The sequence below is a fragment of the Triticum aestivum genome, chromosome 2D (assembly GCF_018294505.1).
Source record: "Triticum aestivum cultivar Chinese Spring chromosome 2D, IWGSC CS RefSeq v2.1, whole genome shotgun sequence".
Lineage (NCBI taxonomy): Eukaryota > Viridiplantae > Streptophyta > Magnoliopsida > Poales > Poaceae > Triticum > Triticum aestivum.
Genome location: NC_057799.1, coordinates 577,829,054 through 577,901,142, shown reverse-complemented (window position 1 = coordinate 577,901,142; position 72,089 = coordinate 577,829,054). Strand labels below are relative to the sequence as shown.

Below are 72,089 nucleotides of genomic sequence, written 5' to 3'. Positions count from 1 at the left end.
CAGACGTGTGCGCATGCAGTTTTCACTGGATCTTGTTAGACATTAAAGTTGAAGAAGGAAAAGTTGAAGTACTGGACTCACTACTTAAAAAAGAAAGTGACTACACCATCTTGAAGGGGATAGTCAACAGGTAATTTCAATCATTATTAACTATATCTCGGCCTATTTAGTTCGTCATTTCCTGATATGAACTATTTAATAACCCCTTTATTAATTTTCTTTGCCGGCGGGCAGGGCTTGGGCAAAGTTCATCAAGGTGACTCCAGGAAAATGGGCAGAAAAGCTGTTTTGGTATCGACCCAAGGTAAGTAATTAAGTAGTACTAGCTAGCTAGCTACCATCTCTTTAATTCTTGTTTCAATACCATTAATTAATTATCATGCTTGATTAATTATTAGCTGATTAAATTCAATTCTCGTAAAGGCCCTGAAGCAGGCGCCGGGGACTAATGTGTGCATTCTACGTTTGCGATAACATTCACATGATGGCGTCCGAAAGGAGCAGATCTGATAGACAGCAATGGGTACGTTTCAAATAACACTATTCACAATTTTTACATGGTTATCAATATCTAGTCACACAACTAATACACATGCATGCATATTGATCTCCTTCTTAACAGTTCCATGACGTGCGGGAGAAGCTCCTACCAACGGAGTGCATACGAGCACTTCAAGAGGAAATAGCGGGATTTTTGCTCGACCAGGTCATAAATCCCAAAGGAGAATACTATTTTTTTTACTATATAAAGGAGAATACTATTACCCGCTACCGCCCCCATGAACCACTTGTCATCGTGCTCCGAAGGCACCAAGGCAACATGTAGGAGAAATTGTATATATACCTAATTGTATAAATATATACATGCATGTGTATGTGTGAATAATGGTGGTTGTGATACATTCGATGATATATATATATATATACACATACGAAAAATGTATTTGGCAACCTATGCCCTATTGCAAAATCGCCACACCACCTGGATGACGTTAATTTCAAATCTGACAGACGCGAAACGTTCCAGCGAGTAGTTTCGATTTCTCTGTCGCTGGTGCATGGGCCATCTCTCTGTCGCTCGCTTCGCTCGAACCGTCTCCCACGTTGTGCGATTGACTTAACTATCCTCTCCCCCACCACTCGCCTCATTTACTCTCTGTAACGGCACGCCCACTTCTCTGTCACTCCGCGCGCTCTCTCTCTCCGTCGACGGCGAGCGGCGGCGGCTTCTCCGGCCGCTCGGCGCTGGTCTTCTGTTCCACCGGTGAGTATCGACTCAATCGCCCTCACATCCAGTAGTTCGTGCGCCTCAATTCGTCTATAACCGCGCGCCCGCTTCTATGTCGCTCCGCCCCCGCTCTCTCTCCGTCTATGGCGAGCGGCGACGCCTTCTCCGGCCGATTCTCGGCGCTAGTATTCTGTTCCACCGGTGAGTATCAGCTCAATCGCCCTCACATCCGCCCCCAGTAGTTAGTGCTCTGTTTCTCGACGCCATTATTGGCGGGATGTTCGTCGGGGTGGTCACATGTTAGAACAGACGAGAAATGCGCCCAATGCGTTCAATTCACGGTGCAGATGCTATTTGGTAGGCCCTGTTTCGCATGCACATCGTTCCAGTGATTAATTTGCCGTTTTCGATTTCGTGGCTAGTTGCCATAATTTTTGAACTGATCCCCTCTGCTACACGGCTCGATTCTGATTCCTAGGGTTTTCTCTAGATGCAAAACCATTATGTATACATTCATGATTCGCCATCAGTGATGTATCCGTTCATGATTCTAATTTCTAGGGTTTTCTCTAAATGCTACACGGCTTGATTTCCATGATTTTTGTTAGCACTCTCAGCGGTGTCTCGTTTCATGATGCATTTTGTGTTTCTAACTGATGGATGTGCCATCATTTAACTCACATGAACTTTGATTGTGAATATTACCATCAGTGGTGTGAATAATTTATCAGGAGTCCACTGTAAAATTTATCATGTCACTGAATTCTTAGTTCTGTGATGTCCAATGTATGTGTTTGTGTGTAAGCTGTTGCCATCCCTAATTTGCATAAGTTATCTTGCCCGATACATACATTTTATTGGTGTATTATAAGCAAACAAAAATTCAGGTATTCAATATCTAGTAGAAGCACATATGTCCTTGTCATTCTCTGTTGTGGATGAGTTATCTTGTTGTATGTTCATAAGTTACCAATGTATCATAACAATATGTGTGTGACTATTAATCCAACAGCTGTGCATCCTTTATGCTCACTTTTTTCTCTTTGTTATTCTTGTGTGTCAGGTCACAATGCCAAGGAAGCGCAAATTAGATGATGACTTTGAGGAGGTGAACCCCTTAAGGAAGCATAAGCCTCCCGCAGATCGGAACAGGGCTTCTCCTAGTGCTCTTGTGACTGCATGTAAGGACATGTCAGATGAGAGCATGCTCGCGATTGATGACATGGATTTCACTAGTCTACGGAATATCAAGTGTGATAATCTGTTCAATCGGCTTTCTCAGTGGCTTGCTGGTCTATACGACCCTGATTCCCGTGAGGTTGTTGTACCTGGTCGCGGAAGGTTACCTGTCAGTGAAGAGTCTGTGCGTCGTATAATGGGTGTGCCCCGAGGTGATATTGCGGTGGATTTCAAGGTTCCTACAGATGCATAGCTTGAGCTTGCGGGAGATCTTTTTTGTGATCTTGGACATGCTCCTAAAACTGTGGATGTATTAAACCTTATATTGAGCACTAACCGGCATAACGACAATTTCAAGCGCTTGTGGCTTGTGCTTGCTGCCAGCACGGTGATGGCGCCGACGACTTCCAACAAGATCAGCACCAGATGGTATCTTGTGTTGGTAAGCACATCTGGCTATCTTTCTAGTTCAGGCTTTTTATCTCTTTTCTTTTCTGTTTTTTTACCTGGTAACTTTTTTGCTTCTTAGTCTGATGATTATGCACATATGCACTTTGATAACTTTCCCTGATTTTTGGAGTGTGGTAATTTCTGTCCCTTTGATTTTTTCTATGCTCTGAAGTGTGGTATTTATGTAGTAATGCACCTGATAACTTTATATGAAGGTGTAGTAATTATATAGTAATGCACCGGATAACTTTTTATGAAGGCGTAGTAATGACATAGTGAAGCACCTGATAACTTTTTTCTGAAGGTGTGGTAATTATGTGGTAATGCACCTGATAATTTATTTATGCCTTGCAATATGATAATTTTGACTTACTTCTCAATAATGTGGTAATTGTGTGCTTATGTACTTGGTGATTCAATGCTTTAACAGTGTTTTAAGTGTCTACTTATGTCCCCTGCTAACTTGTGTGCATACATTCCTCTATGTTTCATGTGTTTTCTTTTTTTTCGCGGCAAAATATTGGCAATGTAAAAAACCTCAACTGGTGCAAATTTATTGTGGATCAGCTTCACAAAGCCCTTTCAAAAGGAAAGCCTACGACGGGCTGCCTCCTATTCTACAATGTTAGTCCCCCTATACTTTTTTTGTTCCCATGATGTTTGGATTGTACGTCTTATTCCGCCAAACAGCTAGATTGTAATGACCTTTTCTGTTTTTCCAGCTTCTGTATATAGATGCTATTGACTTAACTGGCCTTGGTATCATCTTGCCTAATGGTCCTTTTGCAATTAATGTGTGGACGAATGAGTTAGCATCGAAAGTTCTCCGAATGGATGTCCAGAGGGACAAGCTTTCTTATGGGAAATTACCGGTAATTTCCCATTCATCATTTTTCTTACCTTCTATGTATTGCCATCTTTTTTATCAAGATCTTAATTTGTTTTTTATCATATTTTTTTCAACTTAAGCCCCAATATGGTCAAGACTATTGCTTGTTTGGTGGCTTACAAGGTCTAGATAAATTCATGCGTGTTCATGCACCGCAAAACTGTTCTGAACAGGTATTTTAATCTTTTTTGTGCGTTTGGGTATTTTTGTTTTCCTTTTCCTGGTAAATATTGTTATAAAGACCTGGTAACTTGTACTGTTTTTAGGATGGTAACTTTTTTATTTTTCAGATTCTCACTTTGGAATAACTTCATTTGAACTTATATTTGTGTGGTATTTTTAGTTGTTTTTGCATGATACTTAATGTCTCTCACAACCTGATTTTTTTTTCATTCATGATTTTCTATCAGAAACTTGCTAAAGCTTCTGCTATTGTGGGTCGCTTTTCGTCTGGCATGGTTGGCCTCCTGGGTGGTCTTGTTAATGAGCTCATGCCCTTGGATGATGAAGACAGCTCATGGATGTCCCGTGTGTTAGAGAGCCAACTAAAGGGTTTATCTTCTGCTGCCGGGAAGACTGCAAGCACCCGTCCTGCATCCCGCTCGCGTGAAGTAAAAGATACCGGCAAGCAAACTGTTGAAGGTTCAGATTCTGATCATGAGGATAGTGATGGTGGCGGTGATGGTCACTCTGACGAAGATCTAGATTTTCACGTTCATTACCATGGTTCTTCAGGTGGACCGAACGCCCATGAGGCTTCAGGTAGTGGGGGTAGTGCTGGACCGAATGCCCATGATGCTTCAGGTAGTGGCGCAGCGAATGCAGATGTGGGTGCAACCATGTTTGCAACTGCCAATGTGTCGGTAAGGTCAGCCGGAATTGATGGAACTGCTACTGCAGGAACCGATCAGCCTCTCGAGTCTCAGATTATGCTTACTGCATGTTCCGGGAATGTATCTAGTGATGGATTGCATAACCAGCCAGATATGACAGATACTCAAAACGAGGCTGTTGTTGATGCTTCTGTGAAGAGGTGCGGTTCTTCTCTTGTCCGTAACTTGGAAAAGCAATATTCCAGGCGTCGCAAGAAATTACGCCTACCTTCTCCGCCCATGGCCACTGGTACAACTGTTTCTGACCAGCCGTCGTTGGATGATACACATCGTTCTATCAAGGCAATAGTCATCAATGAGCTTGGCATTGTAGGCCCTGATAAGGGCACTAACTCAGTAATTGCCAATCCCACGCGGAAGAAGCAACATCCTCGCAAGTGAGTTTCTTATCATCTGCTAGTTGATTTCTTTTTATTTTCATTTGTTATATTGCATTTTTAGCTGGTAACTTCTGTCAATATAAGCTGGTAACTAATGTTATATTTAGGTGTTGTATGCAAATATAATCTGATAACTAATGTTAATATAAGCTGGTAACTAATGTTTTTATAAGCTGGTAATGTCCATGGTTATTTTTCTTTGTGTACATACTTACTTGTTGTTACTCTTTTGTGTTATCACTTTTCCTAGCACCTAGCTTCTGATAATTAGAAGTAAATATGTCTGGATAGTTTCTATTCCTTAATAAGCCTGTGTTTTTTTCTAGAATGGATAGTAATTATATCATGGTAAGGCTGATAACTTTTAGTAGCTATTTTCACGATAATAACTTCAGTTTTTATTTGAACAATATGTAGTTTAACTTTGTTTGCATGATAATTTTAGTAATTATATGCTGGTAAGCATGTGTTATTTGTCTACGGTAACATTTTTCTCACGTGCACTATATCCTTTTCAAATAATAACTTGTCAGGTGTTCGAATGCTCCATCTATTAGTGTTGCCGACCTTCAGCAAACGCGGTCTAGCAGTGTGGGTGTCACGTCTGAGGAGATACCTAGTAATCCTGCGCGTTCTTCGGCAGATGTTGACTCGTCTGACACGTCACGCAGGTGATTATGAATGTTATTTTTCCTCGCTATATGATATCGAAATGATTTTCTCTATTTGTTTATTTTTCATTTGTAAATTAGGTGAATATATACCGGTAATTTAACTCTTTTATGTGTGGCATCATAATCTGTACGGGAATGACTGGTAGTTTTTATAGTCGAAGCTTTTACAATATTTACTTTTTTTTTAGCATGATAAATTTGTTGGTAACTTTGTTATCTTCATAGTTACCATCTTCATTAATGATTCGTGACGATGTTGATTTTTTGCATTATGTGGATAACCAAGTTGGCCATAAGCTGTCAAATAATTTGAATACAAGCTGGTAACTAAAGTTATTTTTTAGCTGTTAACATCTGTCAATATAAGCTGGTAACTAATGTTATTTTTAGCTGTTGTATGCAAATATAATCTGATAACTAATGTTAATATAAGCTGGTAACTAATGTTTTTATAAGCTGGTGATGTCCATGTTTATTTTTCTTTGTGTGCAGCAAGAAGACCAAGATTACTGTGAGGAAGGTTACGAAGTCTTCTAAAGTTGCAGTTGCAACTAGGTCTTCTCCTCGTTTTGCTCCCAAGGACGCAAAAGATGATTTTAGAGACTCCCCCGTGGTCACTTCTCCAATAGCTGTTGTGCAAGATAATGCCCCTGTGAGGAATTCACCAGATGCTGGTTTTGGAGCTGTGGATGAGCTCGCGGCAGCAGCCACTATTACTCAAGTGGTAGAAGAAATTGCCAATGTTGTTATTGACACTGAAGCTGAAACTTCTGCTGATCAACCTAAAGGAATTGCTCCTCCAATGAGCGCTGTTGTAGCTGAAACTTCTGCTGATCAACCTCAAGGAATTGCTCCTTCAACGAGCGTTGCCATAGCTGAAACTTCTGCTGATCAAGTTCAAGGAATTGCTCCTCCAATGACCGCTGCTGTAGCTGAAGATGACCAAGCTCCTGTCAAAATACCATGTGTTGTTCAAGCTCAAGTTGAATCTTCCCAATCCAATGTGGCAGAACCAGTTGAAACTGAAGATGCAGTGTTTGTTGAAGCTCAACCTGGGGATGACCAAGTCGCCGCCCAAGAATTCAGCATTAATGCAGATGTAGAAGATGTTGTTGCTGATAGGGCCTACTGGGATTTCACCCCACCATCTTGCTCTCTTGGCCTAGATTTTGGCCCCACACCTCCCGGACCAGATATTATTACGACGGCCGCAGTCCCAGCTGCAGTACCAACACCGCCCCCAGCGGTTGTTTCGACAACTCAAGCACCAGCAGTGGTCCCAACGGTTAACAATGCTCCCCAAGACCGAGCAGCAGCATCCCCAATTGATCATATGGCGGCAGCACCACGAGATTTAAAGAATGCAGAAGATAATCCTACTGACTCCAATCCGGTTTCAGGCTCTGAGCCTGCTGACCTTGGTAAGTGAAGGCATATACGTGTCTTCGCTTTATCACAAAAGAGTGATGGGATGGATGTCTGCTTTTCGAAGACCTTTTTTATGCTTTTAGTTTGATCCTTGTGTGTATATTTATGCTCTTTTTATCCTATGTATGGACAACCTCCCCCCCCCCTCTCACATGTAATGACTTCTGCTTTTGCGTGTGTGCTATGTAATGAACTATGTGTTTTCGTTTCACATTTGCGCTCTTTTATTTTTATGTTGTCTGGTGTGTGGATGTATTATACGTGATTATTATTGTTCATTTTTCCTGGTAACTTTTACTAACATCTGACTGATAATTATTTGCTAACTAGTTAATTAAATGGTAACATTTGTGATCATACCCTGATAACTTCTGCTATCACCATGCTGATAACTTCAACCCTTTGTGTGGTAACTTCTGCTATCACCATGCTAACATCTGACTGATAATTGTAGCGCTCTACTTTTAACTGATAAATACATCGCTCTACATGAAAGATATTTGTACCTTGTTTTCCAGCTTACCATTTTATCGTATGGTAACTTTCACCATGATAACTTTTTGTGAATGTTGTGCTAGTATTTTTTGTGCTAACTAGATACCTACATGTTTTCATTTTTTTGCTAACTAGTTACTTAAATGGTAACATTTGTGATCATACCCTGATAACTTCTGCTATCACCATGCTGATAACTTCAACCCTTTTTGTTTCCTTTATTGATGCTGTAAATACACCCCTCCCCCTCCTTTCCCTGCACGCACAGACAGACCATTCTAATACATTTATGCTGCCCCTTTAACTATCCTGACCCCCCTACATTTTCTTCCCTTTTTATCTCTACAGTAATTATATCATCATTCTGTCATCATTCTATACTATTTATCACTTTTTTCTTTAGTTGTTTTTCCACATATTTGACATTCCTTTTTTCGGTTAAAAAACTGACCTGATCACAACTTTTTGAAGAGCGTCGATTTCGAGTTTATGATGCGGATGAGAAGACGACGATGTAATTATGTGGGTTGAAGAAGTCGAACGTGCCACTGTTAGAGCAAAAGCAAATTACGGTTCTGTAAAAGGTACTGATAGGAAGATTTTTTTTAACAAACTTTTTCCTACTGCCAATCTTGATAACATCATTATCTTCATGTTGATAATTTACTGTTCTAAACGCTGATAACTTCTTTTCTTTTTGTTTCCCCATAATATTTCTTTCCATCATTCCCAACTCTGATAACTCCCTTCACTTTTCTTCTAGACCACCCCACCAGCCCTGAATTTGCTACACCAGTTATTCAACCTCCCTATGGTAATCATTCAGCCAGTGTCACTCCTAAATCGTGCATTCGGAAAGTTAGGGTAAGCCGCCCATCGCAGTTCCTTCTGCCTCCATATTGTGGCCTCACAGCATCTGCACTCGAAGAGGTTATTTACGCAGAAGTTATCAAGCACACCACTGATTCAGTTGACTCCAAGATAAAACAGTAATGACATTTACTGTTTTCCTTTTCTCTAGTATTTTAACCCCTCACCGGCAAAACATTTGCTTATATACTATTTTTTTCTTTGTTTGCTTTTCAGTATTAGGGTTATTGACATCGATGGGCGGTGGGTCACATTGGAGGAGCTTGCTAATAGTGTGATAGAAGGTGGTCAAGTTTCGAATAATATTGCAGAGCTCCACATCCGAATTCTTTCTGATTATGTACCCCCAGGGAAGATCATCTTTCCATGGTTGCTGTCAGTATATCTTCACATACATGATATGACGAGCAAGTTCCTAATCAAACATTTCCGTCGTGATGCAAACTACATACTTAGTCACCAAAATCAGGTACAATTTTTTACGTAAACTACATACTTTTCTTCTTTTAAATCGTACAAGCTGTTTTTTAGTTGGTCTAACAGGCAATTTTATCAGGCTCTTATTTTGGTTTTGTCAGACATCGTACCATTAAAGAATTTTAGCTGGTACCTAGTTATGTTACTTTTCTGTGGTAACTTTCATGTATGCCTACTGGTAACATATGTTGTCAGTGTCCTGATAACTTTGCCTTTTTAACTGTAAATGCATTGATAACTTCTTGTGTTCATGTGTTCACATTTTTCCTTTCTGTGGTAACTTTCATGTATGCCTACTGGTAACATATGTTGTCAGTGTCCTGATAACTTTGCCTTTTTAACTGTAAATGCATTGATAACTTCATAACTTATTGTGTTCATGTGTTCACATTTTTTAACAGCTATTGTTTCCAACACTGCAAAAGTTGGGACGTCTACCAAAGGACGGGCATTGGTATGTCTTGTGCCTTAACCTCAAGGCAAAACGATTTGAAGTTCTTGATTCTCTTCGTCCACAAGATAGCCCTTCGCTCCTCACACATGGGACGAAGCTTATGAATGGCATTAAAAAAGCCTGGTTGATTGCGTACAAGGACTCGAGTAAGCAGATCCAAGACTATGATCTGGTGTACATCGATGTGTTCAAACAGGACAATGGGTTAGTTTTTTTGGCTAGTACTCCATCATTTTTTTCCATCTAAATACCTGGTAACTTAGTAGTGTAGCATTTTAAAAGTTCATTCACCTTTTTGCTTATCTTATTTTGCTTTTTAACACATTTTTTATTTTTTTCCTTACAACACTGATTGCGGTTTCTTCGCGTTCAAGATCTTGGAGTTCTGGGATGGTAAAAATATCCCGACAATAACTAAGGAGCAGATCCCGGCGCTGAGGAAGATATTGACAAGCATGTGGCTGGACCATCCTCTTAACAAATGCACGCAATGGCGCTATCACTTGTTCAATAAGGAGTAATTGATGTGAGAAATTTGCACCAATATAAGTTTTATGATTAAGAACGATGATAGTTTCATACATTTTTTCTGGGCTGATTACTATCTTTTTTATACATTTTTGCTGATAATTATGATAGTCAATGCTGATAACATACTATAACAGGTGCTGATAACTTTATTTTTCATTGCGTCATAACATTTTGCTCACAAACAAAGAACGATAACTAATCTCATTCTCATTTCTGAAAATCCCCATTACATTCTGGACGATAACTTACATGTTTCAGTGCTGATAACTTTTCATTACATGGTGTCTCGACACCGTTTTACACAATAAAATGGGTAAAATTGATAAGTAAAATCTCTAACTTGCATTTTTCAATGCCCATCTAACTTGCATTTCTCAGTGCGGGATGGGTGAGGTACATTTGCGTTTATCATGATCTGTCGACCCGCAGACTCTACACTTCCTCTCTTTTTTTGGCTTTGCAATGTCAAATGGGTGCTGGAATCTTTTCTCTCTCGGACGCCCTTTCGTAGTAGACTTTGGTGGGTCTAGTATCACTCTTGTGTTTGATGATTGGGATCCCTCGGCATGTGAGCCCTGGAACTGGAAAATATTGCCAGACACATGCGTGACAGGAATGCTTCCTTGATGCGCTACTGGGACACCTTCAGTGGCACTAGTCCCTGGTGGTGAAGAAAACATTTGTGCTTCTTTTCCCTCATCTTTTTCCTTTCTTGCTTTCTTTAGCTGCCTCTTTTTTAGTGCATCCATGTCGTCTCTGAAAGCATTAACATGTTTCCTTGCCAATGCCATCCCTTCATCAGTAGTGCAAGCGTCTTTTGCTTGTTCCTTGAAATCATTCAGAATAGATGTATATCTCATGATATTTTTTCCTTCTCTGTCATACCCTTCTTAACTGTTGGCTGTTGGTAATCAGGCTGAACAAGATCCTCTTCTGGATCCCATGTCCACCTATCCAGGATATACCTCCTCGGTATCTCGTAGACTCCAATATGTTCCATTACTCGTAGTATGTGTGCACACAATAGCCCATCGCGATCAAACTTGCAGCAAGTGCATGAGTATACCCCTTCATCCTTGTTCGCCTGCACATGGTAGTCCCTATCCCCATACTTTGGTAGTATGCCTCGGAGCGACCACATCCTGAAGGTTCCATCTTGCAAAGTGTCGCATCCGTAAGCAGTCTTTAGCTTCATCTCTATCTGGAACTTGGAGAACATATTTTGTGTGTATATCCCTCGCATCTGTAACTCGATTGGGTTCAACGAATACATGTCTGCCTCTTTGTAAATTGTGTCCACTTGCTCTTTCGCCACATCCACCATTACTTTCTCCTGGCTTGCAGTGTATTGAGTTGTGAATTCAATCAATGAGTTGTTGGGGTTCACGTACTTCTTGAGCACAACATTGAATCCCTCGCTCCTTGCAGTTGTCTGCAAGAATGGAAAGAAATGCTTCATGTAGTACACTGGGGCCCAACATTTCCTATTTTCCCACAGCCATTGAAAATGTTCATTGTCGATCTGGCCATATTCATCCATCATTGTCCTCCATTTGTTTTCAAACTCTTCCTCTGTGATACACAAAACATGAGACAAGCACAACATCATACACAATCATTGGTAATTAAAGTACAAGTATGCTGGTAACTTTTCTTAGTTGTTAGATGGTAACTTTATTGAACAGTTTTTCCAGATCTGGTAACTTTTCTAAACCACAAGTTGGTATCAACATATGTAACTACCCCTGGTAATATAGCCAACAAGATCATGGTAACTTGTGTAGACCCACACATGGTAACTTGTGCATCACATATATTCATATGGCTTTCTCAAGTTTGCTGCATGGTAATTAAAATGGGTCAACAGATTAGGTACGTACCAGTCAAGCTGTTGTCGACACAGTCTTTGAACGCTTTGTTTAGTGGTTTATCATCAGCCATAAGTTCTTCAAGTTTCTCCTGCGCCTTCTTCATTATATGCCAGCGGCAATTTCTGTGTATTATGTTCAAGAAGACCTCATCGATCGCACTCCTCATTGCAAAGTCCTGGTCTGTGATGATGTTTTTAGGGGCAACACCACCCATTGCATGGAGGAATGTGTTAAACAGCCACACAAAGTTTTCCTTTAGTTCGTTTCGAACGAAGCCACACCCAAACTGGATGGATTAACCATGGTTATTAATTCCAATGAATGGTGCACATGACATCTTGTACATGTTTGTCATGTATGTCGTGTCAAACAACAAACAGTCATTATACTTTGCATATGCCCTGCGTGATGCGCCATCTATCCAGAACAAGTTCTCAACCCTGTCCTCATCATCAAGTTTGATTCTCCAGTAGAAATATGAATCTTTGGCCCTCATCTCTTGGAAGTATGCAATTGTGCTCCCAACGTCCTTGTGGCGGTGCTCTAAGCGGAACTTAGCTCGTTGATTAGCAATGTCTTGTGTCGTGTAGGGTACGTCTTTAGCGCTCCGTAGAACCATGACATCAGCTGCATCTGCCTCGCAGTCTCAATGTTGCATCCGTGCAGAACCCTCAAGAAGTCCTGCTCCTCCTTCGGAATGTACCGATGTGATGATAAGAATTTTGTTAGGGACGGCTTTTTGATCAGGGGGTGATTGTGGGTGTCCTCGAAACGGTCAACAGTCCACCATGCATCATCGTGGGATAGGTACATGTGCGCTTCACATTCAGTCCTAACAACTTTCTTTTTTTCCTCTTCTTGACAATGCTGGCTGGGTTTTCCACATCTTGCAGCTCATCCCTGTCCTTGCATCATTTGCCATATTTTGTACAAACTAGTAGCACCCTGCTTATAGTTCCATCAACCCTCTCTTTCTTGAATTGCTGCCTAATTGCAAAGCCAGTCCTGCGCGCGTAGGTGCTGTAGTGGTCACGTGCGCTCTCCAGGGTGTCAAATTTTGTCCCTTGTAAAGGTGGCTTAGGTGTGGAATATGCCTCCATGTTGCTTCCTTCCATATCAGCATCGATCCCAGCAGATTCTGGAGTTGCTGGTTCGCTTATTGTCTGCTCTCCAAGGCTCCCAGCTCCTGTGCTTGCATTTGTTCCAGCACTATGTGCACTTGTTCCACCACTGGGCAAGCTGTTGTTTGCGCTGATTGCCCGAGCACCTGCAATTTGGCCTGGTAGATTAGTGGAATATTACATGATAAATAACAGTTTTCCATCATGGTAGTTTTCTGAAGATTCAGTGAATGTATCTTTCTTTTCTGCCTAAACAACCCTGGTAATTTGCATACTCTGAACCTGGTATTATGAGTGCACCAATGCTGGTAATTTACAAACCCACTTCAACAGTAAAGCATTCTTTCTGCCTAAAAAACCCTGGTAATTTGCATCCTCTGAACATGGTAATATGTGTGCACCAATGGCTGGTAAGTTTCAAACCCACTTCAATAGTAAAGTATTCTTTCTGCCTAAAAAACCCTGGTAATTTGCATTTTTTGGACCTGGTAATATGTGTGCACCAATGCTGTTAATTTTCAAACCCACTTCAATAGTAAAGTATAAGACTGGGTTTTTCATTCCATGATGATATGTAAACAGTAATGTTGGTAATTTTACCTGTCCCCATGATGTTTGGTATGCTGAATTGCTGCTTGGTGTGCGCGCTGCATCGCCTTCTTCATGCATTCTACCTCCTCCTCCATCCTCTGCATTATCTCCTCTGCTAGCATCCATTTATCTACTCCTGCTTGATTTGTTTTTACGTTTGCACGTTAGTATACATTTACACGTGTTCACTCTTTTTTTGAAACTCATTGTTTTGTTTACTCTTTACACAGGTGTTTGAAGGCAAGAATCGCAGGGGTGATTGGGAAGAACACTAAACAGGACAATTACAGTACAACATGAGCATCTCCATTAAAAGGCAGCACTTTTCTTTATCCAATGTTAGTACTTAGCTAAAGTGGATGATAACTTTTGCTATGTACAGATTGATAACTTGTTTACTTCATGCAGTATACATTCTTGTAGACTGAAAAATGAACCTTTTTTGCAATGCATCTTCCATTGTATGAGAGAATGATTTTTGTGGTCAATAAAGGTTCCTCTTTCCTTTATTTGTCTTTATTTTTGCATGGTAGACACAAAATCTATGTTTAGTGTAGCAAGGGAATGGGGTATTTTTTTGGGTACTCTGTTTTGTTGCATAAAGTTGGTAACAAAAACTACGAGGGGCCGGTAATTTTTGCACTTAGTTGATTGGTAAGTCACTGCAATAGGCAAAATTATGAGAGAAGTCTGCTTATTCTGTTTTCTAGAGGTGAAAGGATGGTAATTTTTGCACAGATTGGGAGGGGGTGGGGTGGGGGTGGGGTAAGTCTTTGTATTAAGCAGAATTTTTTGGAGATTTTGGATGAGTCTTGATTCTTACCAGGGTGAGGTGATGTTGCCTGGTGATTTCTTTGTCGTATCCCTGGTAATTTCCACCGTTTCACTGATGATCTGCTCTTGTTTGATCCAGATCTGGAGGAGGGGTAGGTCTTTGGTGTTGATTTTGAGCAGCTGTGTAGGGGGGAGGGGCGGGTGGGTGGTGGGGAGGGTGAGAGAGGGTATACTTGCGTGGGAGGTAAGGGAGGTGGGGGAAAGTTGCGATCTGCTAGCTGGCGGGGTGATCGGCCTGGTTAGCTGGCGGGGTGGTCGGCCTGGTTAGCTGGCGGGTGATCCGCAGGTATGGTATGGTAAGGTAAATTTCCTATCGGGCACACTGTTGCCAAATATCACTGTCCATATATATGATCGGTTCTACGAGAAATTCTATTTATGTAGTATAACGTGTACAATATGTAGTATCATAAAATACCAGCAAACAAAAAATATTAAATGGTAAAAAAATTAAAGGAAAAATAAAAAAATAAAACCAAAACCCCCTCAAATATTGTAGTACCGGTTGGTGTTACCAACCGGTACTAAAGAGCTCCCCGCCCCCGGCGCTGGCTCGTGCCACGTGGGTGCACTTTAGTGCCGGTTCGTGCCTAACCGGTACTAAAGGGGGGACCTTTAGTCCCCACTCTTTAGTGCCGGTTGCGGAACCGGCACTAAAGGCCCTTACGAACCGGTGATACATCCCGGTTTTGCACTAGTGCTAGCTCATGGGCGTCATGTGTGGTTTGGCCAGCCGCATAATGTAAACTCCATCCCACTCTCTGTGGTTTTTGATGAATAAAACAGGCTTTTACCCTAAAAAAACTAATAGCCTTAAAAAAACCTAATAGCCTTAAAAACTGTAAAAAAAATAGTAGCCTTAAAAAACGACGTCACTAGTTTCTAAAAAACAAAAGCACTAGTTAAAGGGTGCCCCTTGCAAAGGTCAGCCCATCTACTTAGGCGCTGACAAATTGCACAAAATGCACCACATATGTCTCACTTATCGCAACCTGTGTTTTTTATATATTTATTATTCAAAATGTTTTATCTCTTGAACGCGTCTATGTTCTGAACCGCTTTTATCGTTGGATTTCTCGCGTCAAGGTCTTTGAAATTATGGCCTAAATAGTGAGACCACATTGACCAGAAGAGTCAACTGAGTCTTTCCTCGCTCCGGTTAACGTGGTGAAGCGACAAGTTCCAGATGTAAGGAAACGACGCTTGACGGCAAACTAATGCCAATTGGCATAGACCAAGTTTCTTCTCAAGCGTTAGTGGCACAAACAAAAACATGCAAGTTTGAGTGGCAGAACTCAAATATGCAACTTGCAGAAATGGCACGAACCAAATTTCCCTTAAACAACGGAGATGCAACGCATGAAAGCTAATGAGTGGGTTTTGCATCACTTTGAGGTTGTTTGGATACCAAGTTTATAGAGAATTAGTTTTAGATAAACTTGATTTTTTTTTTAGGTAGATAAACTTGATTTCTGGTGTAACAAACTAAATCCTATTTGGATTGTCTAACAGAATCATAGATATAGAAAACTGAGTTCTTCAAAACCCCAAAAACCCAGCTTATAGAAAAACCACCAATTGACGTTTATGTAAACCAGTTTTCTAAGAACACGACGACGACGGTCATTGAACAGGAGAAGTGGCCTGAACGTGGCCATCCTCTTGTGGCACGACGACACATCACGAGCACCAGGACGTCCACGCACGAGCGAGACGACGCGCTGGAAGTCGGCGACGAGCTCGCCTCTCGGGGACAGGATGTGACCGTCGCCGTGTGGCATGGCGACGCATCCCGAGCAGAGCGTCCTCGGCGGGCACGAGTGAAGAGACGTCGGAAGTCCGCGCGGCTGAGCGAGCTCGTTGGTTGGACTTGGACATGACGGCCGCCGTGGCATGGGCACATGGCACTAGTAGAAAAAGAGGCTTCCATACGCCCCCATTAGTCCCCAAAATAATCGAACCGCGACAAAAGGGCTCTTTAGTCGCGGTTCGGGAGGAGACCCGCGCCCAACTATCTGGGCCCAGCGCGCTCGGTCGACAGCTGGCGGACGGGAGGGGCTTTAGTCCCGGTTGGCCTGGCCAACCGGGACTAAAGGTCCCCGAAGGCCTTTAGTCGCGGTTGGCCAGGCCAACCGGGACTAAAGGCCCATCTAGCTGGCGGACGGGAGGGGCTTTAGTCCCGGTTGGCCTGGCCAACCGGGACTAAAGGTCCCCGAAGGCCTTTAGTCGTGGTTGGCCAGGCCAACTGGGACTAAAGGCCCATCCCTATATATAGGACTCAGCTCACTTCACAATATTCAGAAGGGGGTGGTGGGTTTGCTTTTGGCTCCTCCTATGCACACAAGGTGTTCGATGAAATGCCCGAGAGCCTGAAACAAACATGATATGAAGTGTCCGAGCCACACTTGAGCTTTCTCATTTATTTTTCCTCCGCGATCGCGGTTAGCAACTTGAACCTTTCATGTGTCATTGATAAAATATGCATGTGTGTAGTTCATTGTTTAATTTGTATTATTTCTAGCTAGTTAGTTTAACAAATGCATGATGGTTAATTATATACTTTATATAATAATAATGCAGATGAATCGGCAATGGATGTACGGTCCCCGACTCTCTGGCGAGTTCACTACGGGTTTGAAAGATTTCCTCGTAGTGGCAAATGCGAACAAGCAGCAAGGTTTTATTATCTGTCCATGTGTTGTCTGTAAGAATCAGAAGGGTTACTCCTCCTCAAGAGACGTTCACATGCACCTGCTTCGGCACGGTTTCATGCGAAGCTATAATTGTTGGACCAAGCATGGAGAAAGAGGGGTTAGAATGGAAGAAGATGAAGAAGGGGATGATATCGATGACAACTATCATGATCATTTCGGTGATACTTTCATGGAGGATGATGCTGAAGGTGGGGAAGGGTTAGGTGAAGGTGAAGAAGAGGCACATGATGAGCCCGTTGATGATCTTGGTCAGACCATTGTTGATGCACGGAGACGCTGCGAAACTGACAAGGATAGGAAGAATTTGGATCGCATGTTAGAGGATCACAAAAAGTCGTTGTATCCAGGATGCGATAATAGTCTGAAAAAGCTGGGCTGCACACTGGATTTGCTAAAATGGAAGGCACAGGAAGGTGTAGGTGACTCATCATTTGAAAATTTGCTGAAAATGTTGAAGAATATGTTTCCGAAGAATAACGAGTTGCCCGCCAGTACGTACGAAGCAAAGAAGGTTGTCTGCCCTCTAGGTTTAGAGGTTCTGAAGATACATGCATGCATTAACGACTGCATCCTCTACCACGGTGAATACGAGAATTTGAATGAATGCCCTGTATGCACTGCATTGCGTTATAAGATCAGAGGCGATGACCCTGGTGACGATGTTGAGGGCGAGAAACCCAGGAAGAGGGTTCCCGCCAAGGTGATGTGGTATGCTCCTATAATACCACGGTTGAAACGTCTGTTCAGGAACAAAAAGCATGCCAAGTCGTTGCGATGGCACAAAGAGGACCGTAAGTCCGACGGGGAGTTGAGACACACCGCTGATGGAACGCAATGGAGAAAGATCGACAGAGTGTTCAAAGATTTTGCAGCTGACGCAAGGAACATAAGATTTGGTCTAAGTACTGATGGCATGAATCCTTTTGGCGAGCAGAGCTCCAGCCATAGCACCTGGCCCGTGACTCTATGCATCTACAACCTTCCTCCTTGGTTGTGCATGAAGCGGAAGTTCATTATGATGCCAGTGCTCATCCAAGGTCCAAAGCAACCCGGGAACGACATCGATGTGTACCTAAGGCCATTAGTTGATGAACTTTTACAGTTGTGGGCCAGACCTGGTGTACGTGTCTGGGATGAGCACAAAGGAGAGGAATTTGACCTACGAGCGTTGCTTTTTGTAACCATCAACGATTGGCCTGCTCTCAGTAACCTTTCGGGACAGACAAATAAGGGATACAATGCATGCACGCACTGCTTACATGAGACTGAAAGTGTACGTTTGGTTAATTGTAAGAAGAACGTGTACCTGGGTCATCGTCGATTTCTTCCCCGAAATCATAACGTAAGAAAGAAAGGCAAGCATTTCAACGGCAAGGCAGATCACCGGCCGAAGCCTGCGGAACGTACTGGTGCTGAGATATTTGATATGGTCAAGGATTTGAAAGTCATCTTTGGAAAGGGTCCTGGCGGACAATCAGTTCCGCGGGGAGTTGACGGGCACGCACCCATGTGGAAGAAGAAATCTATATTTTGGGAGCTAGAATATTGGAAAGTCCTAGATGTCCGCTCTGCAATCGACGTGATGCATGTTACGAAGAATATTTGCGTGAACCTGCTAAGCTTCTTGGGCGTGTATGGGAAGACAAATGATACAAAGGAAGCACGGCAGGACCAGCAACTTTTGAAAGACCCAGATGACCGGCATCCGGAATGGTTTCAAGGTCGTGCCAGCTACGCTCTTACCAAAGAAGAGAAGGTCATTTTTTTGAATGCCTGAGCAGTATGAAGGTCCCGTCTGGCTTCTCGTCGAATATAAAGGGAATAATAAACATGGCGGAGAAAAAGTTCCAAAACCTGAAGTCTCACGACTGCCACGTGATTATGACGCAATTGCTTCCGATTGCTTTGAGGGGGCTCCTACCGGAAAATGTTCGAGTAGCCATTGTGAAGCTATGTGCATTCCTCAATGCAATCTCTCAGAAGGTAATCAATCCAGAAGATCTACCACGGTTACAGAACGATGTGGTCCAATGCCTTGTCAGTTTCGAGTTGGTGTTCCCACCATCCTTCTTCGATATTATGACGCACCTCCTGCTCCACCTAGTCGAAGAGATTTCCATTCTCGGTCCTGTATTTCTACACAATATGTTCCCCTTTGAGAGGTTCATGGGAGTATTAAAGAAATATGTTCGTAACCGTGCTAGGCCAGAAGGAAGCATCGTCAAGGGCTATGGAAATGAGGAGGTAATTGAGTTCTGTATTGACTATGTTCCTGACCTTAAGCCGATTGGTATTCCTCAATCGCGGCACGAGGGGAGACTAAGTGGAAAAGGCACAATCGGAAGGAAATCAACGATATGTATGGACGGTCATTCTATGACTGAAGCACACCACACAGTTCTGCAAAATTCCAGCTTGGTGGCTCCGTACTTCGAGCAACACAAGAATATTTTACGCTCGGACAACCCGGGGAAGCCTGAATCCTGGATTAGAAAGGCCCACATGGAGACTTTCGGCAGTTGGTTGCGAAAACATTTAATGAATGACAATGATGTTGGAGATCAGCTGTACATGTTGGCCAAGAAACCATCTTCGACTATAACGACTTTCCAAGGGTACGAGATAAATGGGAATACATTTTACACCATCGCCCAAGATAAAAAGAGCACCAACCAAAACAGTGGTGTCCGCTTTGATGCAGCAACCGAGAATGGGCAAAAGGTCACATATTATGGTTACATAGAGGAGATATGGGAACTTGACTATGGACCCTCCTTTAAGGTCCCTTTGTTCCGGTGCAAATGGTTCAAGCTAACAGGAGGTGGGGTAAAGGTGGACGAGCAATACGGAATGACAATGGTTGGATTTCAACAATCTTGGTTACCTTGACGAACCATTCGTCCTTGCCAAAGATGTCGCTCAGGTTTTTTATTTAAAGGACATGAGTAGCAAACCGAGGAAACGGAAAGATAAGAAAACGATTAGTACATCATGCGATGATCCAAAGCGCCACATTGTTCTTTCAGGGAAAAGAAACATCGTGGGAGTGGAGGACAAGACAGACATGTCAGAAGATTATAATATGTTTGGTGAAATTCCGCCCTTCAAAGTGAACACTGACCCAAGCATTAAGTTAAATGATGAGGATGCTCCATGGATACGGCACAATCGTAAGCAAGCAGGGACACAAGGGAAGAATTGATGTGTAATAATTTATTGTACCAAACTTTGTTGAATGGATCATGTGAATTTTTTTGATATATTATTTGTATTTTTAAGATTTTAAAATGAATTAGTTTTATTTTTCTGATTTTTTTGATATATAATTGTATTTTTAAGATTTTAAAATGAATTAGTTTTATTTTTCTGATTTTTTGATATATTATTTGTATTTTCAAGATTTTAAAATGAATTAGTTTTATTTTTCTGATTTTTTTGATATATAATTGTATTTTTAAGATTTTAAAATGAATTAGTTTTATTTCTGTGATTTTTTTGATATATTATTTGTATTTTCAAGATTTTAAAATGAATTAGTTTTATTTTTCTGATTTTTATGATATATAATTGTATTTTTAAGATTTTAAAATGAATTAGTTTTATTTTTTTGATTTTTTTGATATATAATTGTATTTTTAAGATTTTAAAATGAATTAGTTTTATTTTTCTGATTTTTTTGATATATGATTGTATTTTTAAGATTTTAAAATGAATTAGTTTTATTTTTCTGATTTTTTTGATATATAATTGTATTTTTAAGATTTTAAAATGAATTAGTTTTATTTTATATGAAAAAGGACCTTTAGTCGCGGTTGGGGAGGCGGACCGCGACTAAAGGTACCCTTTAGTCGCGGTTGGTGTCCCCAACCGCGACTAAAGGCTCTTTCTGCGCGGGAACGAAAGCGGCGCCAAAACCCTTTAGTCCCGGTTGGGGAGGCGGACCGCGACTAAAGGTACCCTTTAGTCGCGGTTGGTGTCCCCAACCGCGACTAAAGGGTACCTTTAGTCGCGGTCCGCCTCCCCAACCGGGACTAAAGCTCTGTCTATATATAGAGCACTTAGCAGTTTCCGCCACCTCCCATTCTCCTCTCGACGCCGAAGCCCTGCCCCGACACCGATCGCCGCCCGCCGCCGCCAGGCTGCTGCCCCGACGCCGACGCGCTGCCCCGACGCCGCCGCCCCTGCCCCAGTGAACTCCGCCGCCGCCCCTGCACTTCCCCTGCGCCTCGCCGCCGCCCCTGCCTGCCCCAGTGAGCTCCACCGCCGCCCCCGCCCTGCCCCTGCGCCTCGCCGCCGCCCCTGCCCTGCCCTGCCCCGCCCGCGCCCGACGTGTGCCCCTGCCCCTGCCCGCCGCCCGCTGCCCCTGCCCCTGCCCTGCCCGCCGCCCGCCGCCGCCTGCCTGTCGTCCTCCGCCTGCCCGCCGCCGCCTGCCGTCTCTGCCTCCCCCCCGCCGCCTGCCGCCTCCGCTCCCGCCGCCGCCGCCAGAAACGAAGGAAAAAACAAAAGAAAAGAAAAACAGAGAAAACAAAGAAAACAAAGAAAAACAAAGAAAAACAGAAGAAAACAAAGAAAAACAAAACAAAAGAAAAACAGAAGAAAAACAAAGAAACAAAACAAAACAAAAGAAAAACAGAAGAAAACAAAGAAAAACAAAGAAAAACAAAGAAAACAAAACAAAGAAAACAAAGAAAAACAAAAGAAAACAAAGAAAAACAAAACAAAAACAAAAGAAAAACAGAAGAAAAACAAAAGAAAAACAAAGAAAAACAAAAAAAAAAGAAGAAAACAAAGAAAAAAAAACAAAGAAAAACAAAAGAAAACAAAGAAAACAAAAGAAAAACAAAGAAAACAAAGAAAAACAAAAGAAAAACAAAGAAAACAAAACAAAACAAAGAAAAAAAACAAAGAAAACAAAGAAAACAAAACAAAACAAAAACAAAGAAAACAAAACAAAGAAAACAAAGAAAAACAAAGAAAACAAAACAAAACAAAACAAAACAAAACAAAAGAAAAGGAAAAAACAAATAAGAAAAGGAAAAAGAAAGGAAGAGAAAAGGAAAAGAAAAGGAAGAAGAAAAGGAAGAGAAAAGAAAAGAAAAGGAAGAAGAAAAGGAAGAAGAAAAGGAAAAACAAAATACTTGGCAGTGCTCAATAATCTTATTTTTTAATTCCTCCTCCTCTATGTCCCTTAATCTTATTTTTTAATTCCTTTATACTTAAAGAATTTTTACTACATGCAGGAGTGACATATGGCGGACGATAGAGCCGAGCCGCTTAGGGATCCGGAGGCTGAACGTTATTTAATGGGCATCATCAACAACGAGATTCCTTATGTGCCGGGCTCAGAATATGAGCAAGAAGAGGATGTAGTCTCTTCTTTTCTGAACCTTGACGGTGAACAGACATTGTCGATGATCAAGAAGGTGAAGGAACGGACATTGTCGACGGAGGTCAACCGTCAACAAACGACGATCTCGAATTGCAAGTAGCAACCACCTCCGGCGAGGTATATATATACATTGAGCCTCTCGTGATACAAACTTACTGAAATGTGAATACATATGTATTAACGCGCGCGACTCTCTTTCTTTTTTTAGCCCTCGGCCGGATCGAGTACGACAAAGCGTGGCAAATCCAAGGCGATGAAAACAGGAGAAACATATGCCATTGAGTTTGTCAGTGAAACCGGCAAGCCCCTACAGCACACCTCAAAGTTTATCAACCAATGCGGAGTCGTTGTTAGAGACAACGTCCCGATCACCGTCCAGGAATGGAAGGAGCCAAAGAAGGCACGTCTTGGTTTCAGTTTTGTCGACAAGAGAACGAAAAAGGATTGCTGGAGAAAGCTTATGGAACATTTCATTCTACCTCCGGAATACAACAAAGTCGATGAATTCGGTAACGAGGTTCCGGGTGGACGTGAGAGGAGGAGGCTAGTTAAAGAGTTCGCTCTTCAGAAGATGGGCGAAGCATTCCGGAACTTCAAGAAAAATTTAACCCGTGACTATGTCAACAAGGGCAAGACTCCGGATTTCAATGGACAACATGAGAAACTGAAAGATGATTGGCCAGAATTTGTGAGGCAAAAGCAATCGGAGCATTTCAAGGAAATATCGAAAAAAATAAGGATAATGCGAGTAAGAAAAAGTTCCATCATATTATGGGGCCAGGAGGATACCGCCTTTCGGAGCCTAGGTGGCAGAAGATGGAGGAGGACCTGAGGGTGCGAGGAATCCCTCTAGGTACAGAGGGATGGGACCCAAGGGCCAAAAGCTGGTGGTACGGGCATGGGGGATCGCTAGACCCGGAGACAGGGGTGTGTGTTCACCGGCAGAAAAAGTTTGCTCCCACCCAAGCCCTTATTGACGCAATGACCCAAGCTCAAGAGGGCTTGATCAAGTTCAACAGAGAGAAAGACGCACTGACAACAGCCCTCGGGAATGATGAACACGGAGGACGTGTACGAGGCAAAGGCAAAGTTCCGTGGAAAGTAGGGTTTTCCCAGGACAATGACCCGTACTGTTACAGAAGCCGTAAGAGAAAGACGGACCGGGATGCAGATCTTATGGCGAAGTTTGCATCGGAACTCCATGAGTTGAAGCAGACCGTGCATGAACTAGTAAAAGAAAAATCGGCTGCAGGGCCGCATGAAGATCATGAAGCGGATCGCGGAAGCCAGCAGCGGAGAAGCAGCGTGGCTTCCACGGATGCCCCGCCTGGTGCTAGTGCACCGATGATCGAGATTCGTGCACCGGAGCCTCACTACCCCGTGGATGATGTAAAGGAGATGAAAGAATGTGATCTGCATTATCCCGTGGGGAACGTTTCCACGAAGGTAGCTAGCGGCAGTGCTTTACCCTGTACACCTGGAGCACTCCACCACAACAACCCCATTGCATATGGCTATGCTCGTGTCACGGTGGAAGACATAGTCCAAGGGTTTGAGGACCTGGAGATTGACAAAGCTACACCCGAAGGGGAGAGAAGACTTGGAGATGTCAAGCGCCAGATCATTCTATGGAAAAAGAAGTACATAGTGTTTCCAGGCGAGGCGCCAAGGCTAGCAAGTCCACCCCCCTCCGATGGTGGTGGTGGTGGCGGTGGTGGCGGTGGTGGTGGTCGTGGTGGTTCACCTACACCTCCTTCACGCCATTCGACGCCGTCCCCCGATCCACAACCTCCGGCGGGTACGACGCCCCCCAATCCTCCTCCGGCGGGTACGACGCCCCCCAATCCACCTCCGGCGAAGAAGCAGAAGCAGGCGGACAGCAAGGAAACCCGCTCCTGGACTATTAACCCGGACCCTTATGTACCTAAGACCACAAGGGTACCGGAGCCATCACTGAAGCCTCTCCTCCCAAGGCCTTGGGAACTTAGTGAAGCTGAAACCAAATTGGCCGCGTCTGCTGATTATGAGAAATGGAAGGCGGATATGAAGGCGATAAAAGAGCCTGAGCCCAAGCAAGTATTCACTGAGAAGCAAAAGAAGTGGGCTAAGGATTTTTTGACGACACCGTCCCAAGCCGAGCTGAATATGCCTGACGACTATGGACATGAACTTCGTAGGCAAGCAAAAATATTGAAGGAGGAGAAAGAAGAAAGTAAAAAAAGCGGGAAACAAGTTGACCAGCTCGGGATGCAGAAGAAACAATCGATCCCCCCGCTCATAGTGAAAGCCGGTCCGGAAGAGGACCCCGAGATCATAGCAGCTGCGGCAGCACTTGGATTGACTGTAGCGAGTGCCATGAAACAAGCGTCCGAGATGGGTTTGACTCTTCGTGCCTTCTTAGGCCTTGAGGATGCGCCAGTATGTGAGATAGCATTACAATATGTGCGGAATGGGCCTCTCGTCGAGCCTGCGCGGGAAAAGAGTCTACCACCACAAATGCGAAATCTGCTACGTTGGTACAAGCAATTCATAACATGGGCCGACAAAGAATATGTTTATGCGGATGTTACAGAGGAGCATCACACCAAACGGTACTCTGTACAAGTTCATATGAGTGAATTGTTCCAGCTGTTCAATCTGCGCGACCTCGACAAATCTATGCTGAGTTGCTACGTTCTGTAAGTGATTTATTTCTACCTCATCTCGTTCTTCATTGCCTGCACTATATATATATATATATATATATTGTCCTAACTATATTGTTGCGTACGCTATTATGCAGATTGAAGATTTGGGAATGCAAAATAAGAAACATCCATGATGTTGGGTTCATTGACCCACATATCGTTAATGGACATGTGTTACAACATCACCCCGAAGACGTGGAGAAAGACTTGTACAAGTTTCTTAGAAAGCATCAACTCAAAAGTCATATTCTATTTCCTTACCATTTTGGGTGAGTGTTTCTCTCTTGTGCCCATTCTCTTTTGTTTACTCCATGCATGGTATGTCTAATCGATGAGTTATGCATGACTGTGCATGTAACGTGTCCGCAGGTTCCACTGGATTCTGCTAAATATTGAACTTCACACCTCCAGAGTTCTAATCATGGACTCTATGGATTCGGATCCAAAGCGTTGGGCCGACATGAGAAAAATGCTGCAAAAGTAATTATTTTCAATCATTTGAGCTCTATATCGATCGGTCTCTTTCGTTCATTTCCTAATATCAAGTAACTAATAACTCCCTTGTTCATTTAATTTTCTTTGCCCTGTAGGGTTTGGAGACGGTTCTCAGAAGAAATTGTCGGTGAATTCAAACATGAGCTAGATTTTAGAAGGTTAGTTAATGTGGATAAGCAGCCACCGGGGACCAATCTATGTGGATACTATGTTTGTGAGAACATCCGGAGACACACCTCTGAGCGGAAGGCATCGGATAGCGTGCGGAACGCGACGGATAACTTGCGGAGGAGGCTTAGTCCAGAAGCTCGCTTCCGACCAATTCAAGATGAATTAGCAGGATTTTTCATGAGGGAAGTCATCAATCCTAAAGGAGAACACTATACCGAGGACGAAGAAATTTATATGCATACCCGAGATTGAAACTTGTTCGAAGTTGTATATGGTCATCCATCCTAATTGTGTATGGAAACTTGTTCGAAGTTGTATATGGTCACCCGAGATTGAATATATATTATATATTCCTCTTGAATTCTTCTTGTTTGAAATTTCATATGCATGTATATAGTAGCGTAGAATATGTGTACTGAAACTTCATCAAAATTAAAATAAAACACAAAATAAAATATAAAAGAAATAAAACACTACAAATTAAAAAGAAACCAGGTTTAGGGGGGCTAAAACCCTAAACCTGCGGAGGAGGCCTTTAGTCCCGGTTAGCCACGAGAACCGGGACTAAAGGTCCTCCGCCCCGACGGACCCCTGGCGCCCACGTGGACGGGCCTTTAGTCCCGGTTAGCCACGAGAACCGGGACTAAAGCCTTTAGTCGCGGTTCGTAAGAGGCGCGACTAAAGGGGGGGTCTTTAGTCGCGCATATTTAGTCCCGGTTGCACAGCCGGGACTAAAGGCCTTTGCGAACCGGGACTAAAGGCCTTTTTTCTACCAGTGTGGAGGAAGGAGCAACCCCGGAGCGCATGTTTCATTGGCTCAACCCTCATGGTCGGGGCACGAACCCTACACATCCAGATTGACTAGAGGGAAAAAAATTTTAGCATCAGTACAGACACAAGCGCTCATATACACGCGCATACACTCACCCCTATGAACACACACGCACATCCTAATCCTATGAGCACCTCCGAGAGACTGATCCGGCATATCAGATTTACAAAGTCACCGTAGGCGCCTCGTCGTCGACGGGAACGTCTCCTCCCACTGAAAGCGCATCGCCGGAAATCCTGAAATAAATCCAGGAATAATGCGAGCACCAGGATTTGAACCCTGGTGGGTTGGGGATACCACTGTCCACCTAACCAACTCAACCACAGGTTGATTCGCGACTAGAGGGAATTTTGACGAAGCCGCTTTGTCCTTGAATGGCGTATATATATATCCTTTCATATTTTCCCCGTCCAAACATAGAATACTTTAGGACCCTCCGCCCCGCTCCCTCCCGCGAGCGTCCGGGGGGGGAAACCCTAGCTGCCTCTCACCCACTTCCTCTTCTAGTCCCCCCCCCCCCCCGCCGCCGCAAGGAGGCACCGCCGGGCAAGTTCGACCGGCGGCGGCGACAGGGCCGCTCTTTCCCCTTTTGCTCGGCCCCGAAGCTGGCGCGGGACGGCTTGGCATGCGGAGGTACTGGGCTCACGCGGGGCCTAGCGGCGCGGCGGCAGGGGGCCGGGGCAGCGGCACGACCCTCTGTTGGCGGCGCGGTGGCACTCTGGGAGCCCGCAGGCAGTGCGGCGGTTGTGGGTGACGTCTTCTTCAGTGCCGCCATGCGGGACGGTCCCGGTCAGATCTGGCCGATCTGGTGCCGGCGGCCCGTCATGCGATGGGGTCCGCGTCCGGCCTGGGTCAAGGGTGCCCCGCTCTGCCGTGGCATGGGCTGGTGGAGCAAGTGGCGTGGTGATGGCGGTGCAGGTTGCGTGCTGGGAGGTGCCGGCGCGGGGGGTGACCGGTTCAGGGGCGTTAGCCCTGGCTGGACCTTACAGCGACGCAGGCCGCGGTTGGCTTGGGTTGCGGGCGCCTTCCTCTACCGTGGTCCCTCGGCTAGTGGAGGGGGCGGCACAGCGACGGTGGTGCGATTCTCGCTATTCCTCTGCTCGGAAGATCTCCGGCCTTGCCATGGGCGGGAAAGGAGCGGCCTTTCCCCTTTGCCAGGCGGCAGCGCGGTGGTTCATGTCGAGGATGGGGGGTTGGCTGCGGATGACGGGGCAACAGCCTTGGTGGTGGTAGCCACGGTGCTTATAGGCGGAGGCCATGGCTCGGATGCTGGCCAGCTATCATGGCCGTGTGGGCTGCGTGGTGGCTGGCGATCGGCGGTCGGTGGTGGTGGTATGGCAGTGCCTGTACCATGTTTCGAGCTTGGATCATGCGAGTTGGGGTGAAAACCCTGCCTGCCTTTGGGCGGGCCGTCGGTGACGGCGCCCGTGGCCATCGCCTCCTTCCCAAAGGCACAGTCGCGGCTACTCTATCCTCTCGATCCAAGACACTCCGGGTGAAATCCCAGATCACTTCGATCGGGCGGTTGCGGCCTCCGGTGTCGTGCCCTTCTTGAAGGTACCACTTTGGAGGCTTCGGCTCGTCGATTTTCAGCTATGCCCGTCTGCCACAAGTGGTGCTTTGTTGCTTATCATTCATTTGCTTGGTTGTATCTCGATGTAGCTGATCTTCAGCAGCTATGTATCTAGCCTAGGGTGTGTGTGGTGTCGCGTTTGTATCTGGATGGTTGTTGTGGTCAGTGCTTTATATATACATTAACAGAAAAACTAACTAAAACTGGTTTTCCTACAAATCATCTAAAAACGGGTTTTCTAAATTTGACGCCCGGATAATTAAGCTACAGTAACTTTCTACTAATGATGCCACATCACCTCGATTACTGTTGTTAATCTCGCGTTAGTTCGAAACCGGTTCGGATTCAAATTCAAAATCAAGCAAACAATAAAAGTTTTCAATTATTAAAACTAAAATGTTCTAGATGTGTCAAATAATTCATAAGTAATATTGATGAAGAAACCAAGTTTTTATGAAATAGTTAAATGCACTAAGATAAATAAAATAGTGGCTTAATCAATTAATTATTACCTTTTATAATTAGTAAAATGTTAGGCTATTTTATTTGGGTGCCATAATTAAAGGTGGCAGTAGTATATTTAGCAATACTCACCTAGGAGCTATTTTTGTATTTTTAAAAGTTAAAGGTATATTGAAACTATAGAGAAAAGAAAATAAATAGAAAAGAAAAAGACAAACAGAAAACAATAGAAAGAGAAAAGGAACCCCCCCCCCCCGGGCTCACCATGGGCCTCGGCCCATCCCACCCAACCAGCCCGTCAGCCCGCCTGCTCCCCACTAGCCTATGACCTAACCCCCCATACCCCGAAAACCTAGCAACACCCCACTCCCCACACGTTTCTCTCGTCCCCCCCCCCCCCGCCGGATCTGGATCGAGCATCGATCCCCTCGCTCCACCAGCGCCGGCACACACCCACGCTCACGGCGGGCAGCGCCCCGCCACACCCCGTGCGCCTCCTAGCTCCCGCCGGCGATCTCGCCAACCTCCTCCGCCGCACCCCGCACCGGCCGACCTTGCCGGAGACCAGTTGCCTCCTCACGGCTAGCCATCGCCTTGCGTCCCGGCCTCCTCCTTGCCCGTGCGCCTGACCGCGTCGGGGCCAGGCTCGCAGCCTTGCCGCTCGTCGTCGTCGCCCATTCCGGCCGCCTCATCACTGCACTGGACCGAGTCGGGGGAGCCTCAACGCCGTCGCCCTCGACCTTCTTCCTCGGATGCATCCACCGGTCGCCGCCCGCTCTGACCCCGTCGCCGGTGCCGCCGCGCCGAACCTCCCCGGCCGCCTCCCCGCCGGACTACCTCGAGCCACGACGCCCCCTTCTCACCAACGATCGTGAGAACCCCCACCCCCAGTTTCCCTCTACTCCCCTGTGCACGCTCACCGCCGGACAGCGTTCCCACTGCTGCTCTGCACAATCCTAGCGTCCTAGCGGCCTCCGCCCACGCCCACGCTGTCCCCTGCACTCCGCTGATCCGCCACGGCCGCGCCGCAGACCCCCCTGCGGCAGCGCCCGTCGCTGCCTCCGGCGAGTGCGCGCCCCGGCTCGCCGCTGCCTAGATCGCCCGGGCGCCCTGTCGGGTGCGCCCCCGCAGGCCAGCGCCCGTTCGGGCTACGCCCGCGCCCGCTATGGCCCTCCGGGCCAATGACAGTGGGCCCCCCGCCCCAGAACTTTAAAAAAAAGAGAAAAAGGAAATAAAATAAAAATGAATTAATGAAATTATTAATTAGTGAATTAATGAACGTACTTAATCCTGTTAATATTAACTAATTAAGATTAATTAATCTAATTAACTACTGTTAATTAGCTAACAGCCCCTGACAGGTGGGACCCACCTGTCAGGTTGACCAGGTCAACGGTCAACGTTGACTGCTGACGTCATGCTGGCGTCATGCTGATACATAAATTAAATTTCGAATTAAATTAATTTATTAAATTCTAAAAATGATTTAAATTTTTAAAATTTAATATAAAATAAACCGTAGCTCGGATGGAAAAACTTTGTACATGAAAGTTGCTCAGAACGACGAGACGAATCCGGTTTCGCAGCCCGTTCATCCGCCATGCATCCGTAGCATAGCAAACCTGTAACATTTCACCTCCGGTTCATCTGTCCGAAAACGTGAAACACCGGGGATACTTTCCCGGATGTTTCCCCCCGAACACGTCTAGCTCTGCCTGTTCTCCTGTTATGCACTTGCTTGCTATGAATTTACTCTTTCTCCCCCCTCTTCTCTTCGGTAGACCCCGTGACGATCCTGATGCCCCTGTGGTCGACTACGTCGCCGACGACCCCTCCTTCTTGTCTGAGTAACCAGGCAAGCCCCCCCTTGATCACCAGATATCGCCTACTCTACTCTCTACCGCTTGCATTAGAATAGTGTAGCATGTTACTCCTTTCCGTTAATCCTATCCTGATGCATAGCCTATCATTGTTGCTACAGTTGTTACCCTTACCTACTATCCTACTGCTTAGTATAGGATGCTAGTGTTCCATCAGTGGCCCTACACTCTTGTCCGTCTGCCATGCTATACTACTGGGCCGTGATCACTTCGGGAGGTGATCACGGGTATATACTATATACATTATATACATGACACATGTGGTGACTAAAGTCGGGTCGACTCGTTGAGTACCCGCAAATGATTCTGATGAGGGGGCTGAAGGGATAGGTGGCTCCACCCCGGTAGAGGTGGGCCTGGGTTCCTGACGGCCCCCGACTGTCACTTTGTGGCGGAGCGACAGGGCAGGTTGAGACCACCTAGGAGAGAGGTGGGCCTGGCCCTGTTCGGCGTTCGCAGATACTTAACACGCTTAACGAGATCTTGGTATTTGATCTGAGTCTGGCCATTTGGTCTATACGCACTAACCATCTACGTGGGAGTAGTTATGGGTATCCCGGCGTCGTGGTATCAGCCGAAGCTCTTTTGACGTCAGCTACTGAGTGGCGCGCGCCGCATTGGACCGTAAGCTCGCGCTTGTATTAAGGGGGCTAGGTCTGCTTCCGGCCGCGTACGCAACGTGCAGGTGTGCATAGGGCAATGGGCCCAGACCCCTGCGCGCATAGGGTTTAGACCGGCGTGCTGACCTCTCTGTTGAGCCTAGGTGGGGCTGCGACGTGTTGATCTTACGAGGCCGGGCATGACCTAGAGAAGTGTGTCCGGCCAAATGGGATCGAGCGTGTTGGGTTATGTGGTGCACCCCTGCAGGGAAGTTTATCTATTCGAATAGCCGTGTCCCTCGGTAAAAGGACGACCCGGAGTTGTACCTTGACCTTATGGCAACTAGAACTGGATACTTAATAAAACACACCCTTCCAAGTGCCAGATACAACCCGGTGATCGCTCTCTAACAGGGCGACGAGGAGGGGATCGCCGGGTAGGATTATGCTATGCGATGCTACTTGGTGAACTTACCATCTACTCTCTTCTACATGCTGCAAGGTGGAGGTGGCCAGAAGCGTAGTCTTCGACAGGACTAGCTATCCCCCCTTATTCTGGCATTCTGCAGTTCAGTCCACTAATATGGCCCTTTACACATATACCCATGCATATGTAGTGTAGCTCCTTGCTTGCGAGTACTTTGGATGAGTACTCACGGTTGCTTTTCTCCCTCTTTTCCCCTTTCTATACCTGATTGTCGCAACCAGATGCTGGAGTCCAGGAGCTAGAGATCCCGAGGATGATTCTACATGGAGTTCGGCTTCGAGGAGTAGTTAGGAGGTCCCAGGCAGGAGGCCTTGCCTTTTCGATCGTTGCTACTTTTGTGCTAGCCTTCTTAAGGCAAACTTGTTTAACTTATGTCTGTACTCAGATATTGTTGCTTCCGCTGACTCGTCTATCATCGAGCAATTGTATTCGAGCCCTCGAGGCCCCTGGCTTGTATTATGATGCTTGTATGACTTATTTATGTTGTAGAGTTGTGTTTTGATATCTTCCCGTGAGTCCCTGATCTTGATCGTACACATTTGCGTGCATGATTAGTGTACGGTCAAATCGGGGGCGTCACAAGTTGGTATCAGAGCCGACTGCCTGTAGGATTCCCCCTTTCCAACTCCTTGGCCGAAGTCGAGTCTAGACATTGCAAAAACTTTTACTAACATGGCTGTGTGTCTTACAGGCCCACGTCGCCATTGGGTGGTATTAGGATCTTTTACTCCTTGTCTATACCCTGGGACTCTGATCTCTCTTCTATTCGGGTTAAGTGAATTTTGCTAAATCTAACATTAGGATCTCGTTATCACTTTCACCCGGAGAGCCCCTTATTACTGATGATCGTCTGCTGCACGCGAAGACCCTGAAGATACTCTCCGCTGATAACCCGAGAACTTGTGTTCATTGCTTTTGCAATTACCTTTCATCGATAAACTCCTATGGATAATCACGTATACTCGCCATTCATACAATGTTTCCCAGTTGATCTTGTTATTACAAGATACCCCGAAATTCTCTCTGTTGTTCCGAGAATCCTTTGAGCTTACTACCTTGCTGTTCTTTGTCACCTGAATTCCCCTACGGATAATTCTCGCACTTACTGAGTATCCGCTCATCCCCAGTTGATTCAAGTATTCCACAAAAGTGTTCAAAATACCATTCGATCTTCCGAAAATCCTCAGGAGCCTTTTTGCTCTTGAAATTCTTACTTACTTGCATTATGATTAATCTTAAGTCTCGTAATCTTATTGGCATCTCTTGTCATTATCATTTTGAGTCCGTTGATTCAGTTTGTTGCGAATGCTCGCAATCCTCAATCAGAGCCTAGAATTCATCCTTCCAGCTCATATGTCATATTAAACATGAGTTGGTTCTCGACCAATCAAATTGCCGTCGATTGTACCCCTAAGGCTATTCAACTTATCCATCCTTAAACAGAGCGTTTGCTTGTGATCCCTTGATTTGGAAATCATAATTCCTTTGCAATTGAGCTCTGAGTTAGTCAGTTGTTTCTATAATTCAATGTCTTTGCATTGTTTCTTGCTCTGGTTTTGTGCCGATACTCACATCAGATCCTTTATGGACCACCAGATCCTTTATTGGATTTTATCCGACAATGTCCTTCATATTCAATATCCTTGTGAGCCTTTCCACGGATATATCATGCCTTTGGTAAATTGTATCCTCTGCTTTTTCAACCATGCTCTACTTTCGAGCCTGTGTTTATTACTCCTGAAGGTTGTGTTATATGTCCTACAATACCCCGATGGGTTGAACCTATGCCTTCCATAATATGTGTGAACTCGAAAGTTTTCATGAGTCATACTCTTCTGGTATTTTGCCAGATAAAAATTTTCAACACTGCAACTTCATCAAACGCGAGAAGTGAATGAAAGGTTATGCATTGAAGAAGTGGGAGTCGACCTTGAACTTTGCGTTCATGCCCATGGACACGATGTAGATCTTATCATTAAAGCTTTTCTTAAATTAATTATTCCCTTGGTATAAGTTCATCTTATATCTGGGATCTGGCCTTTTGCAATCGTGTTTCCGACCATGTTCTCCTTTAAACACCATTTCTCGTGCAAGTTTAAGCACTTGACTTCTGCAGAGCAAAACCCAATCTAACCTCTACTTTGATCTGTCATCAAGTATTACCCCCTGGTATCTCGAGATTATCACGAGCAACATAACTTCTTATGAGTTCTTCATCAACTAATATTCTTGCCGATTCCATTTTTCCAACGGGTTCTGAGTTGTTAGAACCCCTCAAGGACACCGACAACTGAATCGAGTCCGCACTGCGATTCAACAACTCTTGGTAACCTTCATTACTTACGAGTTTGAACTCGATCACGTCATTCCTAGCCTACTCGGCTATGTCATTATCGTGTCGATTTTAACTGTGCTACCTGGACCTTCCCAGCGCACCAATTTTGACAGTGAGCTAATCTTGCGTCGACCTTCCTCGTCATATCACTTCTCCTTGAACAGCAAACTTGATTTCGAGTTTGTGTCCTACTCGTGGTTCCAATAACCTTTCGCTTTCATCATTCCTCTGACTTGATGTCATCGCCGATAGATTACATCTTCATGAAATCTCTCGACAAATGTGCCATGATCAGCACCAACATTTTGAGCTCTTCCAGGATATCAGTGGAAATTCAGGATGAGAAATACCATCCTTGCCCCTCGATGAATTGTGTTATCATCGACAACATTCTTGCCTCCCCCCCCAACACAAACTTGTTCATATTTTGTGTTGTATCTTGATTTCCCTGCTATCCAACTTATGTTATGTTCTACCGTGGAGTATTACCATCTTTGATGTCAAGAATGTCGTGAGCATTACTCCACCTCTTAAGAATTCTTGGTACAGTGATACTTCTCGCCATCACCATTCTTTCTTGGTCCCCGTGTTGTTTCTAAACGAAATACCGACAAATGGTCTGTGATGTGTAAATTCTAAACTTCTAGCAACCCTATTGCTTTGAAGTTATTGGTCTATAGTTTCATTCTACGTCTATGGCTTGATGAATCATCTTTCGAACATTGATCGTGCTACCTAGCCCATATTTCGGGTGCACATTTCAACCAATGTATAACTGTGTATGTTTTTCCTCGAGCATACATCATTATATCATTTGATCTGGCTAATGTTATCTCCTTGTTCACATAGTTGTGGAAATCCATCTTTTGGAAATCTCAATGTATTGTCGCTGAGTCAATCGGTCACCTCCTCACCTCTCCTGGATTTAACGATGAACCCTTGTTCGGAACTCGCTTCCATAGTTCATCTCCCGAGAATCTTCGATGTCGTTTCGACAATTTGTGTTGCACCTTTCTTCTCAGGCATCCTGAGTCTGAGTTATCCTGACACCAATCAGATCTGAATCTCGGTCAGATATGATGGTTGGAACATATTTCCAAGAGTTATAACATTGGTCTATTTATGACCCGGTAAGGTGATGTCATGCCTAGCACACCTGGCCGGATGGCCCTATTGTTATAGATTCCTTTTCAGCAAGGTTATCCATTCTTCCATGAGGAAATTGTAAGACTTATTCTACAAGTTATTCCTGATGGATCCTGTGTGTTTTCAAAGTCTGATCTTCACCTGATGACCATGTCAATGCTATCTCGAAGCATGTCTAAGGTACTCCGATCTTCAATAAAAACATTTGAAGCACAATGCTAAATTTTCATTATCAATTATTCAAACACCGTTGTTTGGGTAATGTCATGAACTTCCTCTTCCCTAACCTAAATGGTTCTCTTCTAACCATTGTCCTTGGGAAGGATATACCCCTGAAATATGTGTTTAAACACATTTTCCTTTCCATTGTTCTGTTTAATCTGATAATCATATTTTCCTTTCCATTGGTTGGTTTAACGTTTCTGGTGATCATTATGATCTAAGCAGTATTAATTCCCTGCTTGTGCAAACACCTCGGTGTACAACTCTGTCAGTAAGACCCTGTTACTATTGTTGGTGACATTCCGGTAACCACCGATGGACGAGAACTTTGCCTATTGGTCCGCCTCGTTTCAACGAGCAGGAAAATGGTTCTCTTCGTTCCTCGCCCTTGGTACCGACGATGTTGCTGACATATAACTGACAGGCTATCCTCTGACATGCCTTGCTATCATGATCGTGCAAGATGTCACCGCCCTTCCTACTTTAACCACATGGTGGGCCCATAACCCACAGTTCCACAGGATCAAAACCTGACTCTCTTGCACTCCTTGTTCACAAGATTGTTCCTCGCGTGTGGCCTCGTATGCAATTCACGAGCTACCTTCCGAGAGATCATCAATTCTGGTATGAAACACAATAATTATTCCCGTTGCTCTAAACCCCTTTCACACTCTGTTTCCGACAATGAACGATTGTCTATCCGCTCGAAACTTCTTATGGTACCTTCGAACCTTACTCTCGATGTGTTTTAATTGTTCAACCCGAGAGGTACTCATATGCTCATTCATGGGATTATCCCAGATTATTACCCTTATAGCATTCTGTCATTACCGATCTGCCCCGTTACCTATTCGTAAGTACGAAGGAACCCCCGAAGAAAGGATGCCAACATCGTCATGATGACCGAAGCAGAGAAATGAAGACACCCACGTAATGGATCGACCTCTTCGAGAAGAGCAACCAAGACCGAGATGACTCGTTAGAATTTCGTAACCAAATCCCTTCCCCGTCACTTCCCCTCTTAAATCTCGAGACGAGATTTCTTGTAGTGGAGGAGAATTGTGACGCCCGGATAATTAAGCTACAGTAACTTTCTACTAATGATGCCACGTCACCTCGATTACTGTTGTTAATCTCACGTTAGTTCGAAACCGGTTCGGATTCAAATTCAAAATCAAGCAAACAATAAAAGTTTTCAATTATTAAAACTAAAATGTTCTAGATGTGTCAAATAATTCATAAGTAATATTGATGAAGAAACCAAGTTTTTATGAAATAGTTAAATGCACTAAGATAAATAAAATAGTGGCTTAATCAATTAATTATTACCTTTTATAATTAGTAAATGTTAGGCTATTTTATTTGGGTGCCATAATTAAAGGTGGCAGTAGTATATTTAGCAATACTGACCTAGGAGCTATTTTTGTATTTTTAAAAGTTAAAGGTATATTGAAACTATAGAGAAAAGAAAATAAATAGAAAAGAAAAAGACAAACAGAAAACAATAGAAAGAGAAAAGGAACCCCCCCCCCCCCGGGCTCACCATGGGCCTCGGCCCATCCCACCCAACCAGCCCGTCAGCCCGCCTGCTCCCCACTAGCCTATGACCTAACCCCCCATACCCCGAAAACCTAGCAACACCCCACTCCCCACACGTTTCTCTCGTCCCCCACGCTGGATCTGGATCGAGCATCGATCCCCTCGCTCCACCAGCGCCGGCACACACCCACGCTCACGGCGGGCAGCGCCCGGCCACGCCCCGTGCGCCTCCTAGCTCCCGTCGGCGATCTCGCCAACCTCCTCCGCCGCACCCCGCACCGGCCGACCTTGCCGGAGACCAGTTGCCTCCTCACGGCTAGCCATCGCCTTGCGTCCCGGCCTCCTCCTTGCCCGTGCGCCTGACCGCGTCGGGGCCAGGCTCGCAGCCTTGGCGCTCGTGGTCGTCGCCCATTCCGGCCGCCTCATCACCGCACTGGACCGAGTCGGGGGAGCCTCAACGCCGTCGCCCTCGACCTTCTTCCTCGGATGCATCCGCCGGTCGCCGCCCGCTCTGACCCCGTCGCCGGTGCCGCCGCGCCGAACCTCCCCGGCCGCCTCCCCGCCGGACTACCTCGAGCCACGACGCCCCCTTCTCACCAATGATCGTGAGAACCCCTACCCCCAGTTTCCCTCTACTCCCCTGTGCACGCTCAACGCCGGACTGCGTTCCCGCTGCTGCTCCGCACAATCCTAGCGTCCTAGCGGCCTCCGCCCGCGCCCACGCTGTCCCCTGCACTCCGCTGATCCGCCACGGCCGCGCCGCAGACCCCCTGCGGCAGCGCCCATCGCTGTCTCCAGCGAGTGCGCGCCCCGGCTCGCCACTGCCTAGATCGCCCGAGCACCCTGTCGGGTGCGCCCCCGCAGGCCAGCGCCCGTTCGGGCTACGGCCGCGCCCGCTATGGCCCTCCGGGCCAATGACAGTGGGCCCCCCCGCCCCAGAACTTTAAAAAAAAAGAGAAAAAGGAAATAAAATAAAAATGAATTAATAAAGTTATTAATTAATTAATTAATTAGTGAATTAATTAACGTACTTAATCTTGTTAATATTAACTAATTAAGATTAATTAATCTAATTAACTACTGTTAATTAGCTAACAGCCCCTGATAGGTGGGACCCACCTGTCAGGTTGACCAGGTCAACGGTCAACGTTGACTGCTGACGTCATGCTGATACATAAATGAAATTTCGAATTAAATTAATTTATTAAATTCTAAAAATGATTTAAATCTTTAAAATTTAATATAAAATAAACCGTAGCTCGGATGGGAAAACTTTGTACATGAAAGTTGCTCAGAACGACGAGACGAATCCGGATACGCAGCCCGTTCGTCCGCCACGCATCCGTAGCATAGCAAACCTATAACATTTCACCTCCGGTTCATCTGTCCGAAAACGTGAAACACCGGGGATACTTTCCCGGATGTTTCCCCCCTTCACCGGTATCACCTGATACCGCGTTAGAACACGTCTAGCTCTGCCTGTTGTCCTGTTATGCACTTGCTTGCTATGTATTTACTGTTTCTCCCCCCTCTTCTCTTCGGTAGACCCCGTGACGATGCTGATGCCCCTGTGGTCGACTACGTCGCCGACGACCCCTCCTTCTTGTCTGAGCAACCAGGCAAGCCCCCCCTTGATCACCAGATATCGCCTACTCTACTCTCTACCGCTTGCATTAGAATAGTGTAGCATGTTACTGCTTTCCGTTAATCCTATCCTGATGCATAGCCTGTCATTGTTGCTACAGTTGTTACCCTTACCTGCTATCCTACTGCTTAGTATAGGATGCTAGTGTTCCATCAGTGGCCCTACACTCCTGTCCGTCTGCCATGCTATACTACTGGGCCGTGATCACTTCGGGAGGTGATCACGGGTATATACTATATACATTATATACATGACACATGTGGTGACTAAAGTCGGGTTGGCTCGTTGAGTACCCGCAAGTGATTCTGATGAGGGGGCTGAAAGGACAGGTGGCTCCACCCCGGTAGAGGTGGGCCTGGGTTCCTGACGGCCCCCGACTGTTACTTTGTGGCGGAGCGACAGGGCAGGTTGAGACCACCTAGGAGAGAGGTGGGCCTGGCCCTGGTCGGCGTTCGCAGATACTTAACACGCTTAACGAGATCTTGGTATTTGATCTGAGTCTGGCCATTTGGTATATACGCACTAACCATCTACGCGGGAGTAGTTATGGGTATCCCGGCGTCGTGGTATCAGCCGAAGCTCTTTTGACGTCAGCGACTGAGTGGCGCGCGCCGCATTGGACCGTAAGCTCGCGCTTGTATTAAGGGGGCTAGGTCTGCTTCCGGCCGTGTACGCAACGTGCAGGTGTGCATAGGGCAATGGGCCCAGACCCCTGCGCGCATAGGGTTTAGACCGGCGTGCTGACCTCTCTGTTGAGCCTAGGTGGGGCTGCGACGTGTTGATCTTACGAGGCCGGGCATGACCTAGAGAAGTGTGTCCGGCCAAATGGGATCGAGCGTGTTGGGTTATGTGGTGCACCCCTGCAGGGAAGTTTATCTATTCGAATAGCCGTGTCCCTCGGTAAAAGGACGACCCGGAGTTGTACCTTGACCTTATGGCAACTAGAACTGGATACTTAATAAAACACACCCTTCCAAGTGCCAGATACAACCCGGTGATCGCTCTCTAACAGGGCGACGAGGAGGGGATCGCCGGGTAGGATTATGCTATGCGATGCTACTTGGTGAACTTACCATCTACTCTCTTCTACATGCTGCAAGGTGGAGGTGGCCAGAAGCGTAGTCTTCGACAGGACTAGCTATCCCCCCTTATTCTGGCATTCTGCAGTTCAGTCCACTAATATGGCCCTTTACACATATACCCATGCATATGTAGTGTAGCTCCTTGCTTGCGAGTACTTTGGATGAGTACTCACGGTTGCTTTTCTCCCTCTTTTCCCCTTTCTATACCTGATTGTCGCAACCAGATGCTGGAGTCCAGGAGCTAGAGATCCCGAGGATGATTCTACATGGAGTTCGGCTTCGAGGAGTAGTTAGGAGGTCCCAGGCAGGAGGCCTTGCCTTTTCGATCGTTGCTACTTTTGTGCTAGCCTTCTTAAGGCAAACTTGTTTAACTTATGTCTGTACTCAGATATTGTTGCTTCCGCTGACTCGTCTATCATCGAGCAATTGTATTCGAGCCCTCGAGGCCCCTGGCTTGTATTATGATGCTTGTATGACTTATTTATGTTGTAGAGTTGTGTTTTGATATCTTCCCGTGAGTCCCTGATCTTGATCGTACACATTTGCGTGCATGATTAGTGTACGGTCAAATCGGGGGCGTCACAATTCTCACATCCAATTCTTGGTATCCAAACAACCACGGCTTATTCTAGTACCCAAAAAAATCCCTCGTATTATATGCATGCATAGTTTCTGATCTTTAGCCGTTTTTATCAAGTTCATTGCACAATTTTTAGTTGTTCTTAGTTTCACTTAGTTTTGTTTTCTTTGTACGTGTATTGGCATTTTCATGGAGTTGCCGCATAGAAAAAGAGCAAGTTGGTGCCAAAACGGAGGAGTTTGAGGCATCAGATTCTGGTCCTATGGAGATTTTGATATTTTTGGCATTTTCAGTAGTCTCCAAATTGAAGATTCAATATACTGGGCGAATCAGGCTTTCTGGGACGAATCCAACGAGCCCAAGAACGCCAAAATGGAGTTTGTATGAAGAAATGACGACCAAACCATGAAACTGCATGTGCAGTTCCACAAAAAGAAGACGACGTGTGGTATGGTCGTACCAGCTCTCTTACCAACACCCGAGGTTGTGAAATCACCCATAACTTCTGCGATTCTTCATTAACTTCTGCGATTCATAAGCGATCATTGGTGACCAAGGGAGCTACGGGGAGAGGATTTGGCTCCCCTGGAGCCCTAGATGACGTGGGAGGAGTCATATCTACGGAGGAGATCCATGGAGACCTCCTATATATTCATCTCCAACCCTAGCCACCGACATTCATGTTCAGCAAGTTCATCACGTGTTGTCATACCTCCATTGTTGTAGAAGAGTTATCTCCACCTTAGAGGAAGGGCCAAGACATGGAAGAAGGTAGGAGGAGACTATGTTGACGCCCGATGCTAACAAAAGGGCCGGTGCCATCTTCATCGACACCACCATTCTTCTCTTTCCCCCCAACACCATGTTGGGTTGTAACTTGTTTCTCCCCTCTATGTTTTCCATCCATATGTTTGAGTAATTCAATTAGCTCTCGGGGAGTAAGGATGAAGTCTAGTATGTATTAGAACCAAACGCCTACCCGAGATGCAATACCTACTTAGTATGTTTGAGTTAATGTTCTCTCGATGTTTTGTAAGGTCGACCCCTAAACATTTGCATTTATGGACGGAAGGTTGTTACTATCATCGTGATGGTGGGTTAAGGAGGCATTGTAGCGAAAGTACTTATCTCCCTCCTTCCTTGACATTCTATTGGGGAATTACCGAAGACCTCCTTTAAGCCGCGTCCAAGGAGGGACCCTTAATCCCTGTTGTTGTTTCCTAAATGTGGGGAGGAACAGTGACGATGTATGTGATTTCTTTTAGGATAGGAGGTTGAACCCCCGGCCTTTGCATCATAAAGATGCACACAATCATTACATTATATTATTCAAAAAAGCCTTATAAGGAAAAACATTGATACACCTGAAGCAACCTTCTTTTCTTTTTGACAAAAGGTGGACTTTTATTAGCTCAAAATGAAGCATCAAAAGGATACAAACATAATGAGCACACATCATGTCTCTACATAGCTAGGATGCGTCTGCGACGACGAAAAAGGGTGATAATTTGATGGAGAGCGGCAGGGTGAAAGGGGAGAGTGGAGGATTTTGCCGTGGAAACAGTACGACCAGCTACAAAAGCGCGGGCTCCGTCTTAGTTTTGGGTGGGTCAAGGGTGTCGGAGTCCTATGACTCATATCAAATTCCCCCAAAGCCCCTTCTTGTTTGGTTTCAATTTACGGAAAGTCCAAACTGCTCCGCAAATCAATGAGGTCTGGATAGCTGCGTCGTGACGGGTTACAAAAACGACTGTTTTAGGAGTATTAGAGCATCTCTAGCAGACCCCTTAAAACTACAAATTGTAAAACTGAGATAAAGGTAAAAAAGGGTATTTTTAGGGTTTATTTTAGTTACGGCCGAATAGATACGGTAAAAACAAACTTTAAAACTCGGATATGAGCTTCTTCCTCCAGCCCAGCTCAGCCGCTTTTACGTTGCCCTTTTAAAAAATTACGGGTTGGACCACTTTTACGATTTCTGTTATAAACATTTTTTTATCAAAACGTTAGAACGCAAAAGTTATGAGGACTTGACCACTTTTAAGGGGTGTGGCAGAGATGGTCTCAGGACCAAACCGAGAACAAGTTCTACCGGTGCTGTACTGTCGCGCTGCCGGTCATCGCGCCGGCCTCCCTTCCTCCTCCACCTGCCCCGCCCCGTGAAAAAGGGCCCGAATCCTAAGACCCAAAAGCATTCTCCCTCTCCCATCCCAAAGATTTCTGCGCAGTACACTGTACTGATCGTCTCAGACCCACCTTCCCCCAGTTCCCCTTCTCCCATTGATCGCTCCTGCTCTGCTTTTCTGCACACAGCAAGCGACTCCTCCTCCTCCAAGACAGCCAAGACCACCAAGAAACCGACCCCCTTCCTTCCCCCCTCCTCGCAAGTGCCGCCATCTTGCTCGGGTTAGGGCGAGAGCGAGACCAAGAGGGGGGAGACAGCGCGCGGCAGCCCCGGTGGCGGCATGGGGGAGGTGGATTTGGAGGACGTGGTGCTCTCCTGGTCGGCCCAGGAAATCACCGACGACGACCTCTACAGGGACAAGGTACGCCTGCGCCATCCATCCACCCCGCGGTTGCCGCTGCTACTAGTTCCTGACGATGATTTCTGCGAGCGGGCGCGCGGTTTTGCAAGCTTGAGCATTTTTCCCCCGAATCTGCGCGTACGTCGTACGGACCGCCGAAGCGTGTGTGCGCGCGCGGATGTGCGCTAGCTAGGTTTCTACTCCGACTACTCGTGCTTAAATCCGGTGATTTTTTTTTTCCGTTAGCGGGCTGTTGTTCGCTGCCTCTTATGCGTAATCCAAGTTGGGTCTGTTGTCTGAAGCTCCAACTGATTGATGCTGCTCTGCTCTGCTCTGTCTGTGTGTTGCCCGTGCGCAGCGCTCGGGTTTAGAGGGGGTTTCTGTCCACGTGTCATGGAAGCGCGATTTTCATGTGCTTACCAACGCAAATTCAATGCCTTTTGGTTTGCTATAAGTGTTGATTGCCATTTCTGGACTGTATTAACATGATTGTTGCACACTTGCACGCTGAGTGTAGTGTAGTGTAGTGTAGTGTAGGCACATTGCCATTTCTGGGCTAACCAGATGTCATGCATGATTCTTACGTTACTGGCTGAGTGTAGTGTAGGTGCTCACTGCTGCTGGCAAGAATGACACACTAATTTTTTGTGACCATGATGTGCCATAAGCTTTAAATTGCTAGCTGTTGGGAGCATGATGGTAGGCGTGCAACTTATGTTGTATCCTAGTGAGAGAGAGACATGCCGCAATGTTGTACCATTTGGTGGCACAAGTTATAACTTGTATTGCTATGAAAAACATTGTGTCTATGATTGACTGCGGTAACCTCCTTGAGATATGAGCAGCTTCAGCCCTGTATTGATCATCGCTGCTTCTTCATTATATGAAATTGAAATCGACTCTGCTAGCATTAATTGCATTCTCTACTCAAGGAACTGTTGGAGAATCTTTTGCTAGCTATAATCATGTCTTTCTTATTTATCAATTATGATCTCATTTGTGTTCAGGTTGTGACCATTCCCTGCAACTTCAAATCACTTGATCACTATCTCGTATCGTTTCGTGTGCCTCTGATTGAAGAAACAAGGTCAGATCTATGCTCACGCCTTTAACTCATCAGTGAAGCACCCTCGTCGAGAATACGTTCCATGGAGGTAGCAGGGAAATCGGGATTATACTTTATGGATGTGGACTTTTGGGATAATGATGATGGGTTTTCTACTGGGAATTATACTATGAGGAATGGTGACATATTTATTTTGTCTAGCATAAAACCTGAATCTGTAGAGGACTTAAACCACCATGGCATGACATACTGCTTGGCAATGGTTACTGAGGTTTTTATGGATGATGAATACCAGAAGGGCTTCAGAGTCAAAGTTGCAAAGAATGTTGGTTTGCAAGAAGACTTAAACAAACTGAAGCATGCAATATTTCTCAACAATATCACGACAAACATGCGGATATGGAAAGCACTTACCTTTGATTGCCACATGGATAACAATTTCACAGTAATCAAGTCCCTCTTAGCCCCCACAAATCTGGTAATATCACATGAATACTTGCATTTTAGTTTTACTAGCTATTTTCATTACCATTATAAATTGGTATGGGACCTAACTTTTTGAGTTCCTCTTTGTTGGCTCTGTTGCAGGGTGAGGATGTTTGTGGTGTCCGTATTAAACAGGATTAGGGCTGTTTGGCTTCTTTCACAGAGCAACTACTTTCGATTAAGCTGAATGAATCACAGGTGGATGCTATCAAATCTATCATCTCAACTGTACAATGTGGGCATGTGAACCTCATGAAGCTTATATGGGGTCCACCAGGTACTGGAAAGACCAAGATGGTTAGCGCTTTATTGTGGGTTTTGGCATGTTTGAAATGCAGAACTCTTACTTGTGCTCCCACTAATGTTGCTGTCGTTGGAGTTTGCACTCGTTTCCTTAAAAAATTGAAGGATTTCAATGAGCACATTGATGAAAATGGTCTACCTTTTTCTCTTGGAGATATCTTGCTATTTGGGAGCAGGTCTAACATGGACATCACCGATGATCTTCAGGAAGTTTTCTTGGATTTTCGTGTCGACGAACTTGTTGAAAGCTTTTCATCGTCGTCAGGATGGAACTACATAATAGCTTCAATGGTATCCTTTTTAGAAGACTGCGCTTCACGGTATGATATGCTTCTCGAGGATGATGGAAAAATTGATCCAGTGTGCTTTCTGGACTTCACAAAGAAGCAATTGGATGCGACAGCAATAGCTCTGAAAAGATGCATAATGAATTTGTGGGCTCATCTTCCTGGAAGGTGCTTTTCTCATGATAGTGTCATAAATATATCTATGTTGCTTAAGATGCTGGAAAAATTTGGCGCCCTTCTTAGTGACGTAGACTTGACCGATGAGGGCTTGAAAAGGGGCCTTGGTTGTCTGTCAACTGCAAACTCTGTTTGTGCAAAGCCTATATCTTCTATTGAGAAGGAACTGGATGAAGCAAGGTACACATGCATAAAGTTGCTTAAAGATCTGCTACACTTGCTTAACTTACCCACTGGAGTAGACAAAAACTGGGTCAAGAACTACTGCATATGTAATGCAACACTTCTTTTCTGTACCACCTCTAGCTCTTATCAGTTACATCACATGGATATTGCACCGCTCGATGTATTAATTGTTAATGAGGCTGCTCAAGTGCGGGAGTGTGAATTGGTGATCTCACTACGGCTACATTGGCTAAAATATGTTGTTTTGGTCAGGGATGACTGTCAGCTGAGTGCGATGGTTAAAAGCAAAGTAAGGTTTTGCCTCACCCACTTTATATTGTTTGTTTCATTTCTTAGTCACTGGTGCATTTATCAACAAGATAAAATTGTGATACTGAAATGACCCAACACTTTTTTCTTGAAAAAATTGTGAAGGGTGTATCTTCCTTTTATGTTCCGTTTGTCATTGATCTGTTTTTGATAGTCCCAATTCTTACCTTTAATTGTTTGTCTCTAGGTATGTAAAGAAGCTGGACTTGGAACAAGTCTTTTTAAGAGACTGGTTAAGCTAAAATTTGAAAAACATTTGCTGAATATGCAGTATCGCATGAATCCTTGTATCAGCTTATTTCCAAATGCTCAATTTTATGAGAGGAAAATGTTAGATGGTTCCAATGTCCTGTCTTCTAGCTATAATAAGGATTTCACATGCCTCCCTTTTGGCAGCTACACGTTAATAAATGTCGCTGATGGAAGGGAAGACAAAGAGGGCACAGGAAACAGTCGGAGAAACATGGTTGAAGTTGCTATTGTTTTTCACCTAATCCATACCATCTTTAAATGTATGTCTAAGCTGAAATATATCATTTGCTTAACCTTAATATCATTTGTAGTTATTAATTTTTTTATGAAGTTACTTGGCTAGTATAACATGGTACCCACAAAAAAAAGGCTAATATAACACGGGATATTTTGAAGCATACATGGTCTTCCTTTCTTGTACTGCATACATTTTTATTTTAAAAAGGAGTACATTTAGTAGATAACATGAAGGCTTAAATACTATGCTCTATTAGAGTTGTTATCCACTGCATGGTCCCACTTAAGCAACTTTTTATTATTATCAGAGTGGAAAACAGTGACATTTCAATGACTTGGTGATGCAGAATCAACTTAAGTTTGCTGAAGAAAATTCTTTCAGTAGCCTTGTCCAAAATTTGACCACTTAAGATTATTCTGCAGCTTGGAAAAAGACAGGCCAATGTTTCAGCATCGGCGTGGTCTCTCCATATAATGCTCAAGTTGATGCAATTAAAACTAGACTTGGCAAAAAGTACGATAAATGTGATGGCTTTCATGTGCGGCTGAAGTCCATTGAGGGTTTCCAAGGAGAAGAGGATGATATAATAATACTATCAACTGTTAGATCCAATGGGAGAGGAGTTCTTGGATTTCTTGCTGATAACCAAAGAACAAATGTTGCTCTTACTAGAGCAAGGTGTGCATCAATTTTTTTGCGTTCCCTTGTTTTTATTAATGTTCAAAGTATGTAAGACTGATGATATATATCTGATGTTCTATTTCATGCAGGCACTGTCTTTGGATTGTTGGGAATGCTCGTACACTGTATAAAAGTGGGACCGAATGGACAGACCTTGTTGCTGATGCAGAAAGACGTAAATGTGTTTTCAGTGCCACTAATGACGCAACCATCTGTAGGTTGGTTTTGCAAGTAAAGCAAGAGCTTGATGAACTTGATGATCTTCTTAATGCTGATTCGGTGGTTTTCACCAATACCAGATGGAAGGTAAGTACCATGGTTTTAGCCAGTTTGGCTTTAAACATACTTTCATATTTTCTAATATGTCACTGCACTTACTTTACCCAGAATGCGAACCACATGTATGTACATGTGTCTTGTGAGACTCATTCTTGTTGTCACGGAGTTAGGTTTTACTGAATATACACTTACTTCATAGTGTGATTTTGTGTGTGTTCATGAACAGACATGTCTCACTTTCTGGAATCATGTATGTGGTTCGCTTGTCTCTGCTAGGCTGTTTCCTCTGTACGATGCTTTCAGGGACATGTGCTATTTTGTAAGATGCTTTCTCAGTTATATGGTTCTTCTCTATAGAGTACATACCATCTTGTGAACCTCCTAGTTTTCTTGAAGAATATACTGTTCCTTCATTTTTCTCAGGTTGCGCTTTTTGTATTTGTACATTCAACAGGTCATTCTTAGCGATGAGTTTAGGAAGTCCTTCACCAAACTCAAATCACCACAGCTCAGGAGGGAAATACTCCAAAAGCTTATCAAACTTGGAGCTGGTTGGAGGACAACAGTTAAGAACCTTGACATACCAGGTGCTTCTCATCTTGCAAAAGTATACAAGGTTAGAGACCTGTATCTCGTATGGAGTATTGACATGGAGAAAACCAAGAGAAAGTATTTCCAGATAATAAAAATTTGGGACCTACTGTCACAGCAAAATGTTGCAAGAATTGTTCAACGTTTCCAGAATTTGTTTTCCATGTACACGGATGATTACCTGGATCACTGCAGGAGAGTGCAGACACAGGGGTATGAGTATTTTGTTGTTAATGGGCTATACTCTGGCCTCTTCAATTTTTCATTATCCTTTGATGCTTGATCAACTTCTTTGTAAATATCGTGCCTAGAAATGAAATGCATGTAGGCATTCTTCTAATTTTTGCCCTCCTTTTTGTCGTGGATAACAGGAAACTGGAAGTTCCTATGGTTTGGGATGTTGGACATGCTATTATTCGCTATAACATGGATTGCAAAGTGGATGCTCATGAAGAACATGGTCTCGTGTATACATCATATGCCATGGAAAATTCAAAAGTAAGCGAAAGCTTCTTGCTGATGAAATTCTACTCTTTATCATCTGGAATGGCAAAGCATTTGCTGACAGCTACTGATGGGTCTGAAATCAACATCCCCTTTGAACTGAGTGATGAAGAGCAGGTGATTATCCAATTCCCGCTCACTAGTTTTATACTTGGGAGGTCGGGCATCGGAAAAACCACTGTATTGACAATGAAAATGATTCAAAAAGAGAAACTGTCATCGATCGCATCCCAAGGTCTAAATTTGGATGGAGCCGTGTCTGCGGCAGATGACAATAAACTTATGCCACTAAAGAATGGAGGAGAATGTTCTGTGAAACAAATATTTATCACTGTGAGCCCAAAGTTATGTTCAGCCATAAAAGATTACATCTACAGACTTAAAAGGTAAGTCTGTTGAATCGGGCCCCTGTTTAAAAGTACTACATATGTTTACACCATTTTGGAAATGATTTTGATACATCCATTTAAAGTGGACAGAAATGTGTGCATGAGTTGGCTCAACTTTTTTCACTGTACCTTTAAGGGTCATTTGAAGTGCATTTTCTCTTTAAGATACGATTTTGTGGATGGGCGTATAGCCCAGTGGCAAGAGCGTGGCTGTGCGCCTTGGCAGACCAAAGTTCGATTCCTGTTGGCGGAATTTATTTCACGGATTAAAACCTGATGTCCCACACCTTCTTCTTAACCAAAAAATGCCATGGGGCTCCTCCCCCATTCGCAGGCTATGCTGGGCTGGGCGTGCACTCACATAACTAAAAAAATTGAGCCATGCTTGGGGCTCTTTTATGAAAATATATATTGCAAGCTGGTTCAGTGATTTCTGTGAAAGATATTCACTTTGCTTATTTTATGTTTTTATTTATTTCAACCCTATATAGATTTGGCACTGGTGATGTCTCTGAACAGCCAAGCATTCTTCGCATGCATGACGTCATGGATGACCTGGAAGAGTTTACAGAAATTCCTGACAATTTTTGTGATCTACCTCATGAGCACTATCCTCTTACTATAACATATCGTAAGTTTTTGATGATGCTTGATGGAACATGCCGGACATCATTTTTGGATGTATTTTATGGTGAAATGAAGTCTAGCTTTGAGAGAGGCCGTTCAAGATCTCGTGCAGTGCAGACTTTTATTGAATTGAATGAAGTTACCTATGAAAAATTTGCTACTTTCTACTGGTCTCGTTTTAATAAAGACCTGACAAAGAAATTTGATGTGTCCACTGTTTTCACTGAAATAGTCTCTCACATTAAGGGCACATATCAAGCAAGGGGGCCTTATACTGGCAAACTGGGAAGACAAGATTATGTGATGCTCTCAGATAAAAGAATTTCGTCTTTGAGCAAAGAGAAAAGAAATAAAATTTATGATATATTCCTTGAATATGAAAGTATGAAATGCTCTGCCAGGGAGTTTGATTTGTCAGATTTTGTCAGTAGTCTTCACACTAGTTTTGTATCTGATGGCTACAATGGAGATTTGGTGGATTTTGTTTACATAGATGAGGTACAGGATCTGACCATGACACAAATAGCACTTCTTAAGTATGTCTGCAGGAACATCAAGGAAGGCTTCCTTTTTGCTGGTGACACTGCTCAGACTATAGCAAGAGGTATCGATTTCAGGTTTGAAGATATCCGTTCACTTTTTTATACTGCATTCCTCACAGAAACTGAGGCGTCTAAACAAGGACTTAAACATGGGGAGAAATCCCATCTCTCTGATATGTTCCAATTGTCTCAAAATTCCCGCACACACTGTGGCATCCTCCGTATGGCACAAAGTATCATGAGGCCTCTGTGCTTCTTTTTCCCATCAAGTGTTGACAAGCTTAATCCAGAGAATGGACTGGTATACGGAGAAGCTCCTGTGCTGCTGGAGTCTGATAACGATGAAAATGCTATTATGAGAATTTTTGGAGAAAACAAAAGTCAACATGGTAATTTGCATGGGTTTGGTGCTCAGCAAGTCATATTAGTTCGTGATGATGCTACCAAAAAACAAATTATTGATGTTGTTGGTAAACAAGCTCTTGTTCTGACTATTGTTGAATGTAAGGGCCTTGAGTTTCAGGTATGGGCCTATAAATTCAGTTTCGTCTTTGTTCATTTTGCAAAATATTTCAGTTGTAAAATGCGCTGTTTCAGAATGTTGAGTGTACTTACTTCAGAGGTATTTTGTAGGATGTGCTGTTGTACAACTTTTTTGTTCGTCGCCTTTAAGAAATAAATGGAGAGTTCTGTATGGCTACATGAAACATAAATCTATTATAGCACACTCCGAGGAGACCTCTCACCCAGGTTTTGACAGAAGCAAGCATTATCTACTCTGTTCAGAGCTGAAGCAACTCTATGTTGCAATCACACGCAGCCATCCGCCGCGCCGCAAAGGAGATTCACCCTAGCCCCCGCGTCGTCCTCCCCCTAGGGCGACTCGGGCGGAGCCAGAAACCTAGTCGCCGCCGCCGCAAACTCCCTCCTCCTCTCCCTCCGCCGCCGCCGGAGGATGCCGCCGGGCTAAGCCCGGGGGCCGACGGCGGTGGCGGGGGATCTCCTCTCGCGCGCGTCTCCGGGGTGGGGCGGACCCCAAGGCGTGTGGTGGCGCGACCGATCTGGGATCTGCGGCGCGGCGGATGGCTGTAGCAGGCGGCGGGAGGCCGGCCCGTCCTGGCTGCGGGCGGCCCAGTCGCGGGCGGCGGCCAGGGCTGCGGGCGCTGCGGATGGCCCTTCGGGCGGCGGCGGCAGCTGCGGTCGGCGGCGGCCGGCTTGGCTGCGGTGGCGTGCGTGCTGCCTTCAGATCGGCGATGGCGGCGTGGAGGGCCTGGTGGTCTCGTCGGTGGCACCTTCGTTCAGATCTGTTCTGACCGGTGCAGCCGGCGGTGGTGGTCATCTCTTTCGTCAGAGGTGGTCGACCTGAGGCTGGGTGTTCGAATCTTGGGATCCGTCATCTAGCACCAGCTGCGAGTCGGAGAGACGTAGTTTCCGGTGAAAACCGAGCCGATGGCGGGCGATGGCGGCGTTCCATGTCGTTACCTTGATGAAGGCATCGTCATGTGACTACCATCGACCCACTCGTACTGCTCCGGGGGAAACCCTAGGATCTGGTGTTCCAGACCGGATGATGGTGGCACTGCGGTGTCGTTTCTCTCTTGGGAGCATCGTTTGTGGAGCAGTGCTGAAAGTCAGAGGCAGGAGGTGGAGCGGCTTCGTCTTGCACGGAGCTTCGGTGGAGATGTCAAGTCATGCCTGATCGACGGGTGCTACGCTTGGTCATGCCTGGTCGGCAGGTGCTACGCACGACAGATCCTCCAAGGACTTCAAGCTGTGTCGGCTGGTGGTACTTGGCAGCATGGCGCTGAGTTGTATCAGTGGCGACCGCGACGTGTTCAGCTGTTTGCGCGCAGGGAGGAGGTGCCGTTGGGCGCCGTGGTGGCGTCGACGATAGCTGCACCGAGCATGGTTGATGCATCAGTACAGTTCTGAAGATGGAGCGGTGGCAGTTGGCGGCGGCGGCCTCTGAGAGCACGCCGGACCAGTGTGTGTCCCAGACCCGGCAAGTGGCTAGGTTGGGGTCTCGGGTCTTAGATGTTAGGCTTGGCTGCGATGTCTGTTTGGTATTAGGCCCAGGCTATCTGCGCCCCTTCATCAACTTGATAGGTGTAGCGACAGTTTGTTGCTTAGACGGCGGCTTTAGTCTTACTGTTGTATGACTTTGTAAGGTCTTGTGAGAATAATTAATAAAGTGGCCGTATGCATCGCCCAGATGCAGAGGCCGGGGGTCATCCTCCTTTTCTAAAAAAAACACGCACTAGGCAAAGATTGTGGATATGCGAAAATACAGATGATTACTGCCGACCAATGTTTGACTACTGGAAGAAGTTGTGCCCTGTAGAAGTTAGATTACTTGATTCTTCCCTCATTCAAGCCATGCAAACAGGGAGCAGCATTGATGATTGGAGGCTACGGGGAACCAAGGTTAGTGATCTTTACTTGTTTGGTCTGCAAAGCCAATTTTAGTTTATCATGCCATGCATTATGTTGCCTAGTGAGTGTTCTTAATCTTGTTAAATTCATGGGGTTTTTGTTTCTCACAGTTGTTGTATGCACACGTATTTTTTGTTAGGCGGGTCATGGCCACTTATAGTTTTTCTGTACTTGTCTTTTACCATTCTTATTCCATGTCACAAGTTCTCTCTTTTTTTGTAGTTATTCAATGAGGAGCAATTCGAGATGGCTACCATGTGTTTCGGAAAGGCTGGTGATGCACACAGAGAGAAATGGGCAAGAGCTGCTGGACTTGTGGTGACTGCTGACCATGCCATCTCCACAAATTTGGAGTTAGGCAAGGCTTCATTGCAAACAGCGTCAGAGATTTACGAGTCCATAGGAATGCATGAGAGAGCTGCTACGTGTTATATCAAATTAGGCGACTACAAAAGAGCAGGTCGGACAACTCTTCGTAATTTCCAAGCTATGTCCATTTGAGATTTCATCATATCGTAACGGTCTACGGATGGCAAGTTGTTCTAAAAGAGTTGCCTTATAAGTAAATGCCATCAAATCTCAAAATATTGTTTTGAAATGGTACCCCTACTTAAATTGCAGATACGCCAATTCTTACCTTTCATATGGAGTGTTACCTCACGCTCTAGAAAACTCTGTCTGACTAAACATTGTGTTCCTTGCATTGCCTTAGGTATGCTTTACATGCAAAACTGTGGTACTTCTAGACTTGAGGATGCTGGTGACTGCTTTGCTAGGGCTGAATGCTGGACGGAGGCAGCTGAAGTGTTCTTCAAAGCTAAATGTTACACCAAGTGTTTCTCCATGTGCTCAAAAGGAAAACAATTATTCAATCGGGGCTTGCAGTTTCTGCAACAGTTGGAAGAGGAACATTTGCTTGAGGATTCAAAATCCTTGGAGGTTTCTGCAATTAGATCAGAGTATCTAGATAATTGTGCTCAACATTATTTTGAGTGTGGTGACATAAAGCGTATGATGCCTTTTGTTAAGGCTTTCAGTTCTATGGATAATGTACAGGCATTCTTGAAGTCTAGGAATCTTCTTGAGGAACTGTTTAGTATAGAGATGAAAAAGGGTAATTTCGTTGAAGCTGCAGGGATAGCAAAGCATAAAGGAGATGTCTTACTGGAGGTGAAAATGCTTGAGAAGGCAGATTTGTTTGAGGATGCAACGCGGCTTCTCCTCCTCCACATCATTGTAAATTCTTTGTGGTTTTTAAATAATAAAGGGTGCCCTCCCAAAAGAAATCCAGAGAAGGAAGAGTTGCTTGCAGAAGCCAAAGAGATGGCGAAGAAGGTATCTGATTGCTTCTACGGTTTCGTTTGCCTGGAAGCTGATGCACTGTCAGATGTGATTAAGTCTCTTCCCGATTTAACTTGCACTTTGCTTGAGGGCAGAAAATGTGGGAACTTGTTTGTTGAATTTATTGCTTCCCGTTCAATTATTGATGTTCATCTTCAGTCTCGAACCTCTGGATACAATTTAGAGATAGGGCCAGGATCTGAAGATGAAAATAGTTGTAATAATATGCTGGCTTCTAATCAGATGTCACCCCAGACTCTGTTTAATGCCTGGAATCGCTGGAAGTCGATCATACTCAACGCACTATCTCATCTTCGCCACACGAGTTATTTACCCAAAACAACCACACTTGGGGCTAGGATAACAGGTCAGTACCAGATTTGAGCCAGGTCAAAAAAAACCACCGAAATTGTGTCTAATCTGTAACGAAGAGCACTGATTGTTTGATTTGCTCGAGGAAACAGCAAAACTGACCGGTTGGGCCCACCTGTCAGGCTGAGTTGGCATGCCTATGTGGACAAAAAATCTGACGTGGACGGGGGACCCACCTGTCAGCGTCACATATTTCCCCCCCTTTTGTTTTATTCCTCATCTCTGACTTTCTCTTCCACGGCACCTCTTCCTTTGCTCCGGCGAGCACGCCGCCGTCCTCCTCTCCCCCCTCTCTCCTGGCCCTAGCGGCGGCGGCCACCTATCTCCCCCTCCCTTGCCGGCACTCCATGGAGAGGCAGACAAGCTGCGGCTGTTGCCGTCAATGCGCACGGCGGAGGCGTTGATTGTCGGGCGGGGAGATGGTGGAGGGATGCGGCGGCGCTGAGTTGCGCGGCGGCGGCCGGACGTGCCGCGGGGGATGGGGCCGGCCCCGCTGATCTGCGATGCGGCGGCCGGACGTGCCGCGATGGGGCAGCGGCGCTGAGCTGCGCTGCGGCAGTGGGGCGTGCGGGCTCACAATAATGGCCGGTGGCGCGTTGACCGCGGCAAGGTCGCTGCGGCGGATTGAGGTGGACCATACGGAGGCAAGCATCCCGACGGCGAGCTCGCTCTGGGCGCGGGCGACCTCGCGTCGTCGTTGCCATCGCCGGCGGATTTGCGGGCCTCCTCCTATCCCGGCGCAAGAGCGCTCCATGGCTGCTCCACGCCTGCCCCGCCGGTGCTCCATGGGGAGGTGCACGAGCTTCCGCCGCTCCCCATGACCCCCGACACCACACCTCCCGGAGCTCGGGTGCGTGGGCGCACGACGATGGCCGGTGGCAGGATGGTGACTGCGGCAAGGTCGCTGCAGCAGAGGGGGAAGGACCACGTTGACGGGCACAGCTGACCTTGAACGGCGCGAAGCGTGCGGCGGCGCCGCCGCGGCTGGCGACTCCGGTTGACCGGCACGGAGCTTCTCCATGGCGTCGCCGTCCAGAACCTATTTGATGAAATGCCCGTACGAAAAAGGAGGTGTAAATAAAAAAGAAAAATGAAAAAGGAGGCGCTGAGTCAATGACATGTGGGTCCCATCTCCACCTCGACGTATTTGTCCACATAGGCATGCCATGTCAGCTCGACAGGTGGGCCCAACCTGTCGGTTTTGCTGTTTTCGCGGCCAAATCAGCCCGTCAGTGCTCCGCGTTACAGGTTAGGCTCAGAACTGGTGGTTTTTTGTGACCTGGCTCAAATCTGGTCCTGACCTGTTACCCTAGCCCCAAGTGTGATGGTTTTGGGTAAATAACTCTCGCCACACTGATGGTCCAGAATTAAATGACTACGCAGTTATGTATGAAGATCTTTTCGCCAAGTACTTTGGATTGAGAAATGATGATGAAGTTGACAGATATGTTGTACTTAACATGAATGCAAGTTGGCTTTCTAATGCTGGCATCAGTTCTTTGCAGCAAGATGGCAACAGATGTTTGCTGGATGCCCCTCGGTGTCACTCGTGTGCTCAGTATTTCTGGATGAATGAGATGTCTTCTGTTGGTTTCAGTGTACTCAAGAAGTTGGAGTCATTTGTTCAAATTTCTCCAAAGCCAGAATCTTTGTATACCCTGGTGAGAACAAACGTTATTATAAATGAGATAGAAAAGTTTTTGGAAGAACCACAGTTCAGTATGCCAAAAATGAAGCTAAGAAACTTCTTTATTCTCTGTGAGCGTCGCTTCTTTGAGTTAATTTTTCTTGCGTGGAGAGATGGGACAACAAGGAGCCTCTTGCGTATACTTGACTCACCCGCTGCATATGGGTTGATTGCTGATTCTCTTAGTGCACACCTTCGGCGAACAGATAAAAATTTGACTCATGGGCATCTTGGGAGAACAACCATGCTTCTGCTTCATACAGCACAACTGGATGATGCGCTACTTTCAAGACTAGTACATTACCTGGACAAAAATCCCAGGTGGGCAGATTTTTATCGTTCTTTGAAGAGATTTCTTGGTACCGGTGTTGATAGACCCCCCTTGATATTGAACTTTAAGCGTGCTCTTGAGTTCACCTTCAGTCGTGTGATGCGGAGGGATGAACGGGACTATATATCCCCACTATGCTATGTGGGTCTGATGGAGTGCCTTGGTTTCATGGCTTCATCATACCTTCTACAGAAAGGTTGTGTATACTGCACCAAGTCTCTGTTGGTGAATATGCTGGAGTGCCGTACCAGCAAGGTTTACCTTGACACCTGCCTGGCATCTAATTTGAGCCCAGATTACGATCTTAATCACTTGGCACTCTCATCAGGGCGTTTCATATTTGAGGCAATTATGACTCTGTTGACAGAGAAGGATATGCTCTGGGAATGGGTACAGAAGACGTCAAGTCCTAGTTCATACTCCGACGTCCTCCGGAGACTAGTGGTCACACTTTATCCTCTGATCCTAACTCATGAGCTTGTGTTCAAAAAAGGAACCCTGGCTCATGATCTGCAGAATTGCTATGATCTCACAAGCACTCTTCAGCGGCGCAGAATCTTTGTGGATTTACCTTTGGAGTTTTCTGAGAAGATGGTCCGTGCTTTGCAAATAAGGCCTCGCACGCCGAGCAACTTCACAAGAGTGCTTGCTGACGCACTGGACGCAGTCGGAGATCCTATGGTAGTTATAGTGGGCTCACGCAAAGCCCGAGCAGTCTGTCCAAACTTAAATGCCTACATGATTAGCAAGGAGGAATTGCATGTTCCGAAGATAATGGCTCTTCTTCGTTCTGAAGAGCCAGGCTGTGTAAAGCAAAAGGCTGCACTGCCAGAAAAATCTGATGGTAACGAAAACATTCCTTTTTTTTTGGAGAAGGGGTGATACCCCGGCCTCTGCATCAGGAGGATGCATACGGCCACTTTGATAAATAAAATAGGTTCCACAATGTCAAAAAGTCGTAAAAGAAAACTACGTTGAGCTCACATAGACCTCGTCAGGAAGATAAAAAAAAAGGCCATAAAGCCACAACCGGCTGGCAGAAAACTAGGTATGGAAACTAATTGCCAATCCTATTACATGACCGCCATCCAAACCGGTTGAATATATCCCGCGCTACCATCTCCCACCGGACAGATCCAGTAACCAAACGCTCCCTGGCCTCCGTCGGAGTGAGTAGGGACCACATACGGATCAACGCCGTAGCTCGGAATACAACCTGCAAAACATGAATAGTAGTTATTCTGTTAAAAGCCAAATCATTTCTGCAGTTCCAAATTGCCCATAACAACGCACAAACTCCTACAAGAATATGTCTAGCTGTACCGGACTCTATCCCATCCAGCCACGTTCCAAATAACGACCCGACCGAACTCGGAGTAGTAATGTTAAAAGCAATTTGCACGGAGCGCCACAAATTTTTTGCCAACGGGCACTCAAAGAATAGATGCTTAATGGTTTCATCCCGATCACAGAAACTACACCTAGTAGATCCTATCCAATTGCGCTTAACCAAGTTATCCTTTGTTAAAATGACCTGTTTATGGACAAACCACATAAACACTTTGATTTTCAAAGGAACTTTAACTTTCCAAACATGTTTGGAGTTAGGAATGACACTCGAGTTGATAACATCGATGTACATCGATTTAACGGTAAAATGTCCAGACCTAGTAAGCTTCCAACACAACTGATCGGGCTGATGTTGTAGCTGAACCTCCATCAGTCTACGCACCAGATGAAGCCAAGCTTCCCATCTATTACCGACAAGCACCCTTCTAAACTGAATATTAAGGGGTGTGGCCTGCATAATCGTTGCCACAAGCGCATCACGACGATGCACAATACGATACAAAGTTGGGTACTGTAACGCCAACGGAGTCTCACCAAGCCAGGTGTCCTCCCAGAAGCGAGTATCATTACCATCGCCGACTATAAACTTTGTTCTATTAAAAAAGGCTGTCTTAACTCTCATAAGTTCCTAGGGCTGTACAAGATACTAATAAGGTGGAGAGTACAGGTGAAATATCTTTAAGTGATGAGAATGCTCCCTTCTGGGATATGTTTGAGAGGTTTCAAGTCAACAAGCAAGGCCAGGTGAGCTTCATATGTTACAATGCTTGTTTTGTTATTTTCCACTTTGTCGCATTGCTTTGCAACTGCCAAGTTATTCTAAAAGCTGATCTTCTGCAGAAAGATGCAAGATTAATTGTCCAGTTCCTTAGGACTACCCTTTCATGGCTGGCGCAGACAGGCTTCCAAGAAAAGATTGATGCACAATTGTTGGAAGAGGTCAGGCACATCAGCAGTCACTTTGAAGAACGTTCTACCAGGTAAGCTGATGTCGAATCAGCACCAGCTCTGATCTTGTTGTGTAAATACAGTAGTGCAATTGATAGTCAGGTATGGCTGACATCTTTGTAATAGCATCCTCTTTTTTTCTGCATGGTATGTACTGTACTAAATCAGCGATTAATATGCAACTAAGGGAGTACCTTCTAGTGTAAAACATGCATGACTTAGGTGATCCCTAATTCTTGTGCCATTTGCGCAGGATGGAGAAGACAGCTTGTCTGACTCTGGAGGATCTGTACTCAATGTGGCAAGATGGCGAGAACAAACTGCAGATGATCATCAGCTTCCTGTGTTCCAAAAGGGCGTCCACCAAGGAAGACGACAGGACGAACGAAGTCCAGTCGCAGACAGACGAATGGACTGGATGCTCAGACAACGAGACCGATGTCCAGTCGCAGACTGACGAACACGACGAATGGACTGGATGCTCAGACAAGGAGGCGGAATGGGTGAAGGAGGAGGAAGCGGCGGCACAAAAGGCGGCTCGGATGAAGAAGAGCAAGAAGAAGCCCAAACAACCGCACAAAGGTTGTTTCAAGAGGTGAGCTGATGTAGCGGCTGTAGGTCCCCGCCTGTATTGGAGAAACTTGTTTTGTACGGTCACTGTAAAACCAGCTCATGGCCGAGGGCTTGTTTTGCTTGCATGTATGTATATGGTTTGCTGCTTTGGTGCTACTGGCTGTGCATTTTGTTTTTTCGGGTGCTGATCAATCTAAATGCTATAGTATTCACCCGTTACTTTTTACAGCACTCGCATCGTCACTGGCCCTTCGCAACTGTCCCGCTTCGGTACACCCCCCCCCCCCCCCCCAAAAAAAAACGTATAAAGGGCAATATAGTCTTTTCACTCATCATATCCATTTTCGTCCGCACAGGCCGTACGTATGAGGGTCGGCCCATTAATATATTTTTTAATTTTCTCGATCTCCTTCTCTTTTTTTCATTTTTTTTTCTTTTCCTTTCTAAAATTCATGAAATTTTTCTAAAATCCTGAAATTTTCATAAATTTGTGAACTGTGTTTCAAGTCCGTGTCTAATATCTTAAACTTGTGAACTTTTTCTCAAATCAGTGTTTTTTTTTTAAAATACATGAACGATTTTCAGATCCACGAACGTGTCTCAATTTTTACAAACTTTTTCTAAAACCCGTGACTTTTTCCAAAAACTCATGTGAACAATCTATGTCCGAGCGAGAGGAAAGACGAACCAGAAGAAAATAGTCATTTCCTCTACTTGTCATAAGCGTCGGTCTTCAATGTACTATTTGTTTAGGATATGGACTGCTACCATGAATATTCACTAGTCCGAACTAGGATGGTTCATACAAACAGTTCATATTCTTCAAAATGAGAGCATTCATGACTGTTGTATTGTTTTAAAATTAAGCCTTTTTTGGTTCTTGTATTATTCGTCCCGTGACGCATTTTTTGTCACGTAGCATTTTTTTCACATCCATCAAGTGGATCCATTTTTTTCGTAGTATTCTATCATCATGGCAAGCATCCATGTCAAGTTTTATTATTTTTTGTTATTTTATGCATTTTCTAGGGTTTTCTCAGTGAAAAATCCCTAAAATACTTACCGGACGTGACGCAGCGTATGTTTACCAATTCGTTCAATTTTTGCATGGAGTACTAGGGTGACCATGCCCAGCTGCGTGCAAAATTTGGGTGTATGTTGTGAAAGTCCACAAGTACATCATGTACAAGGTAGGGGTTTCGGTTAAGTCAGAAGAGTCCGTCCCATAGCACTTTTTTTACACATTCATCCAATAGACCCAAAAAATTTCCACAACATTCTATCATCATGGCAACCATCCATGCCAAGTTTCATCGACTTTTTACATTTAATGCATTTTTAGGGTTTTCCTGGTGAAAAATCCGTAAAATACCGACCAGATGTGACACAACGTGTGTATGGTGTCTGAATCCGTTCAAATTTTGCGTGAAGTACTAGGATGACCATGCCCACCAGCTACTTGCAAAATTTGGGTATATTTTATTAAAGTCCACAAGTACATCATATACAACATAGGGGTTTCGGTTAAGTTGGAAGAGTCCGTCCCATAGCACCTTTTTTTACATATTCATCAAATGGACCCAATTTTTTTCCACAGAATACTATCATCATGGCAAGCGTCCACGCCACATTTCATCTATTTTCTAGATTTCATGCAATTTCTACAGTTTCTGCATGAAAAATTCCTAAAATGCTGACCAGACATGACGCAACGTGTGTTTTGTGTACGAATTCGTCCAAATTTTGTGTGGGGTACTAGGATGACCATGCCCAGCAACCTAAAAAATTTGGGTATATTTTATGGAAGTCCACAAGTACATCATGTACAACATAGGGGTTTCGGTTAAGTCAAAAGAGTCCGTCCCATAGCACTTTTTGTTACATATTCATCAAATGGACCCAATTTTTTTCACATCATTCTATCTTCATGGAAAGCATCCAAACCAAGTTTCATCTATTTTTGACATTTCGCACATTTTCTAGGGTTTTCCCGGTGAATAATGCCTAAAATACTGATCGAACGTGACCCAACGTGTGTTTGGTGTCCGAATTCATTCAAATTTTGCGACGAGTGCTAGGATGACAATGCCCAGTTGCCTGCAAAATTTGAGTATATTTAAGGAAAGTCCACAAGTACGTCATGTACAACATAGAGTTTTTGGTTAAGTCGGAAGAGTCCGTCCCATAACACTTTTTTACACATTCAACAACGTAGAGAGTAATAAAGAGATTGAATAAAGACGGTGTGTCGTACAAACCCGGTAACATGAAAGAAGAAGAAGAAGAAGAAGAGAATGTGTTGATAGATTTCCTAAAAAAAATCCCTCACGATGACGTGCGATGATAGATTTCCTAAAAAAGATTTCCCTTACGATGACGTGCACACACCTGATGGCATAAAGGGTGGCGAGAACTATGATTTGAAAAGAATTCCCTAACTGTTCATACCAGGCCAGTTTTCCAGTCTGGAACCTTTTAGAAGGTTACTCGGTTTTTTTTTTCAAAATCGCAATGTTACAAAATGTCCAGCATATTTATTTATTTATTCATATTTTTCAAAAAGTTTGAAAGTATCAAAAAATGGTCGCATTTTCAGAAAAAAATCAGTTTTTTTAATTGTTTGTGTTTTCAAATATTATTCAGAATTTCGAAAAAAATCTCGGTTTTCAAAATTTATTCAGAGTTTAAAATCAGTTCTACTTTTCGGAAAATTTGTATGCATGTTAAAAAAATCAATTTTGTCGTTCGCAAAAAAAAAATCAATTTTCAATTTCTTTTGTGTTCAAAAAAGTCACGTTCAAATTTCTAAAAAATTGTTCAGCTATGTCGCTGTTAATAGTCTTAAGACACCGCGCTGCTCTTTTGTCATTATAGTTGGGTCAGTGTAGTAGTTGGCTCATATGCCTGAGAGTGCAAGGTCTTGTGTTCAAAATACCTGTCGCATGCATATCTTTTTAGGATTTTCCAGTGTTTCAGATAGACGACTTGCTGTTGGGCCGGGCCAGGCTATTGTTAGCCACTGTTTATTTTCGCGGGCTGTCTCAAAAGAAAATTGTCACCAGCGTAAAGACCATCATACCCTTTGTTATGAAGGGGTATAGAAAGATCTCATCCGTTAATGTGTTGGGGGGGGGGGGGGGGTACCGAAGCGGCCCACGCGCAGCTGTACCCACCAATGCTAGGGCAACACATCGTCCATGTGGCCCCACACACATCTCTTCTCTTCGTTCTTATCTCTTTCCCCTCTGCTGCGAACTCCCTTGACGCTTGCCACCATGGCGCCTCCTTTCCCCAATGCTCGCCGCCATGCATGGTCGCCTCCTCCTTCACCTCCTACCCCTCACGGGCACAGGTGACCGTCCGTCACCGAAACTTCGGCAGGGCGCCCGGTGCCTATCGCTAGCCTTCACAAATTGACCGAAACAAAGAATTTCAGAGCAATGTGGAGAATCATTGTAACAAAAAAAATAAAGTTCTTACGATCTGATCGCGGAGGCGAATATTTGAGTTACGAGTTTGGCCTTCATTAAAACAATGTGAAATAGTTTCACAACTCATGCTACCTAGAACACCACAGCGTAATGGTGTGTCTGAACGTCGTAACCATACTTTATTCGATATGGTGCGTTCTATGATGTCTCTTATCGATTTACCACAATCGTTTTGGGGTTGTGCATTAGAGACAGCTGCATTCACGTTAAATAGGGCACCATCTAAATCCATTGAGATGACATCGTATGAACTATGGTTTGGCAAGAAACCTAAGTTGTTGTTTCTTAAAGTTTGGGGTTGCGACACTTATGTCAAAAGGCTTCAGCCTGATAAGCTCGAACCCAAATCAGAGAAGTGCGTCTTCATAGAATACTCTAAGAAAACAATTGGGTACACCTTATACCACAGATCCGACGGCAAGATCTTTGTTGCCAAGAATGGATCCTTTCTAAAGAAGGAGTTTCTCTCGAAAGAAGTGAGTGGGAGGAAAGTAGAACTTGATGACGTAGTCTGGATGAAGGAGTTCATATCCGATCTGGGTGTGATACCCAGTGCATCGGGTCCAATGAAAATCATTTTGTGACAACACTAGAGCGAAAGAATCCAGATTTCACAAGAGAACCAAACACATCAAGAGACGCTTCGACTCCATTCATGAAAAGGTCAAGGATGGAGACATAGAAGTCTGCAAAACACATACGGATCTGAATGTAGCAGACCCGTTGACTAAGCCTCATCCGCGAGCAAAACATGATCAGCACCAAGACTCCATGGGTGTTAGATTCATTACAATGTAATCTAGATTATTGACTCTAGTGCAAGTGGGAAACTAAAAAAAATGCCCTAGAGGCAATAATAAAGTTGTTATTTTATATTTACTTATGCATGATAAAGGTTTATTATTCATGCTAGAATTGTATTGATCAAAAACTTAAATACATGTGTGAATACATAAACAAATACCGTGTCCCTACTAAGCCTCTACTAGACTAGCTCGCTGATAAAAAATGGTTAAGGTTTCCTAACCATAGACATGTGTTGTCATTTGATAACGGGATCACATCATTAGGAGAATGATGTGATGGACAAGACCCATCCGTTAGCTTAGCATATTAATCATTCAGTTTATTGCTATTGCTTTCTTGATGACAAATTGTAAGTGCATCTAGTGCCACCCCTAGTTGGTTTTGGAGTATTGACGACAAACCTGGTTGAGGGACTAATGTGTTTGTGAGAATTGCAGGATAACACAGGTAGTAGTCCCTCATTGATTCGGTTTACCTACCGGAGATGACCCCTAAAAATGTATGAAGACATTGAAGACAATGATGGTATGTGAAGATATTCACAATGAAGATTATGACTCGAGAAGACATTCACGTGAAGACTATGGAGTGCGAAGACGTAGCTGTTTCGTAGTTTCCTTTCTTCTTTGTTGAGTCATAGGAACCACCGTACTGTTAAGTGGGGTCCAAGTGAACAAAGTCAGAGTGACTGAAGTGATGCTCAACCAAATCCTAAGTCTTCGAGCGAAGACAATGAGAGCAAATCTTATCCAAAGCTGGATGAGTCAGCCTTACTTGTAGCCCAAGTTAAGCTGCCGCGTGTGTTTGAAATCTGACCGTTGGAACACGTGTCAGTTCCGTAGTGACCCAGGGTCATTTCGAACAAATTAGGTCGGGTTGCCTAGTGGCTATAAATAGCCCACCCCCTACACCATAAATTGGTGGCTGCTCAGAGTTAGTGCACGGCTTTTGTTGTTTGAGAGCAACCCACCTCGAAGCCTTTGAGAGAAAGATCCTTGCGAGGACAAAGCCCAAAACACCCAGAGCGAAAGAGTGTTAGGCATCACTGAAGTCTTTCTGTCCGCGTGACCTGAAGACTTGTTACACTTGAGAACTGTGAATCCTCCAGCCGGTTAGGCGTCGCGTTCTGAGCATCCAAGAGTCATTGTGGATTGCCGGTGAACGAACTCTATGAAGGTTTGGAAGTCTACCTTGAAGACTTACCAGAGTGATTGGGCAAGGACTAAGTGTCCTTAGCTCAAGGGGAATAAGGTGAAGACGCGGTCTTCTGAGTTAAAGCTCAGCCTCCCTAACCAGACGTACAGTTGTCACACAACTGGAACTGGTCCAACAAATCACGTGTCTTCATCAAGCAACTAGTTCTATCTCTTCCTTCACTTATTTACAGTTTGTCTTCGTGAAGTCTTTTGCTTGGTTGACTTATCTGTTTGACTTCACTGTGTGACGACTATTGTTGTTTGGCTTCACACTATCTTCCATCTTGATCCATACTACCTAGTTGCTAATAGTCTTCATGCTTTAGCTTCATTACTTGCTTGACTATGGCTTGTCTAGGGTAGTCTACCTTCCGCTGCATGTCTATAGGTTCATTTCTATCATTTGTTTTCGAAACTCCCATGTTTTGAAGACTTTCATAAAAATCGCCTATTCACCCCCTCTAGTCGATACTAGCACTTTCAATTGGTATCAGAGCAAGGTACTCCCTTGTTCTGTGTGATTCAGTTTAACCACATGGAGTTTTAGCTATGTCGACTGCAGGGATAATCAAAGTCTCCGCTGCGTGCCCTGTCTTCGATGGCACTGATTGCCCCTACTGGAAGAATAAGATGCGTATGCATCTTGAAGCCATTGATGTCGACCTCTGGTACGTCGTCAAGAATGGCGTTCCCAAGGGCGGTGAAGGTGTCGCCCCTGCCGATGTCAAGAAGTTCATTCAACTGGACTCTACTGCCAAGAACATCATCTATGGTCATCTGACCAAAGGACAGTATGGCCGTGTGAGTGCTCTGGAAACTTGGAAGCTACTCCCTCCGTTCCGAATTACTTGTCGCATGTATGGATGTATCTAGATGTATTTTAGTTCTAAATACATCCATTTCTTTGACCAATAATTTGGAACGGAGGGAGTAGTCTGGGACTGGCTGTCCAAGGTCAACGAAGGCGTCTCAACCCAGAGAGACTCAAGGATCAGTGTTCTTCGCAACCTCTTCAACCGCTTCAAGAGAAACGACAATGAGAATGTCGAGCTCACGTTTGATCGCCTCACTGACATCACAAATGAGCTTCATGCTCTTGGCGCCACAGAGATCACCAAGCATGAAATCGTCAAGACACTCCTGAGATCACTTGACAGCTCGTTTGACACCCTAGCCTTAATGATCCAAGAACGCCCTGACTTCAAGACTCTCGATCCGTCTGACATACTTGAGAGCCTCAACACACATGAGTTACAGTTATCTGAGAAAAGAGAGATCTATGGTTCTAGCTATGGACGTACTCGCGCTTTGAAGGCAAAAGTTTTTCCTCATCTGAAGAAGAATCTGACTGCAGTTCTGGGGATCCTGAAGACATTGGAAAGGAGCTTGCTATGCTTGTGAAGAAGTTCAAGAAATTCACCAAGAAGAAAGGCTTCAGAAGGTCTTCAAGATCCAGCTCAAGAAATGATGAAGCTTCCACTCATGACCACAAGAAGAGAACATGCCACAAGTGCAAGAAACCTGGTCACTATCTCTGAGTGTCCTCAGTGGGACAATGAGAACAACAACAAGAAGAAGAGCAAGGAATATGATTCTGATGACAAGAAGAAGACGATATCCTCAGAGTCTTCTTCCAAGTCTTCCTCCAAGTCTTCATCACATAAGAAGAGCTCATCTGGCAAGGCTCGTGCTTTTGTTGGCAAGGAAATGGATTCAGAGGAGGAGTCTGCTTCTGAAGAGGCAGAGGTGGAGTCTGAGGAGGAGTCCGACTCTGGTGTTGCAAGTCTGGCTCTAGCCATAGCCTATGTTGCCAAGTCCATCTTCAACACTGAAGACAATGGCTCCTTCACCAACGCTGATGCTAATGACAAGGACGACTCTGCCCCCACCTACTACTTCATGGCACGTGGTGCCAAGGTAAACTCACGCGATGCTTACTTTCAAACATCAAGTGAAGATGACTCTGATTGTGAATCCAAACCCAGCTACAAAACACTTGCTAAAATTGCAACTGAACAACAGAAAGGTATGGAACATATTCAAAAACTGTTAGACAAAAGCGATGACCTGTTGGACGCGGAAATGACCCGATCTCAGTCCTTAATTGAAGACATAAAAAATCTTCATGTTAAGTATGAGGAACTAGAAAGTCGTCATGAAACGCTCTCAACAACTCATGAAAAGCTTTCCTATGATTATCTTCAAAGGAAGCAAGAAATTGAGAGCAGTTCATGAAGATCTTCAAAAAGAGAACGAGTCACTTCGCGCTCAATAGATCAGTCCCGCTCAGGAAGGATTTGAACCACCATGTCTAAAATTCCTTGAGCGTGATAACGCTACTTCTGTTGCTGAATGTTCTACTGCTACTGCTGTCACAATATCTTCAACTGCTGATGTGGTAATTAACCCCTCCGCTGAGGATACCACTACTATTGCTGATGAAAATGCTAGGTTGAAGACATTGCTTGAGACTGGGATGTACAAAAGTCTCAAAGGGCATCAGACACTATGTGATGTCCTCAAAAAGCAGATTCTCAACCGAAACCCTAGAAAAGAGGGTGTCGGGTTCGAGAGGAAAATGAATGTTGATGGTTCTTACTGGAAGCCTGAGCAGTACCCCAAAACCACATGGGTTGCTGCAAAGGGACCTTCAGTGGACCCATCCACCTTATCTGGCTTCACCTGTGCTAACCCGATTGTCATTGATGAATCCTTTGATGCAAACTATAAACTGTTTAAGAATCAGAACGGTGAAGTGTTTGCCAGGTATATTGGTACTAACTGCAGGAATGGACCACCTATGAAGAAGATCTGGGTGCCCAAAAGGTGTCTTGAGAATCTTCCTGTGAATGTCATCATGACACCACAAGGGAAGAAGACAAACCCCAGACCAAAGGCTTCATATGGTCCAAAGGCTTCATACAGACAGGGGACTCACAAGAGTCACCCTAACGCCAATGTTTTGCAGGGAAATCATACTCAATCTTATGAATATGAGCGCATATCATCAAACCGCTATGTTCATAAGACTAAGAACTATTCTGCTTATTCATATGAGTATTATTCAGCTCCTGCAAGGCTATTTGCTAGGGCTCCAAAGCCAAAGTTCTCAGATGCTGCACTTAGACTCATTGCTTCTAAGCCACCCCTGAAGATGTGGGTGGTTAAGAAAAATTAACTTTCCTTTGTAGGGAAAGGTCTCCAGCTGGAAATCAAAGGCCTCCGATGCTTATGCTGGGGACCTAAAACATCTTGTGGGGCACAAGATAAAATGCCCAAATGGTCTTACTATGTATTTTGTTCCTGAATCACTTGCCAATCATCCTATCAGCCCTAACCTTGATCTGAGCTTTGATAATCCTCTTGTCCGTCAAATGTTTATGCTTCACAATACTCTTGGTGAAGCCTATCCCCCTAACTGTACTGTAGGGTATGACACCAATGCTTCAGAATGGATTATGGACAGTGGATGCACTAATCACATGACTGGTGATCGAAGTCTTCTCATGGACTCAACCTTACGTCCATCTGACAAGAGTCACATCACATTTGCTGACACTGGTAAAAGCAAGGTATTGGGTCTAGGTAGAGTTGCAATCTCAACGGATCAGCACATGGATAAAGTTATGCTTGTTGAATCCCTTGGTTCAACTTAATGTCTGTCTCAATGCTTTGTGACTTGAACATGATTGTGATATTTGGAAAATATCGTTGCCTTGTTCTAATGGAATCTGACAAGTCTCTAGTCTTTGAAGGGTACCGGAAAGATGATCTATATATGGTAGATTTCTCAGCAGGACCACAGTTAGCCGTATGTCTTCTAGCAAAAGCTTCAGAGTGCTGGCTCTGGCATCGGAGGCTAGGGCATGCTGGCATGAGGAACCTATACACTCTTGCGAAGAAGAAACATGTCATAGACATCGAGGGCGTCAAGTTCAAGAAAGATCATCTGTGTGGTGCCTGCGAAGCTGGCAAGATGACTAGGGCCAAGCATCCCTCGAAGACAATCATGATGACATCTCAACCCTTCGAGCTGCTACACATGGACTTATTTGGCCCTACTCACTACTCTACTCTTACTACCACTGCTTGCCTCTATGGCTTCGTCATTGTTGATGATTATTCAAGATATACATGGGTGCATATAATCCTCTACAAGAATGAAGTGCAGGATGTCTTCAGACACTTTGCAAATCGTGCCATGATGAACTATGGCATCAAGATCAAGCACATCAGAAGTGACAATGACACAAAGTTCAAGAACACAGGCCTTGACACTTATCTTGATATGCTGGGTATCACTCATGAGTTCTCTGCTCCATACACACCTCAGCAGAATGGCATCGTGGAGTGCAAGAACAGGACACTCATTGAGATGGCTCAGACGATGCTTGACGAATATAAGACACCAAGGAAGTTCTGGCCTGAAGCCATTGATACTGCATGCCATGTCATCAACCGTGTTTATCTTCACAAGCTTCTGAAGAAGACATCCTATGAGCTCCTAACTAGTAAGAAGCCAAACGTCAGTTACTTCAGAGTATTTGGTGCTAGGTGCTGGATCAAGGCCACATCACACTTCAAAATTTGCACCAAAAGCACATGAAGGTTTTATGCTTGGTTACAGAAAGGATTCGCACTCCTACAGAGTCTTCAACCTCTTTCACTATAAAGTGGTTGAAACTGTAGATGTGCGGTTCGATGAGACTAACGGCTCGCAAAGAGAGCACCTGCCAAATGTGCTAGATGAAGTTCCACCTAGTGAATCCATCAAGCTCATGGGAACTAGAGAAATCATACCGTCTGAAGCACAGGCTGAAGAGGAACTTATCATTTCTGCACCTGATCGACCTGAAGACAATGCTCAGTCTGAAGTCAATGCACAAAACGAAGACAATGATCAGCAAGAGAAAAATCTTCATCCAGTTCATCCTCGTGTTGCAAATGAAGTACAGATTGAGAAGATAATTGATAGTATCAATGCACCTGGTCCACTCACTCATTCAAGAGCAACGCAACTGGCAAATTTCTGTGGGCACTTTGCATTTGTCTCTATATCTGAACCCAAGAAAGTTGCTGAAGCCTTCATGGAACCTGAATGGATTCAAGCTATGCAGGAAGAGCTTCAACAGTTTGAGTTGAACAATGTATGGGAATTGGTCAAGCGTCCTGATCCTCGTAAGCACAATGTCATTGGCACCAAATGGATATATCGCAAGAAGCAAGATGAGCATGGTCGAGTTGTCAGAAACAAGGCTTGTCTCGTTGCTCAAGGATACACTCAAGTTGAAGGGATTGACTTCAATGAAACATTTGCTCCTGTAGCTAGGCTTGAAGCCATTCGCATACTACTAGCATATGGAAATCATCACAACATCCTTCTGTACCAAATGGATGTGAAGAGTGTCTTCCTCAATGGCAAGATTGAAGAAGTGTATGTTGCACAACCACCTGGTTTGAAGATCCAAAACATCCTGATATGGTATACAAGCTAAACAAGGCACTGTATGGCCTCAAACAAGCCCCTCGTGCTTGGTATGACACACTTAAAGACTTCCTGAAGAGCAAAGGATTCAAACCTAGTTCTCTAGATCCTACACTCTTCACGAAGACATATGATGGAGAACTGTTTGTATGCCAAATCTATGTGGATGACATTATCTTTGGCAGCACTAACCAGAAATACAGTGATGAGTTTGGGCACATGTGCAAGAGCAATATCAGATGTCTATGATGGGTGAGCTGAAGTTCTTCCTAGGTCTTCAAATTCGCCAGCAAAGTAACAACATCTTCATATCTCAAGAGAAATACCTCAAAGACTGCCTAAAGAAGTTTGGAATGCAAGACTGCAAAGGTTACACGACGCCAATGCCAACCTGTCGGCGTTCTGGGAACGGGGGTCCCCAGACTTGCCTACCTGCGGCCCACGGCGTGGCTAAGTCAGCGGGCCGCACGGCCCATCTTCATCAATGAGGCATCCAAGACCCTCGCGAGGGGCCAAGCCTCGCGAGGCGGACGATGCAAGACCTCCTCAGGGGTGGCCTGGCCAGGCAGGCTCATGAGGAGCGGAGATATCAAGGCGGGGAAAACCTCACGAGGCTCTCGTGACGTGAGCCATGACGATCGAGACCAGCCGGGCGCCAGCGCGCGCAGCGTCCTTGTTTTCTCTTTGGTGCTAAGGAGGCCAGCACAGGCGAGGAGTACCGAGGCATCAGGCAAAGGTTGCCTTATTGGTGCAACAAGACCAAGACCGGAAGGACGGCAGGACGGAGGTCATCGTGGAGCCCAAGACGGCGTCACTACCAGAGCCTTTCGCAGGCGAAGACCACTTTTGTCAGGATAGCTTATACTAGCTGTCCCCCTTCAAATTTGCCCGCCGTTGTTGGCTCCCTTCCCGCTCAATATTTGGGAAGAGGACCAGGGCCTATATAAGTAGAGCTAGCCACCACTGTAGAAGGGGACAAACTCACTCAGAGGCATCTCACCCACACAAGCTGGACGAGCACAAGAACACCTCAACCTCAGGAGGTTGTTCTTCCCCTTGTACTATTCATCATCAGCCCAAGAGGCAATCCACCACCACCACACTGGAGTAGGTTATTACACCACAACGGTGGCCCGAACCAGTATAAACCTCGTGTCTTTCTGTGTTGCGAGTTCGTCGAGTTCGTCCGTGAGATTTTAGCGAGCTAGGGCATGGATTGGTAGGAGGGGAAGACTTCGCGCGCACCCCAGAGTTTGAACCTTAAGGGTTTGCCGGAACCCCACATTCGACATTTGGCGCGCCAGGTAGGGGTGTGCCGTAGCTTCCCTTCCATCAATTCGTCGCTCCGTCGTCGTCTCCATGGCGGACGCTCGCCGCGCTCGAGCTGAGCGCCGGGCTGCCCTCACCGCCCACGTTGCTCAGACGGCTCCCGTCGACGGGCCACCTCGTCGTTCTCCGTCTCCCGCCGTCAACACCGCCACCGGCCCGGCGGGGAACGAGCAGCAAGCGTCCTCGCTGCATCCATCGGTGCGGCAGGACGGCCGCACCGCCACTCCGTCGCTGACCCCGGCCGGTTCTTCGTCTCACGCACGCCGCGCTCCCATGGAGGCGCGGGCCGCACTCCTCACCGCAAACGAGCTCCTGCGCTACCGCCCGGTGGACGACCCCTACGAGGAGTGGCTCGATCGCGTCGCCGAGCTCGTCCGCGCCGCGGGGGGCTCCCCGACGCCGTCCCACTCTCTGCCCCACCGTCGGCCAGCCACAGGCGATGTGGCTCATGGCGCGCCTCCACCACCTTTGCCCCAAGACTGCGCCTTGGCGCCAAGGTGCGCGGCCCCACGGCGTGATCCGCCACGTCCGGCGCCCGCGCGCGAAGAGAGAAGCTGCCAAGAAATCCCACGGCCGCGAGAAGCTGCACCTGCGCTCCCCGCGCCGCCTCGTCAAGACCGCGCGCTGCCCGCAGCGGCGCCGCGCAGACCTCATCAAGACCAAGCTCCACCTCCGAGGCGGGCCCCGGAACCACGGCCGACTCCCGCACCTTCACCCCTGAGCTGCGTAGCATCGCCCGGCCAGACAAGTTCAAGCCCGATCTGCCTCCTCGCTACGACGGCACCGCCGACCCCGCGGAGTTCCTGCAGCTCTATGAGCTGAGCATCGAAGCGACCAACGGCGATGAGAAAGTCATGGCGAACTGGTTTCCCATGGCTCTCAAGGATGGAGCCCGCTCCTGGCTCCTGAACCTGCAGCACGGCTCGACATCCTCCTGGGTGAGATGCGCGACCGCTTCGTCGCCAACTTCTAGGGCACTCGCGACCGCCCGCCGGCCGCGGGTGACTTGCGCCGCATCAAGCAACAACCCGGAGAGACCCTCCAGAAGTACATCCAGCGCTTCAACAACACTCGCCTCAAGATCCCCAAGGTCACGGACGA

General features: G+C 45.2%; 1 protein-coding gene across 1 annotated transcript; it reads left to right on the top strand.

The window, feature by feature from the left end:
- The first annotated feature begins 42,428 nt into the window (after positions 1-42,428).
- On the top strand, positions 42,429-58,854 carry LOC123054648 (uncharacterized). Its single transcript, XM_044478459.1, has 22 exons — positions 42,429-42,749; positions 43,736-43,815; positions 43,996-44,272; positions 44,479-45,227; positions 45,354-45,522; positions 45,730-46,054; positions 46,455-46,710; positions 46,803-47,019; positions 47,219-47,311; positions 47,447-47,608; positions 47,702-47,796; positions 47,955-48,081; positions 48,139-48,473; positions 48,968-50,168; positions 50,243-50,267; positions 51,858-52,069; positions 52,301-52,538; positions 52,791-53,786; positions 55,157-56,653; positions 57,785-57,903; positions 58,000-58,139; positions 58,361-58,854. The coding sequence occupies exons 1-22, from the start codon at positions 42,669-42,671 to the stop codon at positions 58,704-58,706; spliced, it is 7,740 nt and encodes a 2,579-aa protein (XP_044334394.1). The 5' UTR covers positions 42,429-42,668; the 3' UTR covers positions 58,707-58,854.
- The last annotated feature ends 13,235 nt before the right edge of the window (positions 58,855-72,089 follow it).

Excerpts from the sequence above, each read along its gene's own strand:
- LOC123054648 (XM_044478459.1), top strand. The coding sequence starts at position 42,669 with ATGGGGGAGGTGGATTTGGAGGACGTGGTGCTCTCCTGGTCGGCCCAG. Across the intron at positions 45,523-45,729 it reads GTGCGATGGTTAAAAGCAAA|GTATGTAAAGAAGCTGGACT; the intron begins GTAAGGTTTTGC and ends GTTTGTCTCTAG. Across the intron at positions 53,787-55,156 it reads ACTTGGGGCTAGGATAACAG|AATTAAATGACTACGCAGTT; the intron begins GTCAGTACCAGA and ends CTGATGGTCCAG.